The following is a 72,089-nucleotide window of genomic DNA, read 5'->3' as shown; positions in this document are numbered from 1 at the left end:
TGATCGAAGAGCAGTTGAAGGCTTTTTATTCTTTTCAAAACCTTTGTTTAAGACGAGAGAGATGTAATTGAATTTCATTATGTTGGAAGCAGGTGAGGAACACTTGCGGGAGAAGAAAGATAAAGCAAATTTTGGGGAGTTCCAATCGAGAAGGCATAAGGATTGGATATGAGAGGAGCCATTCTATATGTACGAGCTTGATAAAAAAAAAAAAAAAAAAAAGGCTTTATAGGTAGACTATCAAGATTTACTTCCAGAAGTTGTTCCCACTAGTGACCTTTTCGGCGACGTTGATATTGACTTGTTTGTAGGAGAGGAGATGTGGCAATGCTGATGGCAGTGGTTGCTTCCGAAGGAAAACATTGATGAGGCGTCGATGGCGGTGGTAGTGATATAGGAGGCAAGGAAGCAAACGCAGGGATGGGGACAACAAAATACAAATTGAGGTTTCAAATCAATGAATTGTATTTGTATGTCTGTATCTAGTACACAAGAAACACACGACTTCATGTTTTGAATTTTTTTTTTTGTTTTTTTTAGGGGGGGCTTACAAGGACCAACAATGTTAGTTGCACATAGGGATGGCAATTTGAACCGGGTCCGACGGGGACCCGACCCCCTGACCCCGAGTAGAGCGGTTTTTTCCCGAAAAATATCCCCCATGGGCCGGGAATGGTATTCAAAAATAAATCCCCGTTGACTTTCGGGCCGAAGATGGTGATATGTTTTCCAGCCCCGGCCCTGACCCTGTCCCCGTTAAACCCCTGAAATAAACATACTATATATATCCCTAAAAAATGCATGCCCTCTGTCTCTCAGACTCTCACTCTTTCTCTTTATGCCCTCTAGTTCAAAAAAAAGACTCTCACTCTCTCTCACTCTCTCTCTTCCCTGTACTCTCTCACTTTGTACCTCTCCTTTGCTTCCCTCTACTCTCTTTCACTCTCGCACATCTCCTTCTCCTCAGTGCTACCACCACTGTCCGCGATGTCGTTCGTCATCTTCGTCCTCCGTCGTTCGTCGCCGTCATCTATGCCGATCTCCGTCGTCCTCCGTCGTCTGTGCCGATCTCCATCGTCCTCTCTGTGTGTGCATGTATACATGTGTATGTGTGTGTCTCTCTTCGCGAATGTATACATGTATGTATGTATGTGCGTGTCTCTCTGTGTGTATGATTTTGATGTTGATGATGTTGTTGAACACTGAACAGATTTGGATCGGGGAACTTTTGGGGTCGGGGAAACTCGATCCTTGTTGGGAACGGGGACGGGGACGAGGACGGTGACGGTGACGGCGATAGGTTCCCGGTTGGGGCTGGGAAAATTTTCACTATTGGGGATCGGGGACGGGGAGGGTGATCCCCGACCTCGCCCCGCCGCATTGCCATTCCTAGTTGCACAGAAATAGAACACACAAGAACTTAGTGTGATTGAGATTTTTTTTCAAAGTATGACTCACGCTACTATTAAAATGAATTTCAACCATATATACATTTTCTATGTACTTTCCTAGTGTCGCATTTTTTTTTTTTTGTGTGTGTATTTAGCATTATACGATGCTAATTTACGACATTTGTCTTTTTATATTTATTTTGTGTTAAATTTGTTTTTAAATGCTATGACTTTAACTATATAAATAGGTTTTTAATAAAATCAATAATATTAAATTCTTTTTTTCGATATCCTTAAAACTAGATTTATATTAAATATAAATTTTTTAAAAAAATAAAAATAAAATTCACTAGATAGAACTATTTTTCCCATTTTGAAATTAATTTTAGGCAAATCAAGGCCAAGACAAGTCTTGACAAGGCAGTTATGTATTTGATATCGTGGATAATGTGGTTCAACACAATAAAATAAGAACTTACCCAGCATGTAGATGGAATTATATGGTTTTTCGATGTTGAATTTCATGATTTATGGATCCAAAAAAAAATTTAGATTCAGTGCCAAAACAATCTCCTTTTTTGTTTTTGTTTTTATTTTTGTTTTTTTGTTTTGTTTTTTTTTTGTTTTGTTTTTTTTTTTTTTTTTGCTATAAAAATTAGTATGTGAAACCACCTTGTGTCTATTGTAAGTGCATAGATTTCAACCAAAAAAAAAAAATAAAGAAAGGATAAAAAAATGTCCAAAATAGACAACTGAGAGCAAAGTTATAGTTTGTTGAAGTTTTAACACCATATATATTGGACTCCATTTGTAATTGGATAAATTACACGTTGCTCCATTTATGTTTAGTCATTTTCTCACTTTGACCCTTAAAGTTAATTTTTTTCATATTTTAAATTTTTCTTAGTTTACTCGTAAAACTAACTTCTATTCAAAATTAGACAGAAAGTCCAACGTTAACTGCCACATAACATCAAACTATAATATTATATTGGATTTGGATTTGTGTTAAAGGTGTGAGTTATATAAAATATTTTCATACCACATGATTGTCAATGTATCATTTTTTGTCTAATTTTGAACATAAGTTAACTATTTAGGTAAAATAGAAAAAACTTGAAATAAGGAGCAAAGTGGGAAAAATTAAATTTTAAGGGTCAAAATGGAAAAATAACCAAACATAAAAGGTGCAAAATGTAATTTACCGGGCAAATTACACAAATAGTCCATGTAGTTTGCCTCGTGTGCCATTTTGGTCCGTGTCATATCAATTTGCTCAATTTTGCCCCTTAATTTAATAGGGTGTGTCAAAAAAAGATGGACGGAACGCCATCACATGTCCCTTACGTGCTCCCTCTAGCAATTACTGAGGGGCACGTTCGTCTTTTCACCACAAACCCTAGGTTACACAGTTGTCCCTATAGTTTGCCCTATTCCCAAATCAGCAAAACCATTCTCTCTACACAATCAATAGATTTCTAGGGTTTTGATTTACCAAAATCTTGGTTTGATTCTAGATCTCCTGAAGTTGGCGTTGATAGAGAAGAAAAATATTGACCGGGGTGAGAAGACAAACATGGCGATTACAAGGATTGGTGATGAAATACCAGATTATGGTAAGCAATAAAATACTATACCTTTTTTTTTTTGCTTTATTTTATCGTTGTGAAAGTTGAATCAGTGGGTGGGTCAAAGAATCTACTTTTGCTTTGTTTGAAAATGACGAGGTGAATATATGTAGACCGCCCCAGAACTCCGGCTCCGCTCGCGAGGGCGCGAATCGTTTGTTCTTAGCTACTACAGTTCGGACTTGTGTCACAGTTCTGAATCTAATCTCACAAAGTGCAATGTAAGACTGATAAATCACCAAAGAGTCTAAATCCGGCAAATCGTTTTGGAAAATTGATTTTAATAAAGAAGTGCCAAACATGGACTGCTTTGCCAGATACAGAGTCGCCACCTAAATGTGTTGTTTTTGGGAAATTTAGGAAACCCTGACTTGTGCTTAAGGCCACGTGTCCGTCATCACCAAAGTTGCCTCGGCTCGGGGAACTTAGGTACGAGAGGGGAAGGTCATGCAATGAGCACCCCCGCTCACCCGATCAAAGATCGGCCTTTACTAACATGATATGTTGTTTTTGAAAACACATGTGTTCTTATTCCGGTTTATTAGCTAGCTTTACGTGATATGCACAGCATACAATTATAGACTATATCGCCTAAATTGGAACAAAACATCTCATGTTTGTTTGTTTGAAAATGGTTTAGAGGTGCTACTCTCAAGTTGGCTAAGTCATAGATTTGCCACCCTCAAGTGAGCTTAAAACTCGCATTTTGATGAATTGTTCCAATTCAAGTAATGAAGCCTTCATCCACAGGCATTCATGCAGTTATATCAAATAAGCAGTTGGCATCATGGCAAGCATGCTAACATGGCAACATACACATCTCATGCAGTGATGCTAAAGCCAAAACACTTACAGTGTACTCCGAGCCAAAGAAAGAAGCTAGTTAGTAATCAATGCATGATCCTAGCTTATGTCAACAATGCCTAATGCAACACATGCAAAAATGCAACTAAAATAGGCTCGGCTATCTAGAATGGCATATGAATGCGACAATTCGATACATGTATTCAAATAGGAATTGAAATACAATGCAGTTTGTATGATGCGCCGAGCCCAGTGCATGCAAGACAGATGAATGGATGCACACATGCAAGCATAAGGATGCTAATTGAAACATGCCCTAAAACTAACCATCAAAAGCTAGTAAATAAAAGGGAGAAAGAAATAGGGGTTTGGAAGACATGCATCACACACACGCACGCTTATTACAAAATTTTCCCTCTCGACGGAGGGTCCGAATAATAAGCTAACTAGCTAATCTAAGCTAATTAAACTAATTATTACATCACAAAACTAATTAACTAACAAGTTAACTAATTAAGTTATTACAATACAAATTGAATAGTTAAGCGCATTAACTACTTAAGTACAAAAACGAAGCACTAGCTTACTAAACAAAGCAGCTAAGTAAAGAGGCTAAGTAAAGCAGTAAAGATAAGCCCTTGGGGCGAGAAGCGCATGCATGCTCAGTCGCCCCATTCGGAAATCCATTGCGATGCCCCACTTGCCTCTGTTTTCAATTGTTCTCAGAACTCTGCACTAAGCCCCAGATAGCTTCTAACTCACCTTGGGGACCGTCAAGAGGGTTGCCGACCAGTTATTGGTGGTGCCAACCACCTACCGACCACCTATGTTTGCTGCAGACCAGAAAAAGTAGTCGGCCAGCCACTTTTACTGGTCTGCCAACCAGTTTTGCTGCCACACTTCCAGTTTGTTGCAACAAAGAACAAGAAGGGGCATGGTAATGTATTTGCAAGATATGTGTGCACAACCACCCTCCCTATCATTTCTTAAGCTCAAGAGAGTGTAGTTCTCGACCTTTGGGCCACCAATCACGCATCTCGATGCATGATGGCCGAGAAGCCGAGATTGCACAATTCAATGTAAATGAATGCACAAATAACGCATAAAGCCTTAAACTCTATCATATGTGATCAAGAGCGTCGGCGACTGAGAATTGAGGCATGTTTCATCACTTCAAGTATGAAACATCCCTTGTTTCTCGTGTTCGGATTAACACCCAATCCAAACAAATGCAATGCAAGATGGTTAACCTATCGATCCTAATGGCATGCATACACAATGCAATGCAACATAAGCAACTTATCAATGCTAATGGTATGCATACACAATGCAAGGCGACATAAGCATGCAAACAACATGCAAACAAACATGCTCAATGGACTTAAATCGAATATGGACAGACCTCAGTCATGCCCAAAACAGTGGCCATAATGCTATGAAAGATGGCATGAAATGCAAGACAAAGCATGCTAATGCATTTGCCTATCAATTAAGCATAAGATCACAACTCTCAAGAGTGCTCAAGGAGTGATGAACATGGAAGTGTGACAACACTACATGCTCTCAAATTAGGTATGAAATGATGCCAAATCACTCAAACAATATAAGCATAGCATGCTAGGGTCCTTAAAGCATTAAAGCTAGCAAAGAGGACTATAGAAGAGGCATGAAATACATGGCACAAATGAATGAACCAACCATGGACAGAGCTCAAATAGGTCAAGAAAAGGACCAAAGCATGCTGAGATGGGGGCTCAAAGGCCTAGGCATGCATGCATGCAAGCTAAGCCGCAAACAAGGCAACAATACACAACCCTTAGAGGCACTCAAAGGGTGAAAGAAATGGGAACATGACAATACTATATGCTCTGAAATGTCATGTTAAATGACGCCAAATCATGCACATGATACAAATGAAGCATGCTATGGTGCCCAAAGCTTGAAACTAGCATAGGCATTTGCACTATAGCTATGCAAAACAAGAACCATATGGCAAATATAACCCAAAATAGTCCTAAATCATAGCTTAGGCATGAGGGCATACACAAAGGCTCATGTTTAAGGCATAAAGAACCAACCCTTCAAAGCATTAAAAGAGTGACAAATGTGAGTGTATGACCACATCACATGCACTGAAATCACATATCAAATGATGCCAAATCATGCAAATAGCCCAAGCAATGCACGCTAGTGGACTCAATACACAAAGCTAGTAAGCTAGAATGCACTATGGCTATACAAAGCAAGGCATGCATGACCAAAAAAACATAAATCAGACCTTAATAATGGTAAATCATGGCCGAAAGCTTCTTAGAGCTAAGCCAAAAACATGCTAGAATGATGGTCTAAAGCATGATACACATTAGGCTAGTGAATGAAAATACACTACAAGTGCAAGGAGCATGCATAGGGCTGTCAAACCAAGCCAAAACAGATCTAAGGCATGTTAAGACAACACCAAAACCTACTGAGATGGACTCAAAGCATGCTAGAAAGACATGCTACTTCATGAGGCACACAAAGCTAGTTTGTAAGGATCACACTACAAGTGTAAATAGCATGCATGGGGTGACCAAACCAAGTCAAAACAGTGGTATACCATGTCAAAATAACCTTCAAAACAAGTTGAGAATAAGCCAATACAAGCTTAACAAACATGCTCAAACATGAGGCATACAAGGCTAGCAACCAAGATACAAAGAGAGGGAATGACCCTCTCCTATTTGGGACCTCAAAACACCAATTCCACCACTGAAATTCCTCTGAGTTTCAGTGGTGAAAAGGCCAAAAGGAGGTGGTCCCAATAGCTTAAAAGGATAGCACAAAACAAGGCCAAACAAGGCACAAAAGGGGGGTAGATCACCCCCAACACAAAAGAGACCTTAAACAAACATTACAAGCATATAAAATCAGAACTTTTTGCAGTAGAAAGTCAAGCCTAAAACAACATGCAAATAGGGCCAAAAGCTTAATCAAAAACAAGGGTTTAAGAGGTTAGAAGCTCACCCTTGTAGAACAACTTTAGAGTAACAACTCCAGCAGCTTTTTTGGATCAAAACCAGTCCAAAAACACCAAAACCAACTTCAAAGTGCCTCAGCTCCAAGAGTATGGTGTTTCACTATGTGTTTGTGTGCAAAAGTGTGAAGAATAGTCACTTTTGAGCACAAAAATGAAGTGAAATGAAGAAGTATAGATATAGATGATATGTATAGCTCAAGCACAAAGTTCTGAACCTAAGGCAATAAGGGGGAGGTTCTCTTTTATAAAGAACCAAAGTTTAAGCTTGTTGAACAGGCTTAAGGCCTTAAGCCATCCCTCCATACACGTGTATGGAGGATGGTTTCTGTGTCCTCCAGCTGTTACAGCTGGCAAGAAAAGATCTCCACAAAGGTGCTGGAAAGCTGCCAACCACTTGAAGTGGTCGGCCAGCTACTTGTAGTGGTCAGCCGACCACCACAAGTGGTCTGCCAGGAAAAAAAGTGGTCAACAAGGTGGTAGGGGTGGTCTGCACACTGAAAGCAAGGCAATGGTGTGGTGGCTAACCACTTTTGGTGGTCCAAAGACCAAGAAAACTAGTTGGCCGACCAAGAAAACCAGTTGGCCGACCAGAAAACTAGCTGGCAAGCAGGAAAAGTGGTCTCCAAGGGGAAGAACTGGTCTCCAACCCTCATTCCACACTCTAAGCAGGGAAAACAAGGTTTGCACCAAAAACAAACCAAAAAGGATGCAAGACAAGGGTCCGGGGGTCAAAGCGCGCAGTCGGAAGCCTCGAAAATTAGTCTACGAGCACCAAAAGTGGTCTACGAGGGAAAAGTAGTCTACGACTACAAAAAGTGGTGTACGAGACCACAGTGTCCCTCCAGGCAAGGTCAACAAGGCATGGTTCAAAAACCAAACCAAACGGAGAACGTTAAGTGGTCCCGAGACAAGGCGCGCGGCCGAAGGCTCCGGAAACCGGAAACTGGTCTCTGAGCAGGAAAAGTGGTCTACGACCACAAAAGGGTGGTCTACAAGACCTCTCCCTCCCTCCAGGCAAGGAAAACAAAGGTTTGGTCCACAAACCGAGCCAAAACACAAAGAGTTCAGAGGCCCGGAGGCAAGACACTCAGCCAAAAACTCTGAAACCTCGAAACAAGCACAAACATGCACAATCACCGAGCGCTCAATTGATGACGTCTGAGTCTTAAGGTCGGTCAAAAATGGGGTGTCTACAATATATTCACACATGTTGACATATCTGCATAAGTGCACACTAACAAACAAAAATAGGACTCTTTATTTATGTAGATATAATGTATTATGGTCCCCCTTGTCCTGTATTGTTGTTCCTACAACAAATTTGTTGTCTTTTATTGTAGATCCGGATGGTGCTTATTTCACCATCAAAATGCATCATGGTGGGGTTTTACGTCTTTAGTAAATAAGGCTTACGTAGAGAGGAAATTATCATTTTGGGACAACTGTGATACTAACAAAATGAGGTTGACAGAGAAAAGGGATATGGCTTAGAAATTAGGTTATATTGAATTCATTTCATACCATTATCGAGTGCCTGATAGGGATTTAAATTATGGATTAAGGCCACTTAGAAATGATAGTGATATAATGGATATGGTAAAATGGGTGCATATAAGTAGGATAATTGAAGTGTATATAGAACACATCCCTGATGATCATTTGTTTGAGGTTGAAAAGTTTGATTCCTTTCACCATGCATCAGTTGTCATTGAGAAAATTGGAAGTGGCACAAGTAATGTGTAGGTTGAGGGCTAGGTTGAAGTTGAAGTAGAAAGACAGAGTGATGCTTCATCTAACTATACTACAGATCTAGAGGGGTTTGAGGATAGTGACTATGAATGATTTCAATGAGGATGACATACTATTTGATGTTAATATTGATAAGAATGTTGAATGGGGTGCGTTAGGAAGGCATGAGCCTAATAATCAAAAAATTGAGGTACCTCATATTGACTGCCTAGAGCCTGATGCTACATCTGATGAACTCAAAAGCATTGATGGATCTTCTGATGAAGAGGATGTAAGCAATAGGGTTAGATACCTAGAGTTTAATCCAAATATAGACATGGCAGACCCACAATTCAAGGTTGGCATGGTTTTTCGCACTTCAAAAATATTCATAGTTGCTATTAAGGAGCATGGTATGAAGATTGAGAAGGCTATTGAGTTAGTAAAAATTGATAGCATGAGGGTTAGGGCCACTTGTAAGCCACCGTGTCAGTGGATACTTTATGCATCCAAGATGCAACAACAACCACCATTCCAAATAAAGACATATGTCCCCACTCATAATTGTGGCAAATTTTTTTATAATAGACAAGTGAGTTCTACCTAGCTATCTAAGAAGTACTTGGAGACATTAAAGTCCAATCTATCCATTCCAGTGCAGTCATTCAAGCAAGTTGTGCAAAAGGATCACAAGATTGGGATATCAAGGAGCCAAGTGTATAGGACAAAGAGAAAAGCACAAGAATTGATAGAAGGAAGCCTGATGGAACAATATGCCAAGTTATGTGACTATTGTGAGCAGATAAAAAGAACTAATCAAAGGATAACAATCATAGTGAAGGAAGATGACGAGGACTCAGAAAATGAAGAACATGAAATAGAGTAAGACAAGCCTAGGTTTCAAAGGATTTTTGTATGCTTTGGAGCTTGCAAGCAAGGTTTTCTAGCAAGATGTAGGCCATTCATTGGGATTGATGCCTATCATTTGAAAGGGCCATACAAGGGACAACTGTTGCAAGCTGTTGGTTTGGATGGGAATAACAACAGCTACCTATTGGCCTTTGCAGTTGTTGAAAGAGAAACAAAGAGTTCATGGAAATGGTTCTTTGAAATATCGTGTGACACTCTTGGGTGGTTCAACAAGTAAGGAGTGACCTTCATGTCAGACAAGTAAAAGGTAAATGTTTATTTCAAGCTTTATGTATTTATTAAAACTTTTTAGTTCATTTAAACTCTATAACTTTTTTTTGTTCCACTTCAAATGTAAGGATTGTGTCCAACACTTGTAGAGGTTGCACCTATGGCAAAGCATAGGTTTTGCATCAAGTATCTTTATGCCAATTTCAGGGATAGTTTCAGGGGGTGTACCTAAAGGACACTGTGTTCAAAGCTGCGAAGGCTTCTTATGTACAAACATTTGAGGCTCATATGGAAAAGTTGATGGAAGTTGATGAAGATGCATTCAATTGGTTAGCTGAAAAAACTCCAAGCACCTGATATCGTAGACAACAACATATGTGAGAGCTTTAATAGCTTGATCCTAGAAGCTAGAGGGAAAAACCACACTCTCTTTGTTAGAGGACATTAGGTGTATCTTGATGAAGAGGCTACAGGTGAGAAGGGAAGTAATGAGGGCTTACCCAGGACCTATTTGTCCTAATATACAATAAGTATTGGAGAAAAGGAAAGAAAATGCAAGCAATTGTATTGCTATATGGGCAGGTGGTTTGAGGTACCAAATAAATTGCTTCAATGGACAACAATTTGTAGTTAATTTAGGTGATTCAACTTGTTTATGTAAAAGTGGGATCTAGCTGGCATATCATGTGGTCATGCCATATCAGCCCTATATGAAAAACATGAGTGACCTGAAGATTATGTGGCTCATTGGTAGAACAAGGAGACATACTTGGCCAACTATAAGCCAATGATATACCCAATAAATGGTTCTGAAATGTGACCAAAGTCAGTGTTGCCTGGATTATTGCCTCCAAAAGTGAAGAACAACTTGGAAGGCTAAGAACGTTGAAAACAAGGCAAGTTGATGAGCCCAACAATCCTCATAAGTTAGACAAAACACAACAACTATATGCAGCTTATGTGGTAAGCTTGGGCACAACAAAAGAGGTTGCAAAAGGCAGCCAATTGCAACAAAGGTTAGCCTAGACATAATTTGTTAAATCTTCATAAGTTTAATTCATTTTATTAAAGGTCCTTCATGCAATTAATTACTAACCATTTGCAGGTGAGAAAGAATCAATTAAGCACCTAGAGAAACAGTTAGCCACCTACTCAACCCAGTAGTCAACCAAGAAACCAAGCAACCACTGAATGCACCAGTCAACAAGGCACTCAACCAAGCAGTTTAGGAAGGCTTAAGGCAAGGCCTGAACATGGAGCAACCAGTTCAGCAAGGCCTAAGGCAAGCAGTCAACCACCACCCAAGAGCAACAAACCAGTCTCAGGTTTTGCAATTGGTAGTCAACCAAGCTTCAACTTCAAAGCAGCATTGTAAGGGGTGAACATCATGGGACCTCCACCAGGGTTCATTAGAACAAGAACAAATGTTGAGCCAAACCCATCTAAAGGTGCATATTATGGTTTAGCAACATATGTGTCAAAGGGACAGAAGTTTGTGGCCTTGTCTTCACTACCAAAACATGGAACAAATTCAAAAGGGAAGCAATAGTTAGCTAACACTTTAATAGTTAACAACAGTACTTTTGTGGATTGTTATGTATTTTGTTTAATTTTGAACATTAGTGTTCTGGTGGATTTGACCTTTATGTTTTGTTGGGATATGGTGTTAGGATTTGGTCAGGACATTTCAATGTTTTGTTGGATTTGGCCTTTGTATTTTGTTCGGACATGATAAACTATTTGGCCTTTGTGTTATTTCAAGTTTTTGTATTGAAACATGTTTGGACCATTTTTTTTTTTTGGTAGCAACTATGTCTGCCCATGTTTGCCAATGTCTTGTTATAGGTTGCACCATGTTTGCCAAAATGTGTGCCAAAAGTGAAACAAAACTTTATGCACCATGTTTGCAACAATGCTTGTCAAAAGTGAAACAAAATAATGCCAATAAAACATTATAAAACAAAACAATCACTTAAATCAACTACAAATTAACCATTATAAAATAAACCCATAATATATATCACTAGTGTGATTCAACAAAACATTGATACAACTTCAATAACAAAAATCAACATTGATACAACTTCAATAACAAAAATCCTAACATTGATACAACTTCAATAACAAAAATCCCAACATTCCCAGATTGTATTTCCATGCAATCCTAACATTCACACATAATTAACCCCAAATACATAGCACTGGACTTAACAAAATAAAATACTAAACTCCATTCCCCATCCAAAAGCTTCAATAACAAAAAAATAAAAAATAAAAAACAAAATAATAATAATAATAATAATAATAATAATAATAATTTAAAAAAAATAATCCTACTCCATTCCTAGTCCACAAGCTTCAATTTCCATCATTGTCAGTGCGTGAAAGAGAAGTAGCTGCAGAACCATCTCTAATCATGTTCCAACACAAAAAAATGAGCCATGACAATGCCATAAAAGTAATTAGTTTCCTCTGTCTTACTCTGTGCATCTCCAATTTCTCTTTAAGCATGGTGGTTCTTCGGAGCAACCAAGGTATGATCTCTCGAGCACGAGGACAAAATGGAGGGTCAACCGAGAGAAAGAATCCACATGCATATCTGCTCTGCAATTTTTTTTCATAAACACCTTAGTTGGATTTATAAACAGTATAACAAAAGGACATACCAATCTTTTTTCATATACACTTACACCATATTGAGGACATCCCCAAAACCTTCATCCAGGGTTGTTCTCCATCCAAGAAGTCTTCAACTAAGCTTCCATTCTACATCGGCATAGTATACGATCCATCATCTTCCTTCATCTTCCATGAATGTTGGTGTCTGTATGTATATAATGGAGATAGAGACAACATGTATGGTTTTGGCGGGAGTCACCTAGGGTTTGTGGTGAAAAGATGAACGCGCCTGTTACGACCCAAACCTGCCCCTATAGGTTTAGCATCGTAATCGGCCAGTAATCCGTGATTACTGAAGGCCTATTTTACAATGATGACAATAATACAATATAAAGGGGCTGGCGGAAGGCAATCAATAATAACATACATCGTCCAATGAGCTGTGAGGACCTAAATGGAAATAAATTTTCATATACATAGTAATATACACAAACACTTATCTACATAAAACACATATATACAAGACAAAACACAATATAGGAAATTAAATCTCATTATCGAAAACAATATTAACAAAATTCATAAAACATTCATTTCACTTGACCAATATCAAAGGAGTGAATTTGAACCACCCAAAAGCCTTGACCCATGTTGGTTCGGAACCTCGTGGTGAGACACAATAGCTGGTTTGACAAAACAAGGGCACGGGTCAACGCCACTAGCTTTGATCCGATACTCAATCACCTATATATATATAATAAACAGTGAGCTAAAGCCCAGTGAATAACAAATGTGTAAAGAAGTTAAGAATGATGTCCTTACAGTCTTTGAAACAATCAATATCATTTGTCAATCAATCGTTTAATCGTTCAATTCAATCAATCATATTCATATAGGTCATACGTGGTACATCCAATAGCAACAATACAATACAATAGGTCTTAAAGACCAAACACTCAATTGATGGCCATCATACAATAACAATAGTTCCAAGATTTGGAACTAACAGAGATCTGTGTAACAATAGCGATAACAATATCAATAACAATAACAATATGCTATGGATGCCACGAATACAGTTCAGAAAATAGGATCATCATTTAATCGATAAAAAGTATCATTTTAGAAAATAATATAATTCATCAATTTGAAAATAAATACAATTGAACATATCTTTACAACAGTGTTACTCACAGTGGGCTCCTCGGTACACGTACTAATGGTTCGGCATCCGACCTAAACAAATAAAGTTAAGCATAACACGGTTACAATCACACTCTTACAATTCTATTCAATTCGATCATTCGATCTTTATTCGTTTTCTCTCATTTGATTCTAATTTTTCATTCTGTTATTCTTATTTATTTTTTTTCCATTCCTTTTAAAAATATGGATGACTAGTATTAGGAATAAATTAGATTATTAACTTCCAATTAAAATATGTTTAGCTATGTATTAACCAACTAATTAAATATAAATAATGTAATCATATACCAACCCTTATTAAGTTCGCTAATTGCGCAATCAAACTTAAATTAGGCTCATACACATTAAATTACAATTATTCAATTATGTTTAAATTACTGAATCAGAAACTCATAAATATGTACATTTTGTAATTTTAACTCCATTTTCAAGCAAATCAAGGCCCAAATAATTAATCTTCACATTTATTTTCATAATCTTAAGCCTAACTCAATTTCGATTGAATTTAATTAATTATCAATTGAGGCTTAATTTGACTACATCTAATTTTACAAACCTAAATCACATTTTTAATTGAATTCTTATGAGGCTCTAGATATCAAATTAAACTCATTCCTCCATTTTTGAAACTCAATTTCATGAAACATCCATTTTCTTGAACCCAAGCTCTAATTTATGCTTAATATCTCCTTAAACTCTATGAATCATGGTTAAAAACAAGTTTAGAACCCAAGTTCTCTTAAGAATATGCCATTCAAGTACATGAGTAAATCTACTAATTAATTATAAATTCAACTCAAGTTTTCTAATAAAAATCAAATAAACTTTTGAAATAAAATATATAGACATAGATATACATATTTGAACTTTAAAACTTTACATCCCATGGAATTTCCTTGCAAATTGAAAACCCATGCAAGAAGAAATGAGTATGAACACAATAAAATCATGCATGCTCAAAACTAGAATTAATTCTTCCAATTGGTTAATCAAAGACTCCAAAACTATCATAAACTATGAACCATGTGGTCCAAACTTTATGATGAAAGCTCTTTAAAACTTAGAGAATTCATGAAGTTTATGCAAGGATCTGGGGGAACTGCTGCGCCCATCTCACAGCAGTTACTGCTGTGAGTTGAAACGGCGTCAGCATTAAATAAAATAAAATAAAAATTGCTTGGCAGTTCAGAGGGTTTGAACCCAGGCGAGTGAGGGAGCAAAACAAGCTTTAACCACTGTGCAACTCAGACATCCGATAAGTATGTTAGCTATATATTATATTTATTACAATTTTTATTCCAACATAAAAACAAATTTACAACCTGCTGTTATTACCATCTGTATTCCAGCATAATTTTTTTTTTTACAATCTACTAGTATTACAATCTGTATTCCACCATAAAAAGAAATTTACAATCTACTATTATTACAATCTGTATTCCAGCACAAAAAAATAAAAATAAAAATAAAAATAAAAAATAAAAAAAATTACAATTAGCTACAGCCACCATAAAGCTTATAAAATAAAATAAAAAAATCCTTTCCATCTTCAAAAAAAAAAAAAAATCCAATCTACACAATAACGGTGGTGGCTTCTCCTTAAATAAACCTTGAATCCTTGAATCCATATCAAACACAAATAAAATAAAACACAATAACAATGGTTTCTCCTTAAATAAACCTTGAATCCATATCCAATATGCACAATTTGATGTTCTATTATGTATAAAACACAAATAAAATAAAACAGAATAACAGTGGTGGCTTCTCCTTAAATAAACCTTGAATCTATTTCAATTTAATATATGTAATAAATATAATCTATGTCCAATATACCCATGGATTGTCTAAGTAGCACAGTGGTCAAGGGAGGTTTTGCTTCCCAACTGGCTTGGGTTCAAACCCTCCGAACAGCCAAACAAAATTTTCTCTTTTTTTTATTATTTAATGTCGAAACGACGCCGTTTCAGCAGTACCCCCGGATTCAAGAAAATGTATATGTAAACAAAGATATCATGAATTCATGCATGCATGTTGAGTTTAAGTCCAATTTCCTTCAATTCTTTCCTAACTTAGCTTTGCATGTTCTACTTTGTCAATTCCAACATTAAAGCTCCCAATTAATCAAGAATTCATCCTAATTGACCCTTTGTCTTAGAAGATGATGAGTGTGGGAAGTTAAATTTCCAGAAATTAAATGAAAATCTTACCTTAACTTGATGAATTGTGAAGAGTTAATTAGTTTTCTTCAATGTTCTTCCTCTCTCTATTCTTTTCTTCTTTTCCTTGTTTTGTTGAGTTCTCAGAATCTCTCACATTCTCTTTCTACGTGTATAGCTCACCAAGGCCACCCACTCTCTCTTTCTATTGTTGATTTAGGCTCTAGTTCATAGCCTTACACATATATTAGGCTTAAATTTAATAGGCTAATAAATTAATCTAAATCAAATTCACTCAAATTAAATTACTTATCATCATCTTATAATCTCAATTACACTATATTAAATTATACTAATGTAAATTAGGCGCTAATTCCTATCCAATTATTTAATTTGAACTTGTTAAAATTAGCGAATCAGACAGGTTTAATTTCCATTCTAACCTATCTGTTCAAACGATACAATTCAATAAAACTTATAACAATCAATAACACTTAATTACATAATTAACATGTAGGAACATAATTAATAGTTCCAATTAAGGTTCAATTCAATCATAGACAATTTCAGTAAACTGAAACAATTTTCAATTAAATTTCCCATATGGCTCTAAAAATTCCCATAAGCCCATCCATGTACTCAATTTCAATTTGTGCACCCAATAAGATTGTCGATTTTAGTTTCAAAGTTGTAACCTTAATAGGTAATTTTCCAATTTGGATAGATATGCACAAATTAAATTTTTAGTTCAATTAGCATTAACACATAATCAATTAATTAAAGTCACGATTAACAAGTCTGGGTCGTCACAGTGCCCCTCAATAATTGCTAGAGGGATCATTTGACGGACATGTGATGGCTTTCCGTCCATCTTTGCAAAAGGACATCAATAATTGGACGAATTTGACACACCTCGTTAAATTAAGGGGCAAAATCAAGCAAATTAAAATGACAAGGACCAAAATGACACACGAGGCAAACTACATGGACTATTCGTGTAATTTGTCCTAATTTACCCTTTTTAATTTTTAAAATAAATAGATATTTCTGTGTGTCCCATTTTTAATTTAAAAAGAGATTACACAGATAATATAGATAGTGCGTGTGCACACACATATATATCCTTATTTTTTTAATTTAATATTGGGCAATATTGTTGAAAAATAATGGTTTTTCGACAACTTTATTGCAAAATTGAAGGAGGACCCAACTGTCGGTTGAGATAGGTCTAAATGGCTTTGTATTCTCGTAAGTAAGAAGGTTACAACACAAAAAATAATGAGCCAAAACCATTAAGTTGTGAATGACCATAAAGTAAGTATCAATAAAAGTTGGGTTTAGATTTGGACTTAGTATTGGTTTGGACTAGGCCTAGGTTTATGCTTGTACATGTGCTGGGTTTAGTCTTGGACTTGGATTTAGACCTAGTCTTGAGCGTGAACTGAGCTGTGTTGTGTTGAGCTTAATTTGTGCAGGTATTTGACATTGGGTCTGGATCGGGTTGTGACCCAACACCCATATCTGTTTTATGACCCATCGAGTTTGAATAGCATTATATAGATATTTGATTATATATACTACGCGCATGAGAGTTTCGTACCTTTGTAACTCTAGCCTTAATAGCTATAGTTGATGGCCATTAATGCTAGGTTTTATGGTAGCTTTCATGGCTAAGACCCCTTCCCTACAAGTATAAAAAGGGCATTTCCCCTCCAGCTTAGATGTATGATATAGAAATGTTTTTTAGATGAAAAATTTGTGATTTTCTTTAGATAAAGTTGGAGATGTGTTTACACCAAAGGAAAAATTCAAAGGTTTTTTTTTCCTATCTTCTTTCTGCTAGTCTCTTCTTTGGTTCTTATTAGAGTTACAAACAAGCCAACCCGAGCTTTAGTATGTTTGGGCTTGTTTATTAATATTTTAACGAGTTCAAACTCGAGCTCGAGCTCAATAAAAATTTAATGAACCAAACTCGAGCCGAGTTAGCTTAGGCTTGACTCAAGCTCGAGTTTGTGCACGAACCTTAACGAGCCAAAAAATTTATAAATTCATACTTGCGTATGAGATCAAAGTTACAATTAAAATTTTGATTATACAATTATATATACACAATATATAAACATACCAAAAAAAAAGTCAATATTTTACCAAAATAATAACATCTACCAGCACTATTATATACATGTATTATCTATAGTTGACTACTATTTACATTTATATTTTTTAAATATATAAATAACATATTTATCTTATTTTTTATACATATTTTTACATTATTTAATATATAAATAATAAATGTTAAATAAGCCAGCTAACGAGTCAAGCTTACGAGCCGAGTTTTAGTATATTTGGGGTTATTTATTAAAAATTTAATGAGCTCGCATGCAAAAAATTAAAAAAAATAATGAACCAAGTACGAACGAGTTCTTATCGAGCCAAGCTTAAGCTTATTCACAAACACCTCTGTTCATTCACAGCCCTAGTTCTTATTAAAGAGAGAGTATTGCCCTTAGTCTGTTTGTTGAAGCTATTCGGGGCGACGAATCTGTTTTAAGAAAACTGTGTATACCACAGGTTTTGATTTGCTTCATTTCTTGTCATTTGTTCTTTAATTTTCAAAATTAATTTTACCTTGACGAATTCTAATATGTAATTATCCATGTTAATAATTTGTTCTATTAGTGATTTTGTTTATGTGAGTTTCATGATAATCTAATTCCTTCATGTATTTTTAGTTTTGTAATTTATTCTGTATTTCATTCTTTAATATAAAAAATAAAAAAAACAAGATTGTTTTGTCATTTATATTTAATTTTATTATATATATTTTTCTAGTATTATTATTAAAATTTACCAACAAATATTTCTATTTATCCTCATTTCTAATTTAAAATTGCTTCTCATTTGTCTCATGTTTTTTTATTTATTTTATTTGGGTAACTTAAAAGTGTACAAATACGCATATATGTTTCTATTTTTTATTTGTAAGTGGATAAAAGTATCTATATGTCCCATTTTTTCATTGAAAAGTGCACAAAAAAAGTATATCTAACACTATTTTTTAATTTGCAGTGTCGGTGATAATAGTGGTAGTGATGGTGATAATGGTGATAGGTTGTGGTGGTGGTTGTGGTCGTGATGATGAGTTAAGGGCAAGGGCTAATAGTATAGGCTTGGAGGGTTCCATCTCGATGTTGTATGTATATAGATGAGAATACGGACAGGTACACACACGTGGTAGATGACCACCACTTTCATTACGATTCTCCTTTTTGGCAAATGACATTGCTTAGCTTTGCTACATGTGCTTAATAGCTAAGACATTGCGGCTCAACCTTTTTTCTATCCTCAAATTTAAGGGTGATTATGAATCTGTCCAACCCGTCCAACTTAATCAAATCGATCCATCCCAATTGATTTCCTGTCCAAACCAATTAAATCGACCCAATCTGATTGATTTTACATAGATGCAAGTTTTTCAGTGAATGGATGCAGATAAAATATTTCAAAATTTGCGGATACGGTTTGGATGGCGGATCAACCATCTCGTATCTGCATGAACCCGATCCGCCTATAAATGAAGTTAAAAAAGAAAAAGAAAAAAGAAACTGCTAACAAGTAACAACATAGAGTGGAAATAATAAAATATATATTTTTGTAAAAATAGAAAATAATACATTAAAAATATACATGTATGGTGTCGTGATCTATTATAAACAAATAATACATATTTTTTAAATTATTAGTTACTGGAGATTATAAAAGTTATGAATTATAAATTTAAAAAATACCCAAAATTTGTAAAGTCCTGTAACGCCCTCAAAATAGCAACATTAAACCCATCAGATAAGACATGCATTTACATATAAGCTAACCACATTCTTTTATTCATTAAAGTTCCATTACATAAGTATTACATGTTAACATCAAAACAAAATGCCCTACGGGCTTACAGCTTTCCAAGTTAACACTTGGTTACAACAAAAGAATACTAACTCGTTTACACATTAAGCCCTTGGCTTGAAGTTACATGTAATACATCAAAAGTTAAGCGACAAAAGTATGTCCGCCTCTAGCCTCCCAGCTATGTCCTTGGAGGTGGCATGCTTCCTGCACCTGAAAATGATATTCCCATATAGGGTGAGCCACAGCCCAGTAGAAATATACTAAACCAACCATGAACAATGACTAAAAGATTAGCAATTGATAGATGGCTAACACAGATACATTCACATAAATTACACATTTATGTCATACAACTTACGAGTCTAAGTTACCTTTCATTTTCCCTTTTTCAACAGATAAGCATGCTAGCTCTATCATCATTTCCATAGATATGTATAAAAACTATATCCCGCATTCAGATAAGCATATAAGCTATATCCACATTCTCAACAGATATGTGTAACAACAATATCCCACATTCACAGATAAGCATATAAGCTGTATCCACACTTTACCAAGATAAGCATATAAGCTCTATCTTCACTTCTCTAGACAAGCATATGAGCTGTATCTACGGAGTTCATCCCCTATCTTCTCCCAACACTATCCGGTTTAGAGGTACATCCCCTATCTTCCCCTAAACCGCGGAGTACATCCCCCATCTCCTCCTCTACACATAACGTATATAAACACATTGGTTCTATATACAATCACCCAATACATACAGTTAATGTATTCTATCAACCGTCAAGTTCCATGACACATTTCATTGATTAGTTTCAGTTTGCCTAATCATCATGCATTGTCTACAACAATCACGACTATCCTCCACCGATAGCCCAAAACAGTTATTTCTAAACAAAAAATAAATGCACAATGGATATTCAATCAACATTTCATTTCCTCATTTCTCACAATTAATTATCCCAATTAATTAAACAATGTAATTAGGTCGTTATCCATAATTACCATTTCAACCCTTAGGTCCCATTTTCATCAATGATTCAACATTTATTCCATTTCTCTATGCCAAACATGCATCTAGGTTTATTATGAATAAAACCCCAACTTTTGTAAAATTACACAAAAGCCCCAAACTTTCACAAAATTACCAAGCCAAGCCCAACATCTCAAAATACCAAAATTTAAAGACAAAATCCATAGAGAGGAGTAGGGTATCCCTACCTCGAAGTTTAAGCCAAAAAGGAGATGAAGACTCGAAGATCAACTTGCTCCAAATCCAAACTTTTTCAGATTAAATCAAAGCTCTCAACGCCCTCTATCTTTTTAACAAAGGCTCTAGGCTAGATTCACACTCTAGGGAGATCAAATCTTAGAGAGGGTGTAAGTTTAGAGAGAGAGGGTCTCGGATTTAGGGTTTGATCAAAAAAAGAAATGAAAAACTGAAGTTCAAAATCGCTACTGTCCGCTGATATAAAACACGCTCGCTCGAGCGAAGACTTGGTCGCTCGAGCGACCAGACACAGAAAACTCTCGCTCGAGCCAAGAAGTTCTCGATCGAGCGAAGAAAAACCCAGACCGCTCGAGCGAAGGAAGCTCGCTCGAGCCAAGAAAGGCAACTCTCAGGTCCAGAACCAGACGCAACACTCGCTCGAGCGAAACCACCCTGGCTCGACCCACCAGACACGAACCTCACTCTCGCTCGAGCGACCAACTCCTCGCTCGAGCTAAGGTCCAAAAATCTGGGCAGCAACACTAGGCTCCCAAACACAACCAACCTGTAACAAACCTGCCCAACACATCTTATAACTCAATATACAAAGTAAAGAGGATGCAAACATGATAATAAACAACTACCAACATCCACGGCCACATGTCCGGATCACTGTACAACAAGGGTAAACCCGGGATCGCTATAACCTCCCCCCCTTAAAGAATTTCGCCCCCGAAATTAAGCACAAGTTTTCAAAAACGGGTTTTCTTTCATTTTAGACAATGTTACAATTTAACATTCAACAATTCGACCCATTACCGGTCATCCCATCCCTTTAACAAGAGACATATCACAATATGTAAACAACATATGTATTTTCAACATGCATCAACATTTTGCACTATCTTTCCAATTTCAACAATACGTTCAACATATATAATGTCACATTCAACTTCCATATGAGGCAAGTCCCAAAACATACTTCCAATAAACAAAACATTTTCAATGTTTCACAACTTAAGACATATATAAAAGCTCTTAAGTTCAACAATAGCTCAAAATTTAAACACAAGGTTACATAGCAATAAACAAGTCCGGATATTTCTCACGGACTTCCAACTCACGTTCCCAAGTGGCTTCCTCCACTCCGTGATGTTTTCACAAGACTTTCACCAAAGGAATGGTCTTGCCACGCAGGACCTGATCCCGCCTATCCAAGACCCGAACTGGTCTCACCTCATACGAGGCATCCTCATCTACCTCTAAATCGGTCCAATCCAACACATGTGATGGATCTGGTTCATACTTCCGAAGCATACTCACATGAAACACATCATGCACACCGGACAACTGCGGCGGTAAGGCTAACCGATAAGCAACCTCACCAATCCTCTCAAGGATCTCAAAAGGACCAATAAACCGAGGGGATAACTTCCCACTCTTCCCAAACCTCATCAAACCTCGCCTAGGTGATATCTTCAGAAAGACATGATCACCGACCTCAAACGCCAAAGGCCTCCTCCTACGGTCAGCATAAGATTTCTGCCGACTCTGGGCTGTAACAAGCCTCCTATGGATAAGCTCAACTTTCTCCGTCGTCTCCCGAACCAACTCCGGACCCAACAAAGGTGTATCAGCCACCTCGGCCCAACAAACTGGAGACCTACACGGTCGGCCATACAAGGCCTCAAACGGTGCCATACCGATGCTAGACTGAAAACTGTTGTTGTAGGCAAACTCTACCAATGGCAAGTGCCTCTCCCACGTCCCACTGAAGTCCAGGACACAACCCCGAAGCATATCCTCGAGGATCTGAATAGTACGCTCGGACTGCCCGTCAGTCTGAGGATGATAAGCCGTACTAAAGGTCAACTTAGTGCCCAAAGCACTTTGCAAACTCTGCCACAACCTAGCAGTAAAACGAGGATCTCTATCTGAGACGATCGTCACTGGGACCCCGTGCAATCTCACTACGTCCCGAATATACAAATCGGCAAGATGATCCACCGAATCTCTCACGCGCATAGGAATAAAGTGCGCCGACTTGGTCAACCGGTCTACAACCACCCAAATAGCATCACTACCCCGCTGAGTCCTCGGAAGACCTACAACGAAGTCCATAGTGACATGCTCCCACTTCCACTCGGCAATAGGCAAGGGTTGCAACAAACCCGCTGGCCTCTGATGCTCGGCCTTCACTTGCTGGCAAGTAAGGTACTTTGATACGAAAACAGCCACATCTCTCTTCATACCCCGCCACCAAAACTGGCGACCCAAATCCTGATACATCTTAGTACCTCCCGGATGCACCGCAAGGCGCGAATGATGAAACTCTCGGAGTACTTCCTCTCGGCAAGACTCCGGTACAAACAAACGGTCTCGGTATCTCACACTCAGGTCGGGATACACCATCAAACCCTTCTCAACTTTCCCACTGGAGATCTTCTCTCGGAGGGATTCTACCTCAAGGTCACCTCTCTGTGCCTCTAACACTCTAACCACAAGTGTAGGCTGCGCAACAACAGAAAACAAGGCCGCAGCCCCAACAGATTCGCCCAGTAGCAAATCAAACTCACCAAGTGCTCCCAACATCTCCCATTCCCGGATGGCTATACTAGCAACATCACTAATGGTCTTCCTACTAAGGGCATCGGCCACAACATTGGCCTTTCCTGGATGATAGTGCAACTCAAAATCATAATCCTCGATGAACTCCATCCATCTCCTCTGCCTCAAATTCAAGTCTCTCTGTGTAAACAGATACTTCAAACTCTTGTGGTCCGAGAACACCTCGAACCTCTCACCATAAAGGTAGTGCCTCCAAATCTTCAAGGCAAAGATCACAGCCGCTAACTCTAGGTCGTGTGTGGGGTAATTCTTCTCGTGTATTTTCAACTGACGTGAACCATAAGCTACCACTTTCCCCTCTTGCATCAACACACAACCCAAACCCTCTCGTGAGGCATCACAATAAACCGCATAACCCAACCCTCTCTCTGGAATAATCAACACCGGAGCGGTGGTCAATCTAACTTTCAGCTCTTGGAATGACTTTTCACAAGTCTCACTTCACACAAACTTGACTCCCTTCCGAGTCAGTCTAGTCAACGGTGACGCTAATTTGGAGAAATCTTTCACAAACCGACGATAATACCCAGCCAATCCCAGAAAACTGCAGATCTCAAACACACTCTTAGGCTGTGCCCAATCTTGTACTGCCTCAACCTTGGATGTATCAACAAACACCCCTTCCCCGGATACCACGTGGCCTAAGAATTTGACTTCCCTCAGCCAGAACTCACACTTCCCAAACTTGGCGTACAGCCTATGGGCTCTAAGCAACTCAAGCACCACTCTCAAGTGTTCCTCGTGCTCCTCCTCTGAAGGCGAATAGATAAGGATGTTGTCCACAAAGACGACCACAAATCGGTCTAAGAACTCCTGGAAAATCCGGTTCATCAAGTCCATAAAGACTGCCGGTGCATTGGTAAGCCCAAATGGCATCACCAGAAACTCGTAATGGCCATACCGCGTACGGAATGCCGTCTTCGGAATATCCTCTTCCCTGACCCTCAACTGGTGGTAACCCGATCTCAAGTCTATCTTAGAGAAACAACGGGAACCCTTCAACTGGTCGAACAAATCATCTATACGGGGCATAGGATACTTATTCTTAACCGTAGCCCGATTCAACTTCCGATAGTCAATACACAATCTCAAGGCACCATCTTTCTTTTTAACAAAGAGGGCCGGTGCTCCCCACGGCGAAACACTAGGGCGAACAAAGCCCTTATCGAGCAATTCCTGGAGCTGAACTTTCAACTCAACCAACTCTGCTGGAGCAAAACGGTAAGGTGCCATAGAAATCGGCGCCGTGCCAGGCACTAAATCAATAGAGAACTCTATCTCTCGGTGAGGTGGCAAACTAACAAGATCTTCGGGAAAAACATCCGAATACTCACAAACCACCCTCGGCAATACATGCTGGATCTCACCACTCTCACCACTCTCAAAGCTAGCAAGTAGACCACTAAGTTCACTTCGCCCTCGCGAATCATACCCCGGTGGCAAAACACTACCAACCCGGTCTCCCAAGAAATGGAACCACTCCCCGCTCAAGGTACATAACGTGACCCTCTGGCGGTAGCAATCGATAACAGCCCGGTATGACGATAACCAGTCCATACCCAAAATAACATCAAAACCCTTCATGGGCATGACAACAAACGGAAAAGGAAGCCTATAGTCGGCGACCTCTATATCACATCCTCTAACACCCTGTTTCAGGATCAACTCACCACCCAAAGGCGATACCACACAAATAGGAGATGCTAACTGTGCTAACTCCAATTCCAAAACCGATGCAAATGCAGCAGATACAAAAGAATGAGATGCACCCGTGTCTATCAACACACTAGCAACCGAGTTGCAAAACAGAAAAGTACCTCTCACTACTGATGGAGCCGGTACTAAATCCTGCGCGGTAACAGCATACACGCGCCCCGTAGGCCCCTGGTCTACCTGCTCACCTCTCGGAGCAAAAGACTGCTGCACAGACTGGGATGACGAAGCTCCCGGATTGGCCCTCGAGGCCTGCACAGACTGAGCTGGCTGAAAACCCTGCGTCTGCCTAGAACCAGACGCTCCCGAAGTGGCACTCAACTGCGGGCAAAACCTCTTCAGGTGCCCAGGCTGTCCACACTGATAACAAGACAAGGGCTGCCCCCTGCCCAAACTCTGACTCTGCGGTCTAGCTGAAGAAGAAGCAGCTTTCTGACCTCCACCCTTCAGCGGGCAAACAGAAACCTTGTGACCCAGCTGGCCACACTTGTAACAGGTGAAATCCCCCTGACCACCTCTCCCGGAGCCTGCACTCGGCACTGGGAAGGTCGATCTAGCAACACCACCCTGCGACTGCTGAGGGTTAGAACCCCTCTGCCTCCTGCCATCACCCTGGCCATCCTGGCTCCTCTTGGAGCCTCTCTGCCCCTCATCCTCCTCCTGCATCATAAGCTCCATATGAGCTGCAGCATCTACCAGGTGTCTATACTCTCGGATGTAAGACCCACCAACTCTCAACTTGAGGCCCCGCCTCAACTTCCTCTCAAACTCATAGCAACGGCGTTCCTCAGACGCCACCAGTTCAGGTGCAAACCTGGACAGACTGGTAAAAGTAGCCTCAAACTCGGCCACTGACAAGCCCTGCTGATTAAGCCGGCTAAACTGATCCCTCAGCTTCTCCCTAGCTGCTGCAGACAAAAACCTCTCCTGAAAAGCATTTATAAACGCCTCCCAAGTACCACCAACACGAGCCTTCTCGTACTTCCACCATTGACCCGCATCTCCCTTCAGTTGGAAGGATGCCAAGGTCACTTTCAGTGCTCCGTCCTCGATGCCAAGCATCTCGAACGTCTTACTCATTTGCTCTAGCCACTCATCAGCCTTCAGTGGCTCCTTCGGATCCCCGATAAACTCATCCGGATTAGACCGGAAAAACTCCCTCTTCAAGAAAGAAGGCCCTGCGTCAGCTGCATGATTCCCAGCTCTAAGAATACCCAAAGCTCCTGCTATCTCTCTGGCCAAGGCACCCATAGCCTGCTGACCCACTGGCTCGGCCACATTGGCCTGACCAACTCCCTCCTGCACTGCCGGAATCTCACCCGGTAACGGTGCTTCCTGCCTCACAGGTCTACCACGCCTAGCACCTCTTCCTCGTCCTGACATCCTAGTAAAGGTAACACAGAACATTAGCACATTCATAAATGTGCCGAAACTAAACACTCACGTCCTAATACATGGACAACTGTAATTCACTCCACGTAAGCACACAAACACATAAGCACTTACGAATTTCATTTCCGGATAATGATAGTCCCGAGGCGTTACTAGAGTTCCGGTTAGAAACAGCATTGATCAAGTGTTTTTCCAACAAGACTCCCAGAAACTCAAGGATCCAATCAACATCCTAGAAATTAAATCCCATACCCACATAGTCACATAAGCATGTTATCAACTAAGCACATAGCATATGATATTACATCTAAGTCTCTATCAAGCGAGACAAACCCATTGTGATACTAATCACTTCCCACGTACCCAAAGTATTCGAACCCGGTACGCTCTGATACCAAGTTGTAACGCCCTCAAAATAGCAACATTAAACCCATCAGATAAGACATGCATTTACATATAAGCTAACCACATTCTTTTATTCATTAAAGTTCCATTACATAAGTATTACATGTTAACATCAAAACAAAATGCCCTACGGGCTTACAGCTTTCCAAGTTAACACTTGGTTACAACAAAAGAATACTAACTCGTTTACACATTAAGCCCTTGGCTTGAAGTTACATGTAATACATCAAAAGTTAAGCGACAAAAGTATGTCCGCCTCTAGCCTCCCAGCTATGTCCTTGGAGGTGGCATGCTTCCTGCACCTGAAAATGATATTCCCATATAGGGTGAGCCACAGCCCAGTAGAAATATACTAAACCAACCATGAACAATGACTAAAAGATTAGCAATTGATAGATGGCTAACACAGATACATTCACATAAATTACACATTTATGTCATACAACTTACGAGTCTAAGTTACCTTTCATTTTCCCTTTTTCAACAGATAAGCATGCTAGCTCTATCATCATTTCCATAGATATGTATAAAAACTATATCCCACATTCAGATAAGCATATAAGCTATATCCACATTCTCAACAGATATGTATAACAACAATATCCCACATTCACAGATAAGCATATAAGCTGTATCCACACTTTACCAAGATAAGCATATAAGCTCTATCTTCACTTCTCTAGACAAGCATATGAGCTGTATCTACGGAGTTCATCCCCTATCTTCTCCCAACACTATCCGGTTTAGAGGTACATCCCCTATCTTCCCCTAAACCGCGGAGTACATCCCCCATCTCCTCCTCTACACATAACGCATATAAACACATTGGTTCTATATACAATCACCCAATACATACAGTTAATGTATTCTATCAACCGTCAAGTTCCATGACACATTTCATTGATTAGTTTCAGTTTGCCTAATCATCATGCATTGTCTACAACAATCACGACTATCCTCCACCGATAGTCCAAAGCAGTTATTTCTAAACAGAAAATAAATGCACAATGGATATTCAGTCAACATTTCATTTCCTCATTTCTCACAATTAATTATCCCAATTAATTAAACAATGTAATTAGGTCGTTATCCATAATTACCATTTCAACCCTTAGGTCCCATTTTCATCAATGATTCAACATTTATTCCATTTCTCTATGCCAAACATGCATCTAGGTTTATTATGAATGAAACCCCAACTTTTGTAAAATTGCACAAAAGCCCCAAACTTTCACAAAATTACCAAGCCAAGCCCAACATCTCAAAATACCAAAATTTAAAGACAAAATCCATAGAGAGGAGTAGGGTATCCCTACCTCGAAGTTTAAGCCAAAAAGGAGATGAAGACTCGAAGATCAACTTGCTCCAAATCCAAACTTTTTCAGATTAATCAAAGCTCTCAACGCCCTCTATCTTTTTAACAAAGGCTCTAGGCTAGATTCACACTCTAGGGAGATCAAATCTTAGAGAGGGTGTAAGTTTAGAGAGAGAGGGTCTCGGATTTAGGGTTTGATCAAAAAAAGAAATGAAAAACTGAAGTTCAAAATCGCTACTGTCCGCTGATATAAAACACGCTCGAGCGACCAGACACAGAAAACTCTCGCTCGAGCCAAGAAGTTCTCGATCGAGCGAAGAAAAACCCAGACCGCTCGAGCGAAGGAAGCTCGCTCGAGCCAAGAAAGGCAACTCTCAGGTCCAGAACCAGACGCAACACTCGCTCGAGCGAAACCACCCTGGCTCGACCCACCAGACACGAACCTCACTCTCGCTCGAGCGACCAACTCCTCGCTCGAGCTAAGGTCCAAAAATCTGGGCAGCAACACTAGGCTCCCAAACACAACCAACCTGTAACAAACCTGCCAACACATCTTATAACTCAATATACAAAGTAAAGAGGATGCAAACATGATAATAAACAACTACCAACATCCACGGACACATGTCCGGATCACTGTACAACAAGGGTAAACCCGGGATCGCTATAAGTCCAAACTGTCAAACCAATCGCATCCATCCGCTAACCCATTCAATCTGCATCTGCCAAAATAGTGGACAGATGCATCTTGATTTTTTTAATCCACCTAATTTTGAACTGATGACGGATGGAATGCCACCCAACCCAACCTGATCGGTGATCACCTCTACTCAAACTCCTCCCATATCATATTGTTTGTTTATTGCTCAATTTTTTTCTTTAAAAAAATAAAAAATAAAAAATCAATCTCTTCCGAAAAATATGGGAAAATTTGTGATAATTCTCTTACCATAAATACTTTCTTCTTGACATTGCTTGGTTCTGCTACATGTACTTAACAGCTAAGATGTTGACGCTCACCTTTCTTTCCATCCTTAAACTCCTCCAATATAGGGGTGTAAATTGGGCCCAGTTCGACCCACTCGGGCATAGGCTTAGGCCGGCTCATGTCAGGCCATCTAGGCTCTTGCCAAAATTCAAGCTGGGCTAGACCGGACCACAGACCAATAAATTAGGCCCAATCCTAGGCCCAGGGGTATTCTGGCCTTGGGCAGGCCGGGCCTGTGCTTGGGCTCGGGCTTGGGCCGGACTTGGGCATTTTTTTTTTTCTATTTTTTCTACCAAAATTTTATTCTTTTCTACTAAAAACAACACTAGACCTTGGGCGGGGCGGGTTTTGAGTGGGCCTTGAGTGAGCGATGGGTCGGGCCGGACTTCAAAATGACTGGCCAGGCCCAAGCCCAGGGTCTCGGACTGGGTTCGGACTCAGACCTAATCGGGTCGGGTCCATCCCGGACAACAGGCGATCTTCAAGCTGTGGGCCATTTTTACACCTCTACTCCCACATCACATTGCTTTTTGTTTACTGCTCAGTTTTTCTTTTTTTCTTTTTTTTTAAGTCAATCTCTTCTAAAAAAATATAGGAAAATTTGTGCTAATTCTCTTACAATAAGTACATAGTATTAGTTAGGAGAATAAGAGGTCCATTAAATTTTAAATTTTGGGAGAAAATGTTCTCTTTTTCTCTTGACTACACTTTGTTTTGACTATTTTATCATAAGCGACATCTCCATTTTCTTTGTCAACAGATTTGCAGAACGTCATCCATTGTCGAACCTCTTCTTCCACCCCCTCTCTTCAACGTCTCTTTCACCATCCTTTACCATTACCTGATAGGGAGTAAAAGGCATTGGCTAAAAGAAAAATTAAAGATTTCGTACTTTTTTTATGGTTATTTATAAGTTTTAATCTAATTTAGAGTCTTATTAGAGAGGGAATAGCTCATCTCCATATTACTATCTTCTATAATCCAAATTTCATTTTATGAGCCCCACTGTAGGTTCATAATAGTAATTTCATCTGGTCAACGTCATAGTGAATGCAAAAAATTAATTTTATCAAATATCAATAAATAAATAAACAAATTGCATTTTATTTTATAAAATAGATGATTTAAATTTAAACTCATAACAACTGACGATTTATGTAATTTTTACTTGTGTCTAATAATGTCCAATGAAATTAATTTTTTGTACAACTTATCTTTACTAATGGACCTATGAAATGAATTGTTCGAATCATCATTGTGAGTCTAGAGTCAGAAGCCCACAAAATAAGATACAGAGAATAGTAATATGGAGGGAAGTCATTACCTATTGTAGTCTTCTATTTTTGGTAACTTGTATAAATATTAGGTTTTTACATTGTAATCTTTAGTTTTTGAGAATATTACTAAGGTTGTGGCCAATTTTGTGAGATTAGAGTTTCGACCATTGTGTTCTTCTTTCCTCTTTTTTTTTTTTTTTTTTTTTTGGGGGGGGGGGGGGATCAATTCTCTATACATTTCTGATTTTATGATCAGTTAAATTATTGAACGATTTTTTTCAATCAGAAGAGAGGAACCAATGCTATTGAAATACAACATATATAATAAATAAAATAATATATCTGGGTTTCCAACCAAGTGAGTTTGTTTCAATCAGAAGAGAGGAACCAATATCTCAATTCAAAAGAAAGGGACAAAAAAAAGGAACTGTCTAAGCTCACATTGTAGATTATTATCTCCACAACTTCAGCATTTGCATTTGCACTTGCACGTACATGTCTAAGAACAACAAGTCCATAGTCAAAAAAGTAAAAAAAGAATACCTTTGCAGCGACCTTTTTGTTGCCAATTTTAGTGTGTATCATATAAGCATAGTAAATGACAGTTGCCCCCTTAGGCAGATTTTTAATCTATATGCAATGTGAAAGAGACCATTGCGACATCAGGCAGCACAATTTTTGTATTGTGTAGCAATCCATTCTCTTACCTCTTGGTGTAAACACGAAGATACGGCTACCTAAAAGATCTCTGGTGATGGGTTCTTTCTACTAACTCTCTGGAGCCCATATTTCCAACAACTTCCTCTTGCCATTCTCTACATTGCATTGAGCCAGCCAATCTGGAGGGAAGAAAGGACTTCTACCAAAAGTCAGGTTATTTGAAAGAGTATTCGAGGAAGAGTGTTAAACTATCAAAATTTAGCAAGGATAAAGGTAAATTACCCTGAGGGCAATGTTTGCATTAATAATACAAACTATTTTCCCTCTTGAACTTCTACCATCAGGCATTGCATATCCAACCAATTCAGTGACAAAACGTTTCCCGCTATAATGAGCAGCAATGCCTCTCTCAGCTATCACAGATCCCAAAATAAAGATGACCATTGAACTCATATAGTGACAAATAAGAAGGCTTTGACCCAAGACAGTCAACGGAGAATAATTGCATAATTGGGAAAGAATAAAGATTCAGAAGGTGACCTGAACTTCCAGCCGAAACATGCTCTCATAATGAAATGGAGTTTGAAGACTCTGATAACCATTGGGCTTTAAAATATGTAATATAATCTTTCATCTGTTACAGAAAGCAAACCAATATGTCTCGATAAATCAATTATTAATAAAAGCAGCACTAGCCAAGAAATCTGAAAATAGAAAAAGCAAGACACATACAGATCGAGGAATAGGAGTCCAAATTCCATGTAATAGCCGAAGAACATGGTAACGCATCTGCCAAAAGGCACATTTATGAGAAGCTATTGTATACCATAATATTACGAGTCTCTTTAGCAGAAAACTGGGCAATTATTTCACCATGCAAAATCTACCTGCTGTGCAGTACATAAAGGCCCAACTCCAATGCATGGCTTTGGTTTTATAATGATCCGAAGCTGGTAATCCAAACAAATTAAAGTCTGTAATGAAGCAAATAGGTAAGATTATGCCCAATTAACTGTTCGCAAGGATAAAATATTAACACATCTCTTAAATATTTTAAGCTCTGTGACCAGCCTATTCCATCTCAATTTTGTCTTTTATCAATACCATTTTTACAGGAAACCAAAAAATAGAAAAAGGAACCCCCAGATTTTACAATTCCATCTCAATTTTGTCTTCTCTCAAATTTTACAACTTCCTTGTCCAAAATTTTCTTCCAAATTTCACCCCCTCACTAATATTATATATAATACCACAACCTTACATTTATCTTTTCTTATTGGGTTAGTTTCACTTTTATCTCCTAAACCAAATAAAAAAATAAAAATACAACCAATTAGGCCTCAAATCATTTCCCTTTTCAAACCATATTCAAACATAACATTCACGGATTTGAATGCATTTTGAAATCATACATACTAAAAACAGACTTGACTAACTCATGCTCAACAACTAAGGTCTTTTTTCCTCCGGTTAAGATAGGGCTAGTTGGAGTGACCTCAAGTACTTTTGGCCTGTTCATGAATATACCATTACTTCAAGATATCAATAGCATACTTTCTGAAATATGAGGGAACATGAATACATCTGGAATTATACATATATATATATATATATCCATAGTACATATAGAGACAGAAATGAACGAATGAATTTGAACACATACAGGAATTAGCGAAAGAATTGAGGTGAGTAGATGACCTCTGCAATTGCTCTGAGCTTCAATGCCAATTCTCTGTAGAGAAAAAAAAAACACATATAAATCTTAGGTCTTCAAGATTGAGAGATCAAGAGAGAGATTGAGAGACAGAGAGAGAATGAGAAATCTAAAGAGAGAGATCCATAATTGTGAACCACGATGGCAAGCGTGAGAGAGAGGTAGGGCATGTGAGAGAGAGAGAGCTGGAGCAATTGAATAGATTGGGGGAACAAATTTATATATATATATATATATATTAAGAAAAGAAACAAATTGGGAAAAATAAATTAGAAATACAACTAAAACAACGTAGTTTTACATCATTACCTCATTCATATTCCCCACCAATAGCTAACAGAACATAAAGAATCTTCATGTTACTGGTGAAGTGACTCCAGTTTGCATGAAAAGTGCAATGCTATTGAAATAAACTGAGGAACAACTAGCTACTAAGTGAACTCCATTTCAAATTTTATGCAAAAGGCAACTAGAAAATGCTATGAAAGTTGGTTAATCACACCTTTATTCAGTTTCCATTAATGAAAATATTAAATACATTCCCATTTGATAGAGGCTCCTTTTGGCTCAGAAGGATGCACCTTTCGCTGTTTCCTGCTGATCCACACACCTAGAATTGAATGCCTTACAAATCTATTTTACCTTGATATATGCGTGTTCTAAGAATAGCCCAGTTATAATAGTAGTTGTTTTTGTAAAAATTTACTCAAGTGCCTTGATTTTTATGAATATATACCATTAAAAAAATTTAAAAAATCAATTCCAGTGACAAATCAATACACTAACTGGTATGGAATTCATACCCGTAAGGGTTTAGCTCAATTGGTAAGTCTCAACTTTGCCCGATATGTGAGGCTACACATATCCGGGGTTTTACTGGGTCTCACTGAAGGTGGAGTCAAGGGTTCTTGTTATCAAAAAAAGAAAAAAAGAAACTGGTATGGAATTCATAACTTTCTCTGCCAACCACATATCTAAACAAAGAAATATAGGCTCATTTGCACGAGTAGCAGCTCTAGGACTTGAACCAGTGAAGTAATGGCAGTTACTTGTTATGCAATAAATGAGCCTATATCTTTGGGTCATAAGCAGTAATGCAATAATCCTGTAACATAAGCAAAAAAAATTTAATTTTTAGATTTGAAGAAGAAATTAAACATCTTGCGCAATTTAGAAGAAATAAATCCTTCTTTCAAGATTCTGAGCATATCAATTGAGAACACAATACCGCCACTAAGGTTCATAAAACTAAGAAGAAAGCATAGCATTAACTGAAAGAATAGCTAATGAAAACAATTCAATTGCTTTCCTGCCATCTTGACTTCCTACCTCTCTCTCATATATATAAATATACATGTACGTACATTTGTTTTCTTGTCAAATGCTTAATTCTATCTATGACAAATGCCTTACGCAAGTTTAAGATTTACACGCATGAAATATATTAATGAAGCAAACATCTTTAACAAAGCTACGCTAATAGCATGAGTTTAATCTCCCTCATTAACATAGCACATTCCAAGAATAAAGCGATTTAATGAAAAAAGGATTGCCATCAAATGCATAAAATGATTTTCACATGGCATAAATTAAAAGACAAAAAGGAAACAGAAAAGGTATACAACCTTTAGAAGGGTAAAGTACAAATCTACCGTGGCCACTTGAATGACCACCACCACTGCCACCAAGGCAACTGATGCCACCGCCACCACACTCATGTTAAGCTGCACTTGCTCTGCCTCCACTTCTACTCAACTTCAAGTTTACGTTCATCACATGAGCACAAGCACTACCATTAACAAAACAACGCCACCTGAACCACCTAATGCTGGCAGTCCTTCCGACAGCACTACCACCATCAAAGTTGCATGCCTTCTCTACCTTTAAAGAGTGATACACTCTCTACTAGTGATGAAGGACAACTTAGTATAGATTAAAACAAGGAAAATAGGAATAGGCTTTGTAAAATAATGGATTACAAGAGATGCGTTCAGATTATGATGATTAAGGCCAATTTGACAGATTTGAATGAACAGAAATTCAGCAAATAGGAAAAATAAAAGAGAAAAGTACCTTACTCCGTACAGGCCGCTTGAGTTCCACACTCGAGTTAGTAGAAGAATTCAACAAATAGGAAAAAGAAAAAAGAAAAGTACCTAATGCTTTAAACAGGACAAACTTTCATTACAACTCTTAAATCATGTAACAAGGGGCCCATTTCATAGAAACTACAGTACACAGATTCCTAAAAAATTCCTATAACCATGACTTTCTAAACTCCTACAACAGCATACCTAGTACTAGTCAAGGATTTAAAATATATATACATATATATAATAAAATAGAAGTTTCGCAACCAAAAACGTAGCCCTAACTAGTAAAATCACTAAACAGCCATATACTATAACCAATGGATTGTGAAAAAGTCCTTTCTCCTTCTTGTTTTTCCAACATCAACTAGAATGTAGAAACTAACAATATAAGTTGCAAAATCAAACTCTTAAGATTTAGAAAGCAATGGACTTTGAACTCTCAAGACTATCCACCTATTGTAACATACAAACAAAAAAAAAAATTCTTGGATCAGCATTCGAATAATTTTAAATAAGACTTCATATGTCTTTGATCACTCTCTAAAAAACATAAATGACTGCACTATCCGTTGGGTTAAAGATCTCACCCCAGCTTTAAAATTGAAATCTTAAGTCTGAAACTTGAAAGAACACATGGCAATAGATTATTACAAAGAAGAAAAATCAGACATTATCAGATTTTATGTTCTTGGCTGCAAGGTCTAGAAGCACAGATGTGTTTAAAACCTAGCAAACAAATTATCATTGCATCGAGAAATGAAACACTCTAACCAACAAAAGAAAGACATTTTTTTGTCTTTGGGAAACATACCCCCATATCCGAATAAGGACTTAAACCTTACACCTTTTAGCAACAATAGGAGATTCCACACTAAAGCTAACAGATTGTGCCAATGTTCGAACAATACCTAAACTAGTAGATAGTTAATTACATGTCTACAATAGTATACTCGAACAATCATATGACTAAAAATGAAATATAAAGTTCTTGTCAAGGAAAGAAATTCAAGCTATAATCATAACAAAGATATTAACTACACAGGCATAAAAAATACATGTGAAGAAAGAAAGAGATAAAAAGAAACAAGAAAGAAAAAATGAGAAGTAAAAGAAGAGAACCCTATATAGAATGCCAGCATGCTATTTAACATCCCTGACCAATGACTAAGCCCCCAAGACCATGTAGCAATACGTCGATGAAACCTAGCAGTAGTTCATTTAATTACACAAGATCACCTAATAAATGTCTTGGTCAAGTTAATATTCTTTGGCAAGGAAAAGCATTTAGGGACAATAGGGATATAATACATGACTCAAACACAAGGGAGGTGTTTTAGGTTACGTAAATTAGTTCAAGATAGAAAAAAAAAAAAAAAATGTTGACTTCTTGCAAAAATACAGTTATTAGGTTTGGACGGTACCAAAAGTGACCCTAATAAATACTTCAATTGCAAATTTAATGAAGCAAAAGAATATAGGCTCCAAATGTCGTTGAAATTGAATTTTAGGTTTACGATGGTAGTACAATGATTACTACGATTCTATTCATACTTTATGTTTTACTAGTCATTGGCATGAACTATTCAAACAAATCTTATTAAATATGCATAGGAGGAATTAGATTTAATATGAATTTCCATACCAATACTAAATGAAAGATCACACAATACTTTGAAGTAAGCAGAGCAAAAAAGATTTAGAAAACAGTTGACAATCAACCTGGGTATTGTAAGTACAAACACATTCATTTACTAAAACAAAAAGATCTAAACTTGAAAATAAGAAGGAAAAAAAATATACCATCTTAATCGTATGTATGAAAATAATAGGGATGAAAAGGAGTAGAACCAACCTGTGTCATCTAGTGAATCTAACTAAATCTGAGTCAACCAAACATTTTTTTCTTTTCTCTTTTTTTAATAATGTCATCATTGACAACTACTAGAAAGAAACAAGCATATATACTTGGTTGGTTAGAAATATGACGTGTCACAAAAAATAAAGATTGAAAGGAAGTAAAAACAGAATTGATTTTAAATTTGGTACAAACAAAATGAAATATTAAAGTAGAACTGCATTAAGAAAAGAAAAGAAACACACTAGTAACGAAAGAGAAATAGCGGAAGAGAGAGAAGGTACATAGATTACAATTCAAATCTATTACAGCAGATCAACAGCCTTGTAGGCCAAATGCAATCTGATGCTTTGTCAACCTTTGATGTTAGGGGCTCAAGTTTCCTTTTGTCTTCCCAGCCGAAGAAGAAGAAGAAGAAATAAAAGCAATGAAGAGAAGAGGTCTATTGCTTTGTCATTTCTACAAAGCAAGTACATGACTGAGATTCTAAGGAAAAAATACAGGAAAAGGGAAGTGCATCAATGATTTGTTGCCAAAGAAATGCAGGTTATTGGCAATAAACAGCTTCATTTCTGAGAAACAAGAACAGAATTATAAATTCAAACAATATTCACGATGAACATATACTAACAAATCTTACGTTGACATGACGTCATTTCTACATTTCTATCCTGAGACCCTTTAAGAGGAAACACAAAGCATCCTAAACCCTATTATTCAAGTTCAACTTGTTTAACTTCATTAATACATTAAATCTTCTTTCTGAATATTATCCAACCATGTTTTTTAATATATTTCATTCACTCATCATTACTTTGGCACCCACCGATAGTAAAGATAATGTAGGTTTTTGATTGGTCACAGCCTTTGCAAATGCATCATCATTTCATCACCGCACCAAAGTTTTGAATTACGTTCTTACTTAGAAACTCAATAAGCTCAAACAGGAAGTAAAATCAATCATATTAGAAATTACACATCGTTGATGTTACAAAACTATTTAATTGCAAAAGCCATATATAAATTTAATCGAACAGGAAATAAAATCAATTAAACATATCATAAATGACACATCCTTGATATTAAAAACCATTTCATTGCAAAAGGCATAAATAAGCTTACAACTGTTGAAATTATTACACCAAGAGAGGGGAAAAAACATTCTTAACTAGAAGGAAGAAAAAACTAGAAAGGAAACAAATGAAACATTGAAATGGAGACGACACCAATTATTTTCCAAAGAAATGCCATCAAACATTAAATATGGTTTCCATGCATGGATGGATGAAAGCTGATGGACACACTTGTATATTCTCAATATCAAGAGGACGCAGCTTCAAATTGCAAACCTTCCTAAAACTTCTATCCTTGAAGTTATAGGATATGACTTGACAAGATAGGTAGAAGATCAAGCATAAATCCCCTTCAACTTCTCCTCCAAGGAAGCAAAGCACTTCGACTTCATACGTTATCCCTGGAAAAGTCAATGCACCCATCTCAAGGTCAACACGATATTTCACAAACCAGTGAGAATAGTCGCTCTCCAACCCCCACACATCAAACTGATTACCCCAATTTTGAATAGATTCAATGAACAGTAGATAACCTCCAGACTCCCCAAAATAGGCTGGGGAATTTGTGAGACTATATGGCATCGGGAATGGGAAGGATTCATTTCGATTAATATCATAAGCTATTGATGTTTCTGAGTGGCGACGAAGCCAATGGATTTTACCATCAGAGAATACACCATTTGCAATTATCATATCCGATGGGTAAATAATGGGTACAGAAATCACCCAAGTTTGAGTTTCGGACGAATATACAGCAATTCGGTATTCAGGGCTGAGGTCTCTTCTGGAAATGAGAGCAATTATTTTGTAATGAAGTGAAAGAGAGGGGTCAAATGCTAAGTTGATGGAAACTATGTGGTCGTAGAGACCCCCGTCAACAGGCCTAGGAATGGTGGAATATTGGTGGGTGGTAGGGTTGAGAACATAGCAACGGCTGTGATTACAACAATCCAAACCGGGCCAAGAGGAACTGCAGAGCAATAAGCCATTACAGGACTTGGAAATAATGACAAGGTCGCGGTCATCGAAGAAATCGAGATATAGAGGAGCAATTGAACGGTTGTGTTTAACAAGACCATTGAGAGATACATGGTTGAATTTGATATTGTGAGAAAAGCGAGAATACCTTCGTAAGAAGAAAGAGGAAGGAGATTTCGGAGGAATCCAGCGTTGAAGAACGTAAGGATCCGAAATGAGAAAGCACCATCTCTTGGATACGGTCTTGAATCGGAATAGAGGTTTCGCCGGTAGGCGTATGAGGATCCGGCTGAGCAGATCGTCGTCTCCGATCACTTTTTCGGCGGCGGTGAGAGTGAGGGTGGCGGTGGTGTTTACAGAAAGACGGCGACGTTGGCGGCGTTGGACTGAGGAGGACGCCATGGCGGCGGAGGCGGTGGTGGAGGAGGTCGATCGGGAGGTGAGGCAAGGGAGAGGGAGAGGGAGAGGGAGAGGGAGAGGAGTAGGGTTAGGGTTAGGGGTGGGGAAGAAGAAGAAATAGGAAGAGTGGAGAAGGAGGGATTATACATAGCGAAGAAGAGAGCTTGGTGAGTATTCTCCAATCTGGCAAATTGCAATGCAAACTCCCACTCAGCTCTCACCCCAGCTCTGATACATACATTTTTGCTTCTTTGCTAAGAGTCGTTAGCCTTTCCCTCCCCGTTTGAATTGGCTGATTTGAAAAAAATAAAAATAAAAATAAAAAATTAATAATAGTAATACACCAAGGATCCTCTAGAGTATTTTTTTCTTAAAGTTTCTTAAAGTGGTGTATTGTGTGGTTGAGATTTAATGCTAAAAAATTGATGTGACTTGTCATTAAATCTCAACCACACAACTCTAGAAAACTTTAAGAAAAAAAAAACTCTAGAGGATTCTTGCTCATAATAATAATTGAGTAACGCTATATAAAAAAAAAATTCTGGTTTGTTACAAATTTTTTACTTCAAAATAAAATATCATTAAAAATGATTTTATTCACAACAATAATATTGTCACATCATTCTAATTAAGTTTTTTATATGTGTTTATACTAGAGTCCGGATCCTCGGCCGCACAATCCTACAGCCATCCATGCGGCACCTCCAAAACGACTCATTTTGGGGGAAATTTCAATTTAAAAAAAAAACAGAACAGAACAGAACAGAAACGAAACGAAGAAAAGAGAGAGAGGAGAAGAAGGAAGGAAGATGGGTTTGATCGATCGATCGATGTATATGCATTGAAGATGTAATTGATCCTGATGTTGCAGAAACAAAGAAAGCCATGGATCGTGAGGGTGGGTTTGATTTTGGCCCCCCTCCGTCCTCTCTCTTCTTCCCCTCTGTTTCTGGGTTTGATTTCACCTTCACGCCACCTAGTGAGTTTTCATACCGACAAACATGTTGGTAGTAACTTGGAAGCATCTTAATAAGCACCTGAACACAGATTTAATAAACCCAATAATTAATCAATCACAATGATAACATAAATTAAAAAAAACACTTTTTTTTTTTTGAATAAAAAACCCAACAAACCCACAAACCCAATCAATAATTTACCTAATACCCAGTTGGAGATTCAGCATCAAATCATAATTCTTATGTCCTTTCGATATCGTCTGCCCTGGTTTCTTCACCTCACCATTCAAACAACAGGGACTCCTCTGAAACTTCCTAATCCCATGACAATCAAACCCAGTACCATCCCTATAAAACAACGAAGCCTCTACATTATCGATAATATCACAAGTAATATCCCCAGCTTCCCCTTCCGATTCCCAAATACAAATCCTCGGAAAATCCCTCTCATTCAAGCTCCCCCTCGACCCATCCACCGATGATCTCTTCTTCGCCATTCCACAGTTCTTATCCACCATCAATGGCGCAGAAATCTTGTGACTGAAACTCAAGTTCTGCTTCTGATCTTTGTTTCCAAGATAGAAAGTCCCATTGAGAATCTGTAATGGGTAGTCCTGTTGGCGTAGCGTTTTTGGCCGTACCCATGTTTCCAATCGGCGGACCAAGACCCCCTGTTGGTGTCTCCATCAGATCCGATGAAGGTTCCAAAACCTTCCATACGACCCGACTTGAATTCACCTTGCTCTGGTTTCTGTTCCGTTTTTTTTTTTTTTTTTAATTGAAATTTCCCCCAAAACGACGTCGTTTTGGGGGTGCCGCAGGGATGGCAGCGGCTGAGGATCCGGACTCTTTTATACTAAGGCCTGGTTTGGGACATCCAAAAAAATTCAAAAAGTCAAAAAGTTACTAAAAAAATTTAAAAGCTATCACTATTCACAAAAAAAAAAATTAATTTTACACACAATTTATTACAACTCAGTCTAACATCCCACAGATTGTTGCTAAGTTTTTTGAAAAAATTGCATAGGTGGGGTGTATAAACAACACAGTGTTGTTCGCCCAGTGGGGGCCCATCACTGGTCCCGTTTTGATAATCTGAACCGTTCAATGTGTAGAACTCATCGAATACTATATGTTTATAAAAAATCACGTTGATCGGGTATCGTTAACTACATGATCAAATCAGTTTGTATAAAAAAATTGATAGTGTTATAGTTAACGGTTGAAAAAAAAAACTAATCCGATCAGATAGCTATCGACATCCGATCAACGTGATTTTTTGCAAACATATAATACTCGATGATTTCTACACATTGAACGATTTAGATTATCAAAATGGGACCCGTGATGGCCCCCATGGGCCGACCAGCACCGTCCAATATAATACCCGAAAAGTAGGCAATCATTTTTTGTCATCAATTCACTATGTCCAAAGGGTACGGTCGTACTGCCTACTATCCTTATCTTCTCCTACACACTAATTTATACAATTTTTTAATACACATTTTTTCGTAAAAAGTCAAAAAGTTAACCCAAACAACCATCTTTTTTTTCTCAATTTTTTAGTTCAAAAAGTCAAAAAGTGCACTTATTTAGGACACCCCAAACAACTCCTAAATACTTATTAACACTGTCACATCATTCTTATTAAGATGATTTCATTCACAATAACAACATTGTTGCATTATTCATATCTATCTATCTATCTATATCATCTCTTCATCAACTTCACCAGCATCACCATTCGAACCACTTATTTCACCGCCACCGAAGTCCATTACTGTCACCATGAGCATCACTATCACCACCACCTTATAACATCAAACCCAACTCCTTCACAACCAAGTTCCATTACCACTACCATCAAGCTCAACGACCATTCTCACCGCGAGCTCCATCACCATCATCGAACCACCACCACTACCATCACCAGCTCCGTTACCACCTAGAACCATGTTCCACATCATGTTATAAGTGAATAAAAAGGAGGAGAATGAGGAGGAAGATGGAGGAGTAAGAAACAAATGATGAATGTTTTAGAATTTTTGAAGTTAATTTTCAAACAAATTTCGCCATACGCAAAGAAATGAGAATGCAAGGTAGTGTAGGATGAAGTAGGAAGTGATGTGAAGAGAATGGCGAAAGAATAAAGTAGAATTGTCAAGAATCAAGAAACATATGAAGTCCGAAAGATGGCTAAAAAAAAAGTTAGAAATGAGAAGAAAAGTCTTATTTTTTTTTATCAATTTTGGGAGCTCCGACGGCATACAAAAAGAGAAAGAATGAGACGTGTGAGAGGTAATACGAAAACTAGGCTGTGAGATGAATCTAACGACGTAAAAATGAGGTGAAACGAAATTATAACGAAGGAGATAAAAGGGCTTAAAGCAGTGGTTGGTAGTAGTGGTTTGCTGGTAGGAAAAGGTTGATCTGCATCTTTCTTTTGAAATTTGGGGCCCAAATGTAACTTTTTTTAACTTTTTCCGTTTCAAATGTAACGGCAAGGGCAAAATTGATACAATTTCAAAAATTTTAGGGATAAAATTGAAATTATTCGAAGTCTGTGGTGTAATTGAAAATTGAGACAAAGTATAATGGTAAAAATGAAATTTTCTCAAATAATATATATATATATATATTAGAGTGTTGTTATTAGCACCCCATCAATTATTTTAGACCTTTTATATTTTAGCTTTTTTTTATTACAACAATAATCTCAAATAAAATTATTAAAAGGGACATCAATAATTTTAGGACACCCCATCTCACAATTAAGCTCATACATCTATTACATCATGAGTTAAGGTTTATGAGAGCATCCACTTCCATCACCACCCATCCATCTTCTCCAAATCCTACCTTCAAAATCTACTCACCCTCAATACCTTGAAAACCCTTTGGAGCAATATTTCGGCAGTAACGGTGGCAACTATTTGATTACCTACACTTCTCCAATAATGACAATGAGTGAAAGTTTTTTCAATAACCACAACTGCATAAGACGAGAGGAGTACAACAATAAAAACTTAGAGGAGGTTCATAACTTTGATAGTGTTCATAACTAAGAGAAGATTAGCCTTGTAAGGGTAAATTTCTTGAAAAAAAAGGCAAAAATAATAAAAAAATGTTTATCATTTTTTCAAGATTGAACTCCAAAACATATGACCAAAATTCGGGAACATAGGCTCGAATATTGTTCATTTGTTCGGGGAACAGGTAACTGAACATTTTTTATTTGTTTGGAAACAGATAATCGAAACTTGTAGAGATAGCAGAACCCAGAAAAATGGAATTTTGAATCAACAATGAAAAATCCTAAATTTATTTTCTCAGGTCATGAATAAGTATGTGGAGATGAAATAATAATCACCTTCATAGATTTTGTTAAGGTTTTTGCGAGAGAAGCTTTTTGGGATGTGGGGGTGTGCATTCAATGTGTGAAATATTTGCACAAGGATAATTTTGGTATTATTTGGGGGGATAAAAAAAATTTAAGGGTTTTAAAATTTATAAATAGGACTCCAAAGAAATGGGGGGTTCAAAATAATTGATAGGATGCTAATAGCAGCACTTATATTTTATTGACTTTTTTTGTTTTGTATGGCAAATATTTTAATGAGTTAATAGGCTTGTTTCTTAGCATTGCTTATAGATTATAGTACGAGATTTTTCTCTAGTTCAAATTGGATTAAAGAATTTTTTAGGCCTCTATGGGCCCACCACAACGCACGCATTGATAATATGAACTACTCAATGCATAGAGATCGTCAAGTGCTTCATCCTTGAAAAAATTACGTTGATCGGATATCGATAGCTATTTGATCAGATCAAATTTGTATCAATAGTAAGTACGCTTTTTAAAATAAGTTGTTGATACATATGTGATCTGACCAAGTGTCTATCGATATTCGCTTAACGTGATTTTTTGCAAGAATGAAGTACTCGACGAGCCCTACATATTAAATGGTTCAAATCATCGGTACGGATTCCGTGGTAAGGCCATGGAAGCCCAACAACACTCTCCAATTAAAAAAACCTAACTGGAGAGATCCCTTACCCTTAAAAAAAAAATCATTGAAAGAAAAGAAGCAATCAATGCGTTTACTATTTTGATGCAAGTGTAATCAATGCTCGTGTCTAAAGAATTGTTGAATGAGCCTTTCAATTACTCCTATTACTTTCTTTTAGTGTTTTTGTAGGTCATGTGAAGTGAAATACATATAAAGATATAAAATTTTGGGTCTTCCTTATTATGTGGCCCAATTTAATAGCTTGCCTTGGGTTGGCCTCACTTTGTAGCAAATGAATTTTTGAAAATAATACCTTATTTATAAAGATAAATCAAAAATAATATTCTAAAATACATCAATGCTTAAAAAATCAATTCTAGTGACAACACAATACACAAACTAGTATGAAAATTATGTCCGATCATTGCTTGTTTATTGCTTAGCTTCTTTTTTTTTTTTTTTTCCTTGAAAAAATTGGCCAACAGTCCTAGATTTTTGTGGCGAAGTTACGTTTTGATTTTTTGTTGATTATAAGGACACGTGGATGCTACTTTTTGGTTTGTGTTTGCACACTATCTTCTCAGTATACACCATTTTTTAATTTTTACAGTTGCAATTGTATCCCTCAATCAAATTTTGAAATATCCAAATTACCCTCATCTTTCTTCTTGAAAATTTGACAAAACCAAACCGACTTGTCATTTCGGTATGTTTTTCAAAACATAATATTTGTTTCAATTTTGAAAAATTTTACACTGATACAAATCGAACCCACTGAAATACTATATTTTAATTTTTTGACATTAGAAGATAAATGACTAATACAATAATAATAATGGTGTGGGACCTACACCACTTGGGACCCACATCCATGCAATTATTGTGTACAATATTTGTTAATTCATTTAGAGTCTCTGTCATTTTTTATAATTATTTCATAGGGAAATTCTATTATTCACACCCTTTAAAAGGAATGTATCATATACATTCCTAATTATGTTATTTTCATTTTTAGTTATGACAAATTTTCTTCTTTAATATTGACAATATTTTAGTTATGACTCTTGAGTTCTTTGGTTATGCCGCATAAGGTGTTTGGTTATAACTTCTTTTTTTTTTTTTTAATTATGTCTCAGAAAGTATGGAGTTGTGTCATTTTCTTCTTTAGTTATAAGGTGTATATGATACACATCCTTTAAGAAGTGTGTATTGTAGTCTTACCCTTTTTCATATTTTTTTTAGATAGGATTAAAAAAAAATTAAATTAAAAGAAAAAAGAAAAAAAAATGGAATGCTAGATATTCCCCTAGTAAACAAATGACACATCAAAAAATACTCAAGTTCGAGTTTTCGACAAATATATGGCGATTCAACAATCAAGATTGTGCCATTTTCTGGAACGGCCAACATATAGTGAAGTAAAACAGACGACTCAAATGCCAAGTTGATGAAAATTATGAAATTTCAATTTTTGTTTGGGAAGAGCTTTGCCTGGCTTTTTGGCTAATTTAGCTTGGCTAATTTAGCTTGGCTAAATTAGCTCCGCTTGAGAATTTCTGTTTTTTTTTTTTTTTTTGGTTTTTTTTGGTTTAAATGTGATAGTTGTAAGAGAAAAAAATGAAATGATTATAATTTGGATGTGACATTTTGCCTAATTGACTAAATTAACCTATTTTTGTCTCTTTGTGCCTCTTTAATCACTTTAGCTCTTGCCAAATGAGGCCTCAGTCATCTCCATTGCAAGGCCTAGGAATGGTAGAAAATTTATTGGTGGTAGAGTTAAGAACATTATAATGAGTGTGCTAGAATTCATACTAAAATCAAGAGAAATAGCAAAGCAACAAGCCCTTATAGGAGTGGGAAATTTTGGCACCGTTGAAGTCATCGAAGAAATTGAGAGAAAGACGAGCACTTGAACACTTGTTCTTGTTCACAAAACCATCAAGAGGTATGTTGTTGAACTTGATATTGTGGAAAAAGGGTGACAAACAGGTGTATGTTCCTTTTTAAATTAAAAAAGAAGACAAATGAGGCTATTTATGCAATTTTTAAGTTAAAAATGAGATATTTGACCAAAATAAAAAATAGGGACAAATATTTGTGCATTATATGTGCACTATCTATGCGCATTATTTGTGCACTATCTGTGTATTTTTTTCATGCCAATAAGTTTAACCAATCGTGAAGAACATAAGGATCCGAAATGAGAGAGCACCATCTCTTCAATACAACCTTGGATCCGATGAGAGGCTTCGGTGGTAGCTATATGAGGATTTGTTTGAGCAGATTGTCGTCTCCAATGACCTTTTTAGTGGAAATAAAGTAAGGTTATTGTTTATAGAGAGGCGGCGGCGAGAGGAAGGTGTTCTGGAGGAGGAACGGCGGAGGCGGTGGTGATGGTGGTGGAAGTCGATTAGAAGTTGCGGCTAGGGTTATGAAGAGAGCTAGGGTTAAGGCTGGTGATGGTAGAGAAAAAGATATAGTGGAGAAGGACAGGTGGTATAAGAGAATAAGAGAGTTTCGTAAGGATTCTTCAATTTGGAAAATGGCAAGCAAATGCTTTCCCTCTCACTCAGACTTAGCTCAGCTATGATACATACATTTTTGTTTCATTATTAAGAGACGTTGCTATTCCCTTTTCTCTCCGTTTGAATTGGGTGATTTGAAAAGAAAATAATAATAATAATAATAATAATAATAATAATAATAATAATAATAATAAATGTTATTTATTTATTTATATCACTCGTTTAGATAATTAAAGAGGAGATAGATAAATAAATAGTTGTAGCTAAAATTTTCATCATTTTTGCAATTATTTTTTAACGTTTCATCTTTTTATAATCAATTTTGAATTGATTTCCTAATTGGTGGATTAGTGTATGTATACTTTGTTCCGTTTTTTAAATTAAAAAAATGGAGATATGTGGGTCTATTTTTGCACTTTTAAGTTAGATTGAAGATATTTGACCAAATTAAAAAATAGGGACAGATATTTGTGCATTATATGTGCACTATCTATGTATTTTTGTCATCCCAATTGCGAGGCCCGAGAATGATGAAACATTCCGTGGTAGTTGTAAAAAATGTCATTATAATCCAAACTGAAGTAAAAGGAAAGCAGAGCAACAAGCCATTATAGGACTAGATACTTTTTATACCATTGGGGTCATTGACAAAATTGAGGCATCGTTTGTAAACTATACATTTTAGTCAAAAAGTCACTATAAGTTGTCACATCATTCTCTCTACTTTTTTATATATCTTTTTATAAAAAATAAAAAAAATTACTAAAATAGCCTATTCCCAAACGAGGTCTGAGTAATCAAAGAGCTTTTGAAGAATTTTGATTATTTTCAAAACCATTGTTTAAGATGAGAGATATGTAATTGAACTTGATTATGTTGGAAGAGGGTGAGTTGTACTTGAGAAGGAAGAAGGATGAAGCAAATTTTGGGTGGTTCCAATCGAAAAGGACACGAGGATTGGATATGAGAGTGAGTAGTCCTACATATACAAGCTTGAATTGAAAAAATGGCTTTACAGGAAATCGAAGGTTCTATATAGATGATTTGTATAAATGTATATAATATACAGGAAACGCACTACTTCAGTTCCAATTATCTTCTTTCTAGCAAATGGCAATGCTCACCTTTCAACTCAGGTCTAAAATATATGTGTGCTTAATTTTTAAAATTGCAGGTATCACTTTCCTCCTTCCTTAAACTACCCAAAATCACTACTTTACTTCTCAACTGTTTTTTTCTTGGAAAATTGGCCCAGCTAAATTGTTTTTGTGGTTTCATGTTTTGAATTTTTTTTTTCCTGATTATAAAAACCAACAATGCCAGTTGTACAGAAATAGAACACACAAACATATTGTGTCGCTAAGATTTTTTTAAGTATGATTCACACTACAATTAGAATGAATTTCAACTATATATACATTTTCTATTTACTTTTCTGGTGTCACGTTTTTGTGCATTTTGCACTATGCGAATGCAAATTTAAGTTGGTAAATCTAAACATGGATGGCATGAATAATATGACGTATTTGTCTTTTTATGTGTATTGTGTGGAAAATAAATAAATAAATAAACGCTATGACTGTAACTATATATTTATGTTTTTAATAAAATTGATAATTTTGAATTCTTCTTTTCAAGATCTTTAAAACAATATTTCCATTTTCAAAATATATGCTAGGATCATTCTCAATTTTCAAAATATAGAGCCATAATGAGTCTCTACTTTAATTTAACAAAAAACCTCATTATCAATATAAGCCCATAAGCCTTTAGTGTCTCAATTTTTATTTACTTATAGTAGCAAGTGTTAGCGTGAATTATGAGATTTGTATAATTGTATTATTTGATTTTATTCTTTTTCCATATTTAGTCTATTCCTTATTTAGCGTGACAATCCTCACCACTGATTAGTGTTAATCTATGATTAAGCATGTTAAGTGACTGATTGACTAAAATTCTGACTAATTGATTGAGTATATTAGGTTAAATGCATTTCTATCTGTTCGACTGTTAATTGATTTGTTCATGTGTCATGTTTTAAACTACAAATTGAAGGCCTTATCGGCGGCCAAATCCAAAACTGATTAGTGTTTTATATTAATTGGAATTTATGTGATTTTATGGTATGTTGAATTGAAATTTGATTTGGTATGATTAAATTAGATTAATGAAGTTAAAATGCATCAACTTGAGTTATTTACCAAAATGCCACTTAGTGGACTTTCATGAGCCTTTTATTGATTTGTACATGTTAGCATTATCATCACATTTCCTCAGCCATTTGAGAGCAAAACCGACTAGAGAGAGAGAGATAGGAGATAGTTTGAGTTCATCAAGAATTGCTTGGAATTTAGAGGAATTGAAGTGTAGATTGCAAATTGAGCTTGTATATCTTGAATTCAAGACCTAAGGTAGGACATTTACCTTCTTGTTCATATTTTGGGTTGGTTCTTGCATGGTTTAGAGGATTGTTGGAGTTTAGAGCCAAGTTATGGCTTAAATTGTTAAATTGAAGCTTGAATCATGTATGCATGTACACATTCTTGCATTTTGAAGTTGATTTTCATGAAATCTTGCATGCAAGTTTGCATTCTTGTTCTAGTCCATGAGTTCATCATGGTTTTGAGTTTAATCTTGCTTTGGATCATGTTTTGAGGCATTAGAATTCACTAGAATTCATGCATGTCATATGTTCTTCATGTTCATGAAAACTTCTTTGAAATTGTGTTTAATTGAACTATCTATGGGCTTTGATTTCTCAAATTGATCTTTGAAAGATTTCATATTATGAGTTTACAAGTGTTTTCCAGCAAATTAGCCCAAAAGGATCGAATTTAATGCTTTAAAGTTGAGTTTTGAGCTTGAGGTTCAAATCTGGAAATTCTAGATTTTGGACTTACGCTCGAGCGGGGAACTCCATACTCGAGCATACACACTGAGTTCATGCAGTCCGCTCGAGCGGGGAAAATGACGCTCGCTCGAGCGGGAAATGCGTGTATCCAGTACTTTGCATGTGTTTACAATCTGCTCGAGCGGGGGAATGCACGCTCGAGCGAGGACTTGTGTCTCACGCTCGAGTGGAGGTCGAGCGCCCATTGAGCGTGAATTTCACCCATCCAGTACTTTTGCAGTCCGCTCGAGCGAGGAAAGTCACGCTCAAGCGGAGATCTTTTGTCTGCATGTCCGCTCGAGCGGGGAAACCCACGCTCGAACGGGACCCTGTTTCAGCAAAATTTTGAGAAGTGTTTTTACATGCATCTTTGCATCCTCATTCCATCCTAGATATTCTTAGGCCTAGTTTAAGGCATCTTAATGAAGATATTGATGTAAAACCACACCGAGGCAAATTAGGGATTAATTTATTATTTCCCAACTGTGTAGCTTAGTGTGTGTTCGTTCTGTAACTGTGTAGGGTTAGCATCCGAGAACGCTCTAGCTGCTTATAGCCCAGTGCTCTATGAGTAATAATGTTGTAAAGATATGTTCAATCATGAATATTTTCTGAATGAACAACTGTACTGCTTTCTGAAATGATATTTCTTACTGAATGAATGTTTGTCCTATTTGTGAACTGTATTCGTGGCATCCATAGTAATTTACTGTTACTGTACTGTACTGCTACTGTCACAGAGATCTCTGTCAGTTCCCATGTTTGGAACCATTACTGTTTATTGATATGATGGCCATCAGCTGACTGTTTGGTCTGTTAAGACCTACTGTACTGTTTTGCTATTGGATGTACCACATATGACTATTATAGTTTCTGAATGACCGTTATGGCAGGAAATATGAGCCACAAATTGAATAACTGATATACTGATAAATGACTGTTTTCAATACTGAAAGGACATTCATTCTTAACCACTTTACGCATATGTTATTCATTGGGCTTTAGCTCACTGCTCATATATATATGTAGGTGTTCAGGCACCGGACCGTTGCTAGAAGCGTCAGGCTAAGCCCTTGTTTTGTCAAGCCAACCTTTGTGCCTCACTTCGAGGTTCCAGATTTGTTCAAGCTGCTTTTAGGGTGTCTCAGATTCACCCTATCTGTCTCTGTTATGTATAGATTGAATGATATTTGTACTGTACTGTTATGGTGGGGATTTGGTCTTTAACCTGAATGCCTGTAAATGATGTATGTATATATGGTTTTTGTTCTGAATGTGAATATGTTATGAAAAGTCTTTTGCATACAGACTGTCACAGCTCATTAGACATCTTTTAATTACTATTTTGGCTTCCGCCAGCCCCTGTACTCTGTATTACTGTTTTACTGTTAAGCAGGCCTTCGGTAATCTCGGATTATTGGCCGGTTACGGTGCTAAACCCATAGGGGCGGGTTTGGCTCGTGACGTTTAGCTAGGTCATACTTGTAACCTTATAAATAGCCCCTCTCCTCAATGAGATGTATATGAGAAAAAGATGGATTACTCTTTTATTTTGATTTGGCATCAAAGCTAAACCTAAAAACAAACAATTCTCCTATACACTTTTCCTACGGCAGCTCGTGCCGTGTCTAGCCTTTTTTCTCCAATCACCTATGTGTATTTTCCGCAGCGATCTATTCTTTTGTTCTCTCGCTGGTGTGTTTTTCCACAACGAGTTATATCTATACAGGAACTTTTTGATCTCATTCCTTCTTCATCATGACAACTGAAGAGAAGTCCTTGGAAATCACTGGCGACAACACACATGTCATTGTCCAAAGTGAATCCTCCACTACTGTTCCGTTTGCGTTTAAACTGAATGGCACAAATTATTCTATTTGGTCCCAAATGATTGAATTGCATGCTATTAGTCAAGACAAGTATGAATACTTGACTGGTAAGATTAAAAGGCCTAACGAAATCGATCCTAGCTTTCCAAAATGGTGGAACGAGAATGCCATTGTAAAGGGTTGGATGGTGAAAACAATGGAGTCCGATCTCCTCTGGCTGTTTATTGGTCTCCCCACGGCTGCTGCTAATTGGGTTGGGATTGCCCAAATGTATTATGATAGTGCAGATGCTTCTCAACTCTATGAATTGCGTTGTAAAGCCACCCGTATCAATCAAGAAGGTAAACCAGTCCCTGTGTTTTTTGCTGAACTCCAAACTATTTGGCAGGAGCTTGATAAACCTCGTCCAATTTCTATGGCTTGTTCGAATATTAAGACTCGTTAAGATGAAATTATGCAGGATTGTATCTATGATTTTCTGGCTGGGTTGGACAGTGTGTTTGATACAGTTCGTAGTGACTTTCTGCGAATCAAACCTCCATAGTTTAGAGGAATCCTTTGCGTATGTCTGTCGTGAGGCACAATGTCAGAATATTATGCTTGGTTCCGACAGTACTAATATTGTTGTTGTCCTTCCATCTGCTGTTATGGTCTCGAAGGCGCCGAGTTCTTCATTCCCTTGTGCTTCTTTATCCCCTAACATTAGAAATAAAGATAGTTTGCGGTGTACTTTCTACAATGGTACTCATCATACTGTGGATACTTGCTTCAAGAAAAATTGCTATTCGAATTGGTGGATGGACCGCCGCAAGCCGGCCAAGGGTACTCGTCGACCAGGCGTGGCTACTGTTGCTGCTACGGGTGATGGGACTGCTGGTAGCTCTAGCCATTTGTCTGCTGTTGTTGGTGATTCTAGCCACATGTCTGCTAGTACTAGTAGTTCTACCCACTTGTCCCTTATTTTAGAGATCTCTCTCAAGGATTCCACCCCAATTGCAAATGATGTGGGCAAGGCTCTGATTTTGTTGAATGATTGTGAACCAGGTTGGATCATAGATTCAGGCGCTACTGATCACATGACTTATGATAAATCCTTATTTCAATACACAACTCTTCCTTGCCAAGTTCAAGTTATTACTATTAATGGCGATATTGTTCATGTGACCGAAGTAGGTTCGATCGCCCTCGCTCCATCCTTATCTCTAAATCATACCTTGCTCATTCCCACTTTATCCAACAATTTATTATCTATCAGCCAGGTTACTAAATAGTTAGATTGTATTGTATTAATATTTCCTATGTTTTTCTTGTTTCAAGATGTCCAATCACGGGAGATCATTGGGCATGGTACTAAGAGAATAAGATTATATTATGTGGACGATGTTACAACCAGTTGAGTTTTTCAAGTGTGTGGAACTACTAGTGACAAGATTAAGAAGATCTGGTTATGGCATCGACGTCTTTAGCATGCTTTTTTTGGGTATTTGCATCATTTGCTTTCGTCTTTATTTTAGAATGTTAGTGACTCCGAGTTAAAATATGATGTTTATATTTTGGCAAAGAGTCATTGTTTTCCTTATCCATATTAAAAGTACTATTCTGTTTGCGTTAATTCACTCTGATGTATGTGGTCCATCTCCTATTACTACTCATTTGGGCATTCGGTGGTTTGTTATGTTTGTCGATGATTGTACTCATATGAATTGGCTATATGTAATGAAGCATAAGAGTGATGTTGGTCCTATTTTCCAAATGTTTCATCGCATGATCCAAACTCAATTTTCTCTTAATATCAAGGTTCTTCGTTCTGATAATGGTGGAGAGTATATTAATTCTGAGCTCTCTCACTTCTTGCAACTTCATGGTTTTGTTTGCCAAGTCCTGTCGATAGGTGGTCCAGTTTGTGGAGGACACGTGGCCAAGTCTAGAGTGGATATCCAGTATCAGAGGATCAAGACCAATAGTTGAAAGTGAATTTTTGCATGTGGGTCGACTAGAAGTGATGGAGCAGTTACTGGCAGTAATCATAGAGTTAGTGGGCAACCTTTCAAAAGGGAGCATAAAACGAAGTAGGAGTTTTTCTCTGTCAAGAAAAGGTTAAAAGGGCTTGTGGGCATATGATAACCGGAAGGAGAGGCAGATCAATAGGCAGAAGTGAAGGTTTAATGTAATTAGAAGGCCTAGAAGCTAACGAGCAATTGCAGTAGTTACATAGCGGCAGTTACAGATTGAGAAGATCATGGGGGCGTGGGAAAGGAGAAGTATAAAGGCCAAAGATTTTCAGAGAGAAAAGACATCAACAACAACATAACAACTTAATTTTTAAACTTAAGAGTAGTTGAGATTGTAATTCAGGAGTAATTTCTATCATTGTAATCCGTACTTGTGGAATGAACATAAGTGATTTCAATATGAAGTTGCTTTTGTTTATTTAATATACCTTGTTACCATCTGTTGATACAACAATTTGAAGTTGTTTTCTTTTATTCAATCTATTTTGTTACCATCTGTTGATCAAGAAAGTTTGTTTTCTTTCTTGTTTACTTTGTTGTCACTTTTTGATCCAAAGAAGTCTTTATTCTTTTAAGGCATTTGAATCAGAACTACAGTTGCTTGATTGTTTCTATTTAAGTTGTGTAGTTTGAATTACTGCTTGGTTGTTGTTGATCCAACCCTAGCATAATTTTTGTTAACAGGTTTGTTGCATGAAACTTCATGTACTAAAACTCCTAAACAAAATGGAGTTACTGAATGTAAGAATCGTCATATTCTAGAGATTGCCAGGGCTCTTCTCATTGGTGCCTCTGTTTTGAAACAGTATTGGGTTGATGTTATTCAATATGCTATTTATTTGATGAATAGGTTGCCATCTCAGGTTCTTGATTTTCGTACTCTTATAGAAGTATTGGCCACTTATGTGCCACTCACAACCCACTTACACTTGTTTCCACGGATCTTTGGTTGTGTGGCTTATGTTCATATTCATAAGGATCAGTGGAGTAAATTGGATCCATGTGCCCTTCACTGTGTGTTTCTTGGCTTTGCTCATACACAAAAACGATATTGTTGCTACCATCCTCCTACCCGGCGTACCTATGTTAGTATGGATGTGACTTTCTCAGAATCGAAGTTATATTTTGTTTCTCCTATGTCCAACCCTGTCCTTCAGAGGGAGACGAATATTGATGACGGACCTGATTGGTTTGAGCAGGAGATTGAAATATAAGCTAAAAGTGATGCTGTTGGAACTGAGAATGGCTATAGCCATTCTGCTACTGAACCAGGGAGTGTTTCCAGCCCTATGTTTGAGTAGAGCCCAGTAGATGTCGAGACTTTTCCTATTGAGGAAAATAACTTCAATTCTCCTCCAACAAAAGTTGATGCCTTCTATATAATTCTCCCTTTCATGAATCTATAGTATCAGCCCATGCTCCTTTGGATATTCCTGAGGTGAGTAATTTGGACATTAATACTTTTACTAACTTTAATGAACTTGCCTCCTAGGAAGAATCGTGGTGTTCCAACAGACAGGTACTCACCAGAAGAGAAGGTGAAGTATGTTATTGCCAATGATGTATCTACGGATCGATTGTCATTACAACACAAAGCTTTTGTGAACCAAATGGCAGTAATTGAAATTCGTAGCAGAGTTTAAGAGGAACAAAAGGATCCAAAGTGGGTGGAGGCCATGAATGCAGAAATGGAGGCACTACAAGAAAATGAGACTTAGGATATTGTCTCAAAACCATTTTGCAAGAAACCAGTGGGGTGCAGGTGGGTCTTCACTATTAAATACAAAACTGATGGAACTATTGATAGATACAAGGCTCGGTTGGTAGCAAAAGGATATACTCAGACCTATGAAGTAGATTACACGGAGACCTTTGCACCCATAGCAAAGATGAATACTGTTCGGGTGTTATTATCCTTGGCAGTTAACTTCAATGCCTTTGAAGCTGTTTGAGGTAAAGAATGCCTCTTTGCATGGAGACTTGAAAGAGGAGGTTTACATGGCCTTCCCACTAGGTTATGGTATAGTTGGCGGATCAAGAAAGGTGTGCAGATTGCGAAAGGCACTTTTTGGTCTTAAGCAGTCACCTTGAGCTTGGTTTGGGAGGTTTACACAAGTTATGAAGAGGTATGGGTATCATCAAGGGAATTCTGACCATACCTTGTTCATAAAGCGAAAAAGTGGTAAGATTACGTTGCTGGTTATTTAAGTTGATGATATGATTGTCACAGGTGACAATACTAATGAAATTTAGAAACTTCAAGGTTATCTTGCTTCTGAGTTTGATATGAAAGATTTGGGGGGTTTGAAATAATTTTTAGGAGTTGAAGTTTCTTGCTCTAGTGGTGGCATTTTCTTGTCACAACAGAAGTATGTATTGGATTTGCTAGCTGAAACTGGTATGATGGGGTGTAAACCTACAAGTACTCCTATTGTATAGAATCATCATCTGGGGATTTATTCAGATCAGGTTCTAACTAACAGGGACAGGTATCAGAGATTAGTAGGAAAGCTTATTTATCTTTCACTTACTCGACCTGAGATTGCATATGTTGTGAGTGCTAGCTAGTTTATGCATTCGCCAAGTGAAGATCATATGGAAGATGTTATGCATATTCTGAGTTACTTAAAGTCTGCCGCTGGGAGAGATTTGATGTTCAAGAAACATGGGCATCTAAAAATTGAGGGATATACATTCGTGGATTGGGCAGGCAATCTACTTCAGGTTACTTTACATTTGTTGGTGGTAACTTAGTTACTTGGCGAAGTAAGAAGCAGAATGTGGTAGCTCGTTCCACTACTGAATCTGAATATCGAGGAATGGCCCAATGAATTTGTTAACTCGTATGGCTTCGTTGGTTACTTACAGAGATTGGTTTCAGACCAATTGGTCCTATGAATCTTTATTATGACAATCAAATTGCTCGAGAGATAGTCAATAACCCAGTTCAACACGATCATACTACGCATATAGAAGTAGATCGACACTTTTTCAAGGAGAAGTTGGATGCAAACTTGGTGGCCATACCGTTTGTTCAAACCAGAGAGCAGCTTGCAGATATCTTGACACATGCGGTTTCGATAAATATTTTTATTGATTCACTTGACAAGTTGGGCATAGGAGATATCTACGCACCACCTTGAGGGGGAGTGCTAGCGTGAATCATGAGATTTGTATAGTTGTATTAGTTGATTTATTCTTTTTCCATATTTAGTCTATTCCTTATTTAGCTAGGTCATACTTGTAACCTTATATGAGAAAAAGATGATTACTCTTTTATTTTGATTTCTAAATGCCTCACCATAACACAATCCATTAGAAAAGTTTAACACACAAAAACTGTCAATTGCCTTTTAAAACACAATCCATTACATGTTCAATACAAAAATAAAATAAAAAATTTGCCTTAAAAAATATCCATTACAAAGGGATTGTAAAAAGCTAGTCACTAAGATGCCATGTGCTCCGTTTTCCTTCAATACAACCTGCATCATTTAAAAAAGTAAAAAAATGCATAAACAACAATTTCATATCTGCCACTCTAAATCTCAATATACATTACTAGTATCACATAGTAATGTAATAAATTATGATATCTTCCCAGTCTATATTCAAGTTTTCTGCAAAAGTATCATATTTTTTTAAGGAACAGATTTTGAAAATTAGCAAAGAGTACAAACAGAGTAAAGGGTATAATTGTCACACCAAGGCAAAAGTGCACACCCAAAAGAATGGGTGTCCCGTGGCATTCTTCTGCAAAAAATTGGGGACATCTGGGATTAAGTAAGGTTCAATGGTTTTCCCAATTTACAGACTCTGCTTTCTCTGTCTTTTGGATCTCTTATGTTGTTCTAAAAGGCTATACTATATGCAAAAGGATGAGAAGGTAGTCATTTTTGCTTCTTTAAAGTCAATGTCCTTGATCTCAATAGCAAAAATACTTCTAAAATGGAAAAGAAACAATAACGCAAAAAGTACAAGTGAAAACAACCAACGAATTAAGTTAGTTTTATCAGTTGTTCACACCAATGCTTTATCTCCATAGGTTCTGAATTACCTAGAAAGTCTGGAACAACAGTTTTCAAAACTACCTGCTTTAACAGCATCATCTAATCCTTAGATATTCTAGGTAGGCATATTGTACACATAAGAGTAGCATAATCAGACAGGTTGGACTTAAGATTCTAGATGAATGTGTATGAATGAGGTTGTTAGGATTCTGCTGGATTGTAGATGTGTTTATTTTGCCTAATGTAGTATGCCTCTCACTTATATACCTAATTATGCCATCACTCCTAATTGTGTGATATGGAGTAAGTGGGCAGCATGCCAGAAACTACACAAAGCAAGATAATTCATTTAATTCAATAAGGTTGTGTTTGGTTTATGAATTTGGGTAGGGATTTGGAAAAAGAAAGAGAAAGGGAAAGGGAAAGGGAAAATATGAGTGAAATGTGAATGAAATATAACCACATTTTACACACCTTTCACACTAATTTTCTCTTTTGCTTTCCAAATCCCTATCCAATCTATGAACCCTATGAACCAAACACAGCCTAAATATAATTTTCCTAGTCTTTGCAGCATTTAAATAAAATTCATAACTAACCATGTAGGCTCAGCTATTTTTACTTTCTTCTAGCCTTCAAAATCATGTTTAAACTTCTTCAGAATTAAAGCATTCAATGACTTGACTTCAGCTTTAAAAGCTACAGTTTCAGCTATTAGATACCTTAACTTCTATTGATAATTCAACACTTAAATTTGGCTTCTAACCGTCAAATTCCAGCATTTAAGTATCAATTTCTGCAACAAGGATCATGGTGCTTAGCTTCCAAATAAAATTCCGGTCTTTAAATGTTAAATTTAGCAAATATCAATTTTGCGACTTCTGAATAACAAATTCAGTTTCTAGTTGATGATTCCAGCAACTTACAAAATTTCTTCAGCACATGGATCTAATTTCCAATAACCATAAGCATAGTGTGAACTCCTAAATAAGTAGCATCTAATCTTTTCTAGCAGCTGACTCGTATTTTGCCTTGTAAGAGTGACATATTTCAAGGTGTGAGTAGTAACAAATTAAATCAATAAAATTCTGAGCACCCCAAATGAACTCAACCAAAGCTCAAATAATTGCCTAGAAGTTATGAAGAAAAAGAAGAAAGAAAAAAAAACAATAGATGAATATGCTACAACAAACCAGAGAAAATCTAGACCTAAGAGTCAAGTCGAGTAGTATGGTTTTTAAGTTTGGACCTAAGAGTCGAATCTAGTAAACACAACTAGGTTGAGAGAAAACCAAGGGAATAGCATAAAGACTTCCACTCATTTTCAGTAACTTCTCATTCTTAAACCTTGAAACTAAGGGAATAGCATAAAGACTCACCCGGCATGTGTCTGGAAATCCCCAAGAGTATTCAGCTTTTTATGACCATATACTGGTATCAAAACAAGCCCAACCTTTACTGGACATTGCAAATTACAAAAACATTCACTAGTTTGCGTCACATAAAAGAATTAAAATTTAACAATTCAAGCTAAGAGTATATTTACTTTATTTTTTTGTACAGAGCAAAGAATACATCATTTTCACTTTCTCATCATAAACATAAAAATCCACATACATAGGCATATTTAGAGGGTAAATAGATTTTGCAAAGTTTTATGGGATGTGAACTCACTCATTCAGAATCTTAGTTTCACAAGCGTCAGGGATGGGAGACTTTGATAAAAATGGAAGCATTACCACTGGAAGCCACTGCAAGCATAAAGAAACATCGAACGTTACATAATGAAATATGGAAGGAGACCTTTTTATTGGAAACTAACTTTTGACATTGATATAAAACAAGCAAATTGAATGCACTTTTTATTGCTGTGAACAGATCCTCTTTCCATCCATAAATTTCTAAAGTGAATATGTGAGATGCCATACATTCTCATTCATTACAATAGTAGCGAAGAGTCCAGTAAGGATGAGAAGTGGGGCGAAACTAGCATCCATCCCTGTTCCCATATTATAAGGAAACTTTAAAAAATAACAGTAAAAAAACTCAAAAAAACAGAGTAGCAATGGCAAAGTCTGGATTGATAGAAACCATGAAAACAGTAACGGACAGAATTAAAAGTTTACCTCCTGATCCAAATTGGTCAAATCCAAATTGAACTCAGAAAAATTTAAGAGCCCCCACATTGATGAAAGTTGAAAAATCCAATCCTTTATGGAATGAACTTGAATAAAAACTAATCGAATCCAAAACCAATCAATTCTAGAATCGAATTAAAATGGCAACCTATTGAAAACAAATACAAATACAGATCGCTACAGTATAGCCAAGGTAAGAACCCCATACCTGAGGGATCCAAAGTCCTAACTCAATGAAGAACGAAGCCTTTGATCAATCAAGATCAAAGAAATCCAACAATCTTCAAGGTAAATGAACTAGTTGACTGCACAAATAAGATCTTTAAACTTGAACTCAAAAGTGAACGACTGAGATAAACACATCGGTCAACCGGTTACTCTGCCCATCACCGTCAATGTAACGGTGTCGTATTAGCTTAGGTAAGATAACGTTTTGAGAAACGCTTTCAACACTTATGAGGGACGTTTTTAAAAAACGCCTATTCAAAATTGCAGTGTAGCCAACTTTTCTTGTGGTGTCATAACTTTCTTCACCAACCACACATCTAAACAAAAGAGACAGAGAGAGACCTATGAACCTGTCAAGTAAGGCCAATTGCTCATTACTTGTTGTGCAGTAAATGAGCCTATATCTTTGGCTCATAAGCAGTAATGCAATAATCATAAGCAAAAAAATTAAATTTTTAGATTTGAAGAAGAAATTAAATATCGTGCACAATTTAGAAGAAATAAATCCTTCTTTCAAGATCCTGAGCATATCAACTGATAATAAAATACAGGCATTAAGGTTCACAATACTAAGAAGAAAGCATAGCATTAACTGACATGATAGCTAATGACAACAATTCAAGTTCTTTCCTACCATCTTCACTTTCTCCCTCTCTCATATATATGCATTTGTTTTCTTGTGAAACACTTAATTCCATCTATGACAAATGGTTTTCAAAAGTTAAGGTTTACGGACTAAACTAGTGCTTTTGTTTACTAAAGACAGGTTTCATCTATTCATGCCTAGCAGACCTGATTGCCAATCGATACAATACAACTCTTCTTATTTTATGTGGTTGACTTTCGAATTAGAGCAGAATTTGGTAATCAAGACATATTAATCATTGATAGACACCAATTTTTCCAAAATAAAGTAAATATATGTTGAAAGACATAAATTTGTCAGCATTTCTACTACACATTGGTAGAGTCCTAGCACTCATGGAAGGAAAACGAATAATTAACTAGGTAATATACATCATGAAGGAGAATGAAATTAAAATAATGTATACATGTTGTCCAATAATTATCTAGAGCAACGTGAGATCAGAAAAGTTGCTGCTAGTACACAATGAGTTTATCTTAGAATCTACACAAGCTCACAAGGATTGGTTGGCAATGTAATTGTAGCTTTGATTAGAAGAGAAACCCATCAATATCATGGCCACTTGAACAACCATCACCACTACCACCAAGGTAACTGATGCCACCACCACCACAATCATGTTAAGCTGCAATTCCTCTGCCTCCACTTCTACTCAACTTAAAATTTACCTTCATCACAAGAGCACAAGCACTACGATTAACGAAATATCACCTCAACCACATAACGCTGGCAGTCCTTCCATTGGCACTACCTCCATTAAAGTTGAATGGCTTCTCTACCTTTAAAGGGCGATACACTCTTTACTAGTGATGAAGGACAGCTTAATTTATATTTAAAACAAGGAAAATAGTGTTAGGGTTTGTAAAATAATGGATTCCAAGAGATAAGTTCGGATTATGATGATTAAGGCCAGTTTGACAAATTTAAATGAACAGAAATTCAGCCAATGGGAAAAATAAAAGAGAAAGTACCTTACTCCGTAGGGGCTGCTTGAGTTCCACACTCGAGTCAGTAGAAGAATTCAACGACCATGCTTTAACCAGGAAAAACTTTTAATAGAAACTACAGTACACATTCCTAAAAATAAAAATTTCCTACAACCATGACTTTCTAAACTACTATAACAGCATACCTAGTCCTAGTCAAGAATTTAAAAAAAAAAATAGAAGTTTTGAAACTAAAAACATATCCCTAACTGGTAAAATCACTAAACTACCATATACTAAAAACAATGGATTGTGAACAAGTCTTTTCCCCTTCTTGTTTTTCCAACATCAACTAGATTGTAGAAACTAACAATATAAGTTGCAATATACAACTCTTAAGATTTAGAAAGCATTGAACTTTGAACTTCCAAGACTATAAATATAATAAATTACTAAAGACTGTGTAACAGAATAATGGAATCTGGGAGGATTTTATTGTGTTGTTAGGTCATCGACTCCCTGGCTACCTTCCGAAATACACCTATTGTAACATATGAATAATTTTAAATGAGACTTCACATGTCTTTAATCACTCTCTAAAAAACATAAATCACTGCATTGTCTGTTAGGTTAAAGATCTCACCCCAGCTTTCAAATTGAAATCTGAAGTCTGAAACTTGGAAGAACATATGGCAATAGATTATTACAAAGAGGAAAAATCAGACATTACCAGATTTTATGTTCTTGGTTGCAGGGTCTAGAAGCACAGATGTGCTTAAAACCTAACAAATAAATTATCATTGCATCAAGAAATGAAACACTAACAAACGAGAGACTTTTTTTTGTCTTTGAGAAACATACACTCATATCCCAACAAGGACTTGAACCTTACACCTTTTTAGCAACAATAGGAGATTCAACAGATTGTGCCAATGTTCAAACCATAACTTAGTAGACAGAGAAACAACATGTCTCCAATAGTATACTCAAATAATCATATGACTAAAGTATAAAGTTCTTGTCAGGAAAGAAAGTCAACCTTTAATCATAACAAAGATATTAACTATGAAGGCATAAAACATATATATGAAGAAAGAAAGAAGGAAAGAAGAAAAAAATTAGAAATGAAAGAAGAGAACTATATATAGAATAGCAGCATGCTATATAGCATCCCTGAGCAATGACTAAGCCCCCAAGACCATGCAGGAATACGTCGATGTAAACTTAGTAGTCATTCATTTAATTACACAAGGTCACCTAATAAATGTCTTGGTCAAGTTAATATTCTTTTACATGTTGCGTTAAGGGACAATAGGGCTATCATGCATGAATCAAACATAATGGGAAGGTGTTTTAGGTTACATAAATTAATTTGAAATTAAAAAAAAAAAAAAATGATGACTTCTTGCCAAGAAAAATAAATAAAAAAAGTTACTAGATTTGGATAGTACCAAAAGTAATCCTAATAAAGACTTCTATTGCACATTTAATGGAGCAAAAGAATGCAGGCTCCAAATTTTGTCGAAATTGCATTTTAGGTTTACGATGGTAGTACAATGATTACTATTCATGGTAATACGATATTATTCATGTTTTCATGTTTTACTAGTCATTGGTATAAACTATTCGATCAAATCTTATTAAACATGCAGAAGAATTAAATTTTATACAAATTCCCACTCCAATTTATCTATATGAATAGTCTCACAATACTTTGAAGTAACAACCGAGCAAAAAACAATATGGAAAACAGTTGACAACCTGTTCAAGTAGGAAAATAAGAAGAAGAAAACAAATCTAAAGTAGAAAATAAGAAGAAAATAAACATATATATATTCATATAAAAATTAAGAGTAGCCATCCATTTTTTGTAATACAAATGTGATTCAAATATATAGTTATTGATGTCCAATAGTATACTAAACAATCATATGACTAAAAACAAAGTATAAAGTTCTTGTCAAGGAAAGAAAGTCAATCTATTATCATAACAAAGATATTAACTATGCAGGCACAAAAAATACATGTGAAGAAAGAAGACATAAAAAGAAAGAAGGACGAAGGAAAAAAGGAGAAATAAAAGAAGCAAACTATGTATAGAATTGCAGCATTCTATTCAACATCCCTGACCAATGGCTAAGCCCCCAAGACCACGTAGCAATACGTCGATGTAAACCTCATAGTCATTTAGTTCATTACACATGATCACCTAATAAATGCCTTGGTCACGTTAATATTCTGTGCCATGGAAAAGCATTTAGGGACAATAGGGCTATCATACATGACTCAAACACAAGGTAAAGTTTAAAATAGAAAAAATGATGACTTTTTGTAAAAATACAGTTACTAGGTTTGGACAGTACCAAAAGTGACCCGAATAAAGACTTCGATTGCAAATTTGAGAAAAAGAATAGAGGCTGCAAATGTCATTGAAATTGAATTTTAGGTTTACAATGGTAGTACAATGATTACTACGATTCTATTAATATTTTATGTTATACTAGTCATTGGTATAAACTATTCAATCAAATCTTATTAAACATGCATAGGAGGAATCAGATTTTATATGAATTTCCAATCCAATACTATATGAACAGTCTCACAATTGAAGTAACAGCAGAGGAAAAAAAATGTAGAAAACAGTTGGCAATCAACCTCGGGTATTATTAGTATATACACATTCATTTACTAAAACAAACAGATCTAAACTTGAAATAAGATGGAAAAGTATATATATGCACTAGCTTCCTAAGTAGGAAAATAATAAGGATGAAGAGGAATAGAACCAACCTGTGTCATCTAATGAATCTAACTAAATCTGAGTCAGCTACTCATCCCTTTTTTTTTTTTTATTCTTTTTTTTTTTTATAATAATAATGTCATCATTGACAACTACCAGAAAGAAAAGAAAAAAAAACCTATACACTTGGTTGGTTAGAAATATGACATGTCACAAAGAATAAAGATTGAAAGAAAGTAACAAAGATTGAAAGGAAGTGAAAACAATCGATTTTAAATTTGGTACAAACAAAATGAAATCTTAAAATAGAACCGTATCCTTAAAGAAAAAAAAAAATAGTGATGAAAGAGAGATCGCGGAAGAGAAAGAAGCTACATAGATTAGGATTCAAATCAATTAGCAGATCGCTGGCCTTATGGGCCGAATGCAATCCGATGCTTTGTCAACCTTGATGTTGGGGGCTCAACTCTCCTTTTGGTTCTTTTGTCTTGTGAACCAAAAAAAAAAAAAGAAGAAGAAGAAGAAGGAAGAGGAGAAGAAGAAGAAGAAGAAGAAGAAGAAGAAGAAGAAAAAATATGTTAGAGCAAATTGGTCACCAAGAGAGCCCAAGGGAGCTTTGAGCACCCAAACAGTTTGAAAATTCAGTTGCTCAAGCTATGTGAGTAAGAAAATAAAAGCGATGAAGAGAAGAGGTCAATTGCTTTGTCATGTATACAAAGGATGTGACTGAGATTCTCAGGAGAAATTACAGGAAAAAGGGAAGTGTTTCAATGATTTGCTGCATAAGATATGCAGGTCATTGGCAATAAACAGCTTCATTTCCCAGAAACCATAACATAATTATAAAATTCAAACAATATTCAAGATGAACATATAATAGCAAATCTCACGTTGAAATGACGTCATTAATACATTAATTCTTCTTTGTGATTATTGTCCAGCTATGTTTTTTAATATATTTCATTCACTCATCAATACTTCGGCACCACCGATGGTAAAGATAACGTGGATTTTTTATTGGTCTCACAGCCTTTGCAAATGCATCATTTCATCACCTCGCCAAAGTTTTGAATTACATTCTATACTTAGAAACTCAATAAGCTAAAACAGGAAGTAAAATCAATCATATTAGAAACAACACGTTATTGACGTGACAAAACCATTTCATTGCAAAAGCCATATATAAATTTATCGGACAGGAAATAAAATCAATTTAACATATCAGAAATGACATATCCTTGATGTTAAGAACCATTTCATTGCAAAAGGCATAAATATACTTACAACTGTCGAAATTATTACATCAAGAAAGGGGAATTACATTCTTAACTAGAAGAAACAGAAGACTAGAAAGGAAACAAATGAAACAATGAAATGGAGATGACGCTGACGATCTTGCAAAGACGGCTTCCATCAAACATCAAATATGGTTTCCATGCATGGATAGATGGCAAAAAATCGACAAAACTGTATATTACCAACATCAGCCGGAAGCAGCTTCAAATCACAAACCTTCCTAAAACTTCTATCCTTGAAGTTATAGGATATGACTTTGAAAGGTATGTATAACATCAAGCATAAATCGCCTCCTACTTCACTTCCAAGGAAGCAAAGAACATCGACTCCGTAGGTCGGAAAACGGCCAGGGCAAGGACGAATCATCTCCGGAAAAGCCGATACACCCATCTGAAGGTCAACCCGGTATTTCACGACCCACTCAGAATAGTCATTCTCCAACTCCAACACATCGAACCGACGACCACATCTTTTATAACATTCAATTAATCGTAGATGACCCCCACACTCCCCAAAAAACACTGGAACCTTCTTGAGACAACTTGGCATCGGCAATGGCAAGAATTCATCTCGATTAATATCATAACATGTTGATTCTTTGGAGTAGCAACGAGGCCAATGGATCTTACCATTTAAAAAAATGCCATTGTCAACTACTATATTCTCTGATAAAGTAAATGATTTCTCAGAAAACACCCAAGTTTGAGTTTCCGAGTAATATACGGCAATTCGAAAATTAGGGCTGTTCCATTTTCTAGAACGGAAAGCAACTACTTTGTAGTGCAGTGAAATGGCCGGATCAAACGCTAAGTTCATAGAAACTAAAAAGTTTCGGTTATCCCCATTTTTGGGCCTAGGAATCATGGAATATTTCTTAGTGGTGGCATTGAGAACATAGTAGCGAGTGTGTACAGAATCAGCACTAGGCCAAGAGGAAGAGATGAGCAATAAGCCATTACAGGATTGCAAAATTTTGACTCCGTCAGGTTCATCGAACAAATTCAGAGATACAGGAAGACTCGAATCCACAAAACCATTAACAGATATGTGATTGAATTCGATATCGGGGGAAAAGGGAGAGGAGTACCTTCGGAAGTAAAACGAGGAAGGAGAATTCGGCGGAATCCAATCACCAACAACGTACGGATCGGAAATGAGATTGAACCATCTCTCGGATACGGTCTTGAAACTGAAGAGTGGCTTCGGAGGTAACCGAATGAAGATCTGCTTCAGCAGATTGTCGTCTGCGGCCACTTTTTCGGCGGATGTGAGAGTGAGGCGGCGGCGTTGGGGAGTCGAAGAAGAAGCCATGGCGGCGGAGGCGGTGGTGGTGGAGGATCGGGCAGCGTTAGAGAGAGAGATAGGGTTAGGGTTAGCGGTGGAGAAGAAGATATAGTGTAGAAGGAAGGCATGGAGAAGGACAGGTGGTAAATGCTCTCTCTCGATTCTCTGCTCAGCTCAGCTCCGATACATACATTTTTCCTTAATTGGTAAGAGACGTTGCCGCTATATATCTTCTTTCCCTCCCGGTTTGAATTCGGAAGGGAAAAAATTAAAAATAATACTAATAATAATAAATGAGTTTACCCTTTTCTTTATTTGGGCATTTTTTCATAAGTGCCTCTATACCTATTCCAAGGCCAAGTTTAGTATGATTGAAAAAAAATAAAAAGTCAAAAAGTTACTATCCTATTTAAGTCACATCATCTTATTTAAGTCAGATCATCTCTCTAACACATTACTTCAAAACCAATCAAAACCCAACCCATATTTCATAAAAAGTCAAAAAGTACACTTATTTAGTCTTCCCAAACTAGACAGTCTAAATTATTTTTATATAGGATAAATTATAGGAAAATTTACCCATAAGTCCTAGTTTTTGAAAAGTTGAACCATTTAGTCCTAAAAGTTTTCTTATGCTCCATTTAGTCCCATTTACACATCAATTTGATGTTCGAAATTTAATGTTCGAAACATTAATCTCATATTTGAAACATTGTAATGGGACTTTCAGTCTATAAGAAAACTTTTAGGACTAAACAGTGTATAAGTTTTTAATTTGGGATTTATTGGTGCATTCCCCTAAATTATATCGACACCCCTTAAAGTTTGATTCAATTACTATCTACCTTTGACGTTTTGGAAATTATATTTCCACTCGTGTGGTTAATAGCCTCATTTTACAAACTCTCCTGCTTATATAAAATATAACAACTCCTAATAGAAAAATAAAAGAAATTACATTAAAAAAAAAAAAGAGTAAAGGAAAGGAAAAAAAAAAGAGAAAGTAAAACAAAGCAAAGCAAAAAAGAAGAGAGTGCATGAGTTCAATATCTTCATTTCGTCTCAATAATTACAATGACAGGGGAGTTAGTGTAATTTCCCAAACGTCAGGGGATGATATGTATTAAACTCAAACCTCAAGGGGTGTAAGTGTAATTTACCCTTTTATATATTATAATTAATTTCATGAGTAATATAATAATCAAAATATCTCTAATAATAATAGGATAAAACATATATTAATGTTGATATTGTGAATGTTTCATGATATAAATATTTACACTGTCAAATTTATTTAAGATAAATGTTCAAATCACTAAGTTGCTAAGAGTTTAAAAATTATTTATAAGGGCAAAATTATTCATAAAATACCTTAAACATGATAATTCAGATCTGGTGGATCAAATATCCAAAATAATACGATTTATTGAAATACAATAATATCTTACAGACTAATTGGGATACAAGTACTTGAAAAAGAATTTTCTAATAAATTCTCCTTATTTTTTTTAATAAGAAAATAAATTATAAATACACTCTCTAAGATTTAATTAAAATAGGAATTCTCTTATGTGGTATTGAAAATTACAAATACTCTCTGATCATAATTTTTTTTCTTAAAAAAATGAAATTCATAACTAGGGCAATGCTGGGGACCCCCAGTGGAGGGCGACCCCCAGCACCTCCAATGACAGTTGGCGCACTACCGATGGCTCAAAACCAAAATAATAATAATAATAATAATTTTTGGGCCAATCAGAGATGACCCCCAGCACTCCCATTGGGGGTCCAACTCATTTTCCTTCATAACTATTCTCTCATACAACAATAAAATTACATCAATTATTAATTGAAATGTATTTCAAAAATTCTAACATTATTAAATTTTTTTTAATAACTTGATGAATTATTAATAAAATGGCTCATTTATTATGCGATTAAAAACTTAAACCGGCATAATATAATTTTTAAAATCGCAGAAGACAATTTGTACTTTAAATAAATCTTAGGGGTGTATTTGTAATTTATCCTTGAATAAGTAAAGAGGACAAAAATATAAACAAATCACAAAAATAGTTTTATGAGTTTTTAATTCTTATTTTTTTAACAGTGTAATCATTTTTATAAATTTTTAGGTCCACTTAATTTAGATACACATAAAAAGTATAAAATTTTTGTGAAAATCTTTTAAAAATTCATTGAACACAAACAAAAATATAAAAATTTAGTTCATTTTCATACTTTTTTGTATTCAATAAATTTTTTAATTTTTACAATTTTGTACTTTTTAAGTATATTTAGATTAAATAGATCTAAAAATTAAAATATATAAAAATGATTATGATGTTAAAAAAATACTAAAACCAAATATATATATATATATATATATACATATATATGATTTAAAATTTAGAAAACTGTTTTTAAGAACTTCAAGCCAAATAGAGTGATTTGTTTCTATTTTTGTCCTCTTTACTTATTCAAATAAGTGATACGAATAAAGAAAAAAATCATTTATTATTCATAATTTTATATGAATTAAAAATGTTAGAAAATTCAAATAAATTATCAAATATTTTATTAAATATACATGGGAGTGAGATAGGGGTGGACAAACATCAGGCCATGTCAAATTCAAGTTGGGCTAATACTATATAATAAGAAGATATGTGTCATTCCAAGTTCGATCCAGTTAGACATTAGGCTTAATCAAGTCATCCCAAGCTCAACCCTAAAAGAAAATTTAAATTTCAAATCCATCCACTTAACCAAAAAGATATGGGCTATTCAATTTTTTTCTTGATGAATTATTAAATTATTTAAACTTTTAATAATTATTTGAATTTTTTAAACATTAACAAAATGTAATTATAAAATAAATATGATATTTTAGACATATGTTTTAATTTAAGCAATAGAAGAAGAGTATATATATTTTCTTATCTTTTACTATTTTTCTAGTATTTTTTGTAACTAAATAAAATAAAATTTAAAATTAATATTTTATAAATGGGTTGGGCTGGGCTCATTTTTTTTTATCCCAAGCCTAGTTCGAAAATTAAATGAGAACAAAATTTGAGCCCAACCTGGCCCTATGGGCTAATACATTTTTTCCAAAAATTAAAAATATTGAGTTGGGCTGAGCATGTAAGGCGAGCCATTGGACCCACGAGATCCGTGTGAATATTGTGTAAAATATTTGATAATTTATTTTGGATTCCTATCATGCTCTATTTGAATTTGTCCAAAAGTTCAGACTGTTGGGAATTTAAGATTTGCTTTTTTAGTAATCTTTTTGTTGGCTTATTTTCAAATTTACTGAATTATTTATTTTTTTAATTTATAAAGTTTTAGTCTTATAGATTCTACACGACGAGACGAACTATAAAATTTTTAAAATCAAGAAAAAGTAAAAACAAGTAAAACACAGTGGAATTTTTTTTTTTTTTTACTTTCTTTTTTTAATTTGATTTTTTTTAGAAATAAAAAACCCTTTTAGATTTGTTTTCACACAATACACTGAAAAAGTAAAAAGTTTTGACATAATTTTAAAGATATGTCACTGAAGACAAAAAAAATAAATGTAACTTATATAGAAGTTCCAAAACAGCCAGAGATAAAATAAACCAATTAAATATTATTGTATTATAATATCAAAATTACTATTTTAGATATTAAGAAAAGAAAACATGGACACTAATAAAAAATTAATTTGATTATATAACGTGATATTATTTTTTTTTTTTCTCTTTTCTCTCCTATTTTATCTACGTAATGAGAGAAATCACAATTTTTTCTCTTATTTTGTTCTCCCCTAATTTATACCAGAATTCTCCTAGATCACAACCTGTTTAATACTCAATATTTAAAAAAAAAATTATTTTTAATCTCTACTAAAAACATATATGAAAAAAAAGTTAATGATATTCAATCTATTAGCTTCTATTTATACACCAAAACAACTCCTTACACACTCATTTTTTTTATTTGGCTACAATTTTATCCGTATATAAATTTAGAAAACATACTATCAGTTTGGTTTCAGTTTTCAAAATTCATTCTTTAGAAATTTCTACTTTTTCGTTTTCCATATTTTTTTTGTGTTCATTGAAATTTTTTAATATTTTAAACAATTTTTTTTTAAAAAAAAATTAGACACACTTAACATAAATGTACTTAAAAAGTATAATATTTGTAAAAAAAAAAATCTTTAAAAAATTCAGTAAATACCAAAAAAAAAAAACGAAAATTGCGTATATTTTTCATATTTTTGTGCATTTATTAATTTTTTAAAATATTTTTTTACAAATATTTTAAAATTTAGATACATCTAAATAAGGTGCATTTAAAAAAGTAAAAAAAAAATTAAAATTTTAAAAATATTTACTAAAAACAAAAAAAATACAAAAAATCAAAAATTTAATTTTTTAAAAATTAAATTTAAAAAAGTGCAACCAAACACATTGATGTCCACCCACCCAATTGATCCCGACCACCTTTAGCCACCTATGCCGCCATTACCGTCACTAATGTAGGCATCGAGGGTTCCATATTAATGCACACATGATAGAAAACCACCATTTTCGATTACAATTCTCCTTTCTGACAAATAACAATACACAACTTTGTTACGCCTGCTTAATATGTAAAGCGTTATAGCATTCCTACCAAATTACTTATATTTTATCTTACAATATTATTAAAAATTTTATTTTTTATTTTAGAAATCACTTTTTCATCTATTTTTCCTAACAGACTCTCTATTCTTTTTCTATTCTATTGACAAACTCTATATTTGTTTACTCTATTCTATTAAAATATAATTTTTCATTATAAATTTTTTAAAAATAAAAATCATAATTGTGTACTACGGTCCCTAAACAAAACAAAACAAAGCAAAAAAAAAAAAAATATATATATATATATATATATAAGGGTGCTACAGTGACTCCCTACAAACAGGGAGGCACTGTAGCAATTTTTATTTTAGAGGAGTGTTTAAAATAACTGCTAAAAATGTATAAGGGTCATCAAACTCCTTAAAATAGGTAAGGAGAGAATATAAACATTCTATTAGGAATGATCTTACTCCCCTTCCTTTTGTTTTTTGGCAAAGGCAGTATAACCTTTTTGGGACCTAAAGCAAAATTTTTAAATGGGGCCTTGTCAATTATAATTTTTAATATTTTATTCCATGTATTTTAAATTTTACGTGAGGCAAAATTAATAATTTAATTTTTTTAATCAAGTTTTTTCAATGTATCCTTTTTAATTGATGAAATAACTAATT

At 36.0% G+C, this 72,089-nt stretch overlaps 4 protein-coding genes across 6 annotated transcripts; 1 reads left to right on the top strand and 3 right to left on the bottom strand.

Moving 5' to 3' along the window:
- Positions 1-30,851: 30,851 nt before the first annotated feature.
- Positions 30,852-37,786, bottom strand: LOC114264122 (uncharacterized). Of its 3 annotated transcripts, XM_082924286.1 has the most exons (7): positions 34,531-37,786; positions 32,855-32,923; positions 32,079-32,165; positions 31,924-31,980; positions 31,732-31,825; positions 31,474-31,604; positions 30,852-31,370 (listed from the first exon to the last, which is right to left on the bottom strand). In XM_082924286.1, the coding sequence occupies exons 1-5, from the start codon at positions 34,621-34,623 to the stop codon at positions 31,757-31,759; spliced, it is 375 nt and encodes a 124-aa protein (XP_082780412.1). In that variant the 5' UTR covers positions 34,624-37,786; the 3' UTR covers positions 30,852-31,370; positions 31,474-31,604; positions 31,732-31,756. The 3 variants fall into 3 exon arrangements, with proteins under 3 accessions (XP_082780412.1, XP_082780411.1, XP_082780414.1); XM_082924285.1 differs by having other exon boundaries at positions 31,474-31,825; XM_082924288.1 differs by having other exon boundaries at positions 31,474-31,825; positions 32,079-32,141.
- Positions 37,787-38,103: 317 nt separating this feature from the next.
- On the bottom strand, positions 38,104-39,306 carry LOC114264108 (F-box protein At5g07610-like). Its single transcript, XM_028204715.2, has one exon. The coding sequence runs from the start codon at positions 39,304-39,306 to the stop codon at positions 38,104-38,106; it is 1,203 nt and encodes a 400-aa protein (XP_028060516.2).
- Positions 39,307-51,448: 12,142 nt separating this feature from the next.
- On the top strand, positions 51,449-56,674 carry LOC145823594 (uncharacterized). Its single transcript, XM_082923078.1, has 9 exons — positions 51,449-51,860; positions 52,015-52,692; positions 52,837-52,866; positions 54,216-54,720; positions 55,024-55,147; positions 55,455-55,574; positions 55,762-55,794; positions 55,899-55,953; positions 56,400-56,674. The coding sequence occupies exons 1-9, from the start codon at positions 51,449-51,451 to the stop codon at positions 56,672-56,674; spliced, it is 2,232 nt and encodes a 743-aa protein (XP_082779204.1).
- An 8,958-nt stretch (positions 56,675-65,632) lies between these two features.
- On the bottom strand, positions 65,633-66,826 carry LOC114264107 (F-box protein At5g07610). The gene has a single exon (XM_028204714.2). It carries the CDS (start codon positions 66,824-66,826, stop codon positions 65,633-65,635), a length of 1,194 nt encoding a protein of 397 aa, XP_028060515.1.
- Positions 66,827-72,089: the final 5,263 nt, after the last annotated feature.

This window comes from Camellia sinensis, chromosome 4 (assembly GCF_055761805.1).
Source record: "Camellia sinensis isolate YWXY chromosome 4, ASM5576180v1, whole genome shotgun sequence".
Taxonomy (NCBI): Eukaryota; Viridiplantae; Streptophyta; class Magnoliopsida; order Ericales; family Theaceae; genus Camellia; species Camellia sinensis.
Note: the sequence above shows the minus strand (reverse complement) of the source record. Positions and strands in the feature narration are given on the sequence as shown.

Coding starts and splice junctions, on each gene's coding strand:
- LOC145823594 (XM_082923078.1), top strand. CDS start 51,449: ATGACAACTGAAGAGAAGTCCTTGGAAATCACTGGCGACAACACACAT. Junction 51,861..52,014: donor CACCCGTATCAATCAAGAAG/GTAAACCAGTCC, acceptor TGGGTTGGACAG/TGTGTTTGATACAGTTCGTA. Junction 55,954..56,399: donor GATGGGGTGTAAACCTACAA/GTACTCCTATTG, acceptor GGTTACTTACAG/AGATTGGTTTCAGACCAATT.
- LOC114264107 (XM_028204714.2), bottom strand. CDS start 66,826: ATGGCTTCTTCTTCGACTCCCCAACGCCGCCGCCTCACTCTCACATCC.
- LOC114264108 (XM_028204715.2), bottom strand. CDS start 39,306: ATGGCGTCCTCCTCAGTCCAACGCCGCCAACGTCGCCGTCTTTCTGTA.
- LOC114264122 (XM_082924285.1), bottom strand. CDS start 34,623: ATGAGTGTGGTGGCGGTGGCATCAGTTGCCTTGGTGGCAGTGGTGGTG. Junction 32,924..34,530: donor TGTACTTTACCCTTCTAAAG/GTTGTATACCTT, acceptor TTTTCTCTACAG/AGAATTGGCATTGAAGCTCA. Junction 31,981..32,078: donor CTTTATGTACTGCACAGCAG/GTAGATTTTGCA, acceptor GCCTTTTGGCAG/ATGCGTTACCATGTTCTTCG.